Source organism: Glandiceps talaboti, chromosome 19 (assembly GCF_964340395.1).
Source record: "Glandiceps talaboti chromosome 19, keGlaTala1.1, whole genome shotgun sequence".
NCBI lineage: Eukaryota > Metazoa > Hemichordata > Enteropneusta > Spengelidae > Glandiceps > Glandiceps talaboti.
The window spans coordinates 19,284,457-19,356,545 of NC_135567.1; the positions used below are offsets into that span (position 1 = coordinate 19,284,457).

Here is a 72,089-nt window from a genome sequence, read left to right on the forward strand (position 1 = left end):
ATGATCACTGCCTTCCCACGTACATCTCACCTTGTGTAATAGAAACTCTTGTTTGAATCTCATGCTTTTGAGTAGCCAATCACGGTGAGCATTACGTTTGCAGCTGTGAACACTGCAGAAATTGAAACAACAAACAAACACAGAGGATTGTGTTGGTAACAGGACAACTGCCCCCCCCGGACAACTGCCCCCGAAGGACAACTGCCCCCGAAGGACAACTGCCCCCCGGACAATTGCCCCCGAAGGACAACTGCCCCCCGGACAATTGCCCCCCGGACAACTGCCCCCGAAGGACAACTGCCCCCCGGACTACTGCCCCCGAACGAAAAAACTAGTATTACAGATGTACGGGTTTGTCATTCATTAAAAAGTAACCGTCGGCAACTTACCGCCGCAATTTGCGTACATTATACTCACCTAACACAAACACGAAGTCATTTTTTTACTGGAAAAGATTTATTTATTATCAGTTCAATACAAAATATACAGGTAACAAGATAAAAAGCGAGTCAAAAGTAGAACAAATATTGAGACTCAGAATGTACATTCTCGTAAGACTTTGGTGACAGTAAATGGTGACTCGGCTCGGTTTATCATGATCAGCCAGTGTTTAAAACTGTAAATTGTGGGCTATTCTGTCTTTACTGGCGGAATACATAAATTGCCCTGAGCCTTCTGTCATGTATTGTATTCATAATTAAACAGCGTGCAATAATCGGTTATAGAGTGTGGTAAATTATTGTGTATTAAGTCGTAAACACAAACACCTACTAAATACTTGTGTAACTTAAACACGTCGAGAATTGTTAACTGGTTGAAAAGAGGAGAAGAATGTTCCAGAACATTATGTGAATTACGGCGGTAAGTTAAATCATCGTGCCGACATTTATGAATGACGTAACAATTATCACAGATAACAATAGAGTAAAACATGTGAATTGTTGTCCTTCGGGGGCAGTTGTCCGGGGGGCAATTGTCCGGGGGGCAGTTGTCCTTCGGGGGCAATTGTCCGGGGGGCAGTTGTCCTAGAATCGATTGTGTTGACGACACGACCCGTTGATGGTGACACCGTCTCGCCAACCAATTTTGAAAGAAGCATGGTGATTGGTGAAGAAACCTTTCAAGATCCTTGAGATTCAAACAAGATTTTCTATTACACGGGGTAAAATGTGGGAAGGCGGCAATCACGCAGAACAAAACAAATGTCACAAAACGATGGAAATAGAGGTAAATAAAGACATCTAGCCACTTTCACCACACCAGATTTTAATCCGATTGGCTCATATGTAACTAACCCATTTCAGCTTACATCTAGTTGGAAAGGTATCTAGCTGAATTAAGGTTTAGTTCAAGATGCTCTCCAATATCATACTATTATTTTTCTTTACAGGCAAAGAGATTTTTATTGAAGATGAAGATTTAAGCCTGTGGTTGATACTCGACATATTTAGTACTATTACTATGATGTTAACTCTTGTCATCACAATAATTATTGTCATCAGGTACCATCGGGTACAAACGTTTGCCAATAAAAAAGGTATTTCTAATTATTTCTTTTGAAAATTGTTGGCTGAAACTTCCACTACACGCTTGGAAAACTGATGTCCTTTAAAATAGTCATGAACATAGAGGGCAAGGACAGATCTTGCATTGGGGTTTGTCTGTCTGGCCATCTGTGTGTCTGTCCTTGCCTTCTATGTTCATTGTCAGATAGGCAAAATTGTTCAAAGTGTCTGTGACACGCATAAGTTGATTTTAACCTAACCCGACAAAGAGCACAAATTAAAGGAGACCAAAAACCAAGGATAACATCTGAAAGTAAGCAATGTTCAGTAAACTGAGTAAAATTGCTAGTTGTAGTTCAAACATATTGTTGGCTGAATCTTTCATCACTTACATGTGTCAAAGATGAAGTGAAATCTGGAATGCCATTTGCTTTGATAGGTGGATTATGCATTGACCTGTGTTATAAATGTGGAAGGAATTGACTGACTCAGTTTTCTTTTTTTCTAGGAATGCTGTATGTTGAGGTCGATACCAAACCAGACATGGGGAAATTTGCTGAGAAATACCTATGTAATCTCCTGAATACGAAGAGGTGTAGAAGACTCAAAGGAAGACAGTCTAACGTCTTACAAGTAGTGGTGAATTTGGAACAAAGAATACCAGATATCCTTGGTGCCAGACATAATGTCTTAGCATTTCTTGGGATTCAAAGATACTGGATAACTGACATCGTTCAGAAGGATTTTCAAGGTAAACAAGAAATACAATTAGCCCCAATGAACAAAGTCTGAGGGAGCTACTACATTGAGTCATATGTGTCTATGTGTCCTAGCATGTCCACAAACATTATGAGACCAATTTAAACCATAGACCCTCCACCAACTGCTGACCACTGGGTGGCGGTATAATCAACAGATTGTAGATGTTGGTTGATATGAGGGTGTATGTTTAAACCAGACTTTCAACAAATATAAGGTGCAATATAGTTTGCATTATTATTATTTTTACTTCACATTAGCAATATCACACTTTCTAATGAGACCTTGACCTCTTCTTCAAGGTCAAATCTACACTGGTACCTCTGTGATGCATGGGCCATTTTCAACCAAACCTGGCACAAATATTATATCAGAAACAGATGTCCACATATGCACATACTATTTCATGACATTGGCAATTATGCAAAACGGTGGCCATATTTATCGTGAAAATTCACATTTTGCTCACTAGCTTCACTGAGAGTTTAAAAGATACTGACTTGATGTAAGTCTCTATACCGTATGTTTTTGTCATGCGACCTTGACCTTTTGACCTCTACCTGCATGGTCAAATATCCCAAAATGATCATGCTACTGATAACTGTACACAGCTGGTTCACTTTTTTAACATTTGTTTGATCCGAGGGTGGCGCGCGCACATTCTGTCGCGGAAACTGAATTGTTCAACCGATTTGGTTGGATATAGACAGTCAAGCGAGCATTACCTTAATTACTTTTGATCTAGTGTGTCTTGGTGACGGTCAACCTGCAACCATCATCATCTGCAGTCAGAATCACAAATTCCATAGTTACAGCTCACCACTAGGTGGCAGTATAATCAGCCGACTGTACAGATGTTAGATGCCCCCATATCTATTGTCTTGGGATTACAGCCTGCCTGATCTTTCTTAGGAAATCTTATGGGGATGAATATCAATAATGGAAACAGAGTCCCAGTCAATAGTATGTAGCTATGGGAAGGTTCAGGTAAACCAGATGTTACAGTTTTGTCCCTCACAAATTTGTAAATAAGTAGATGGGAGATCTTGAGGTATGCATGAATGAGATATTTAATGTTTTCACCCTAATCGTCTGTATTTCAGCCTCAGTTACGTGTATTTTATCTTGTGGAAAAATAACTAATGAAGGACTAATAGTTGCTAGGGCACCCTTCCTGGTCACGGATGCATGCTTAGTTTTGATACATTACTTATAATTGGCAGTTAGCTTGCTGAATTAGGTTCTTTAACTGACATATTAACCTAACTTTCACCCAAAACGTTTGTGCTGCAGTCTGTTTTATTAGTATTAATTGTGTGTATATTTATCAATGTTTTTTGTTCTCTTTTTATTTTTCAGAAATAACAAGGAAACTTTATTACAAGGGTACATTAGTTAAGCCAATTACACCACAATCCAAACAACCCAGTCATCTTGTGAGAAGTTTGTCTCCAGTAACAGACATAAAACATACATCTGATGACTATCTATTATATCTTACCAGAAAAACCTCCATAATGTATTCAGAAAGTATCTCAAACTGTAGATATATGAAATTGTGCAATGATTTATTAAAAAATGAACTAGTTGAGGTGAAACAAGAAAATGTTCAATTAAAAGATAGATTTAAACAATGCAATGAGAGGGCTGAAAAGATTGAAAAGTATGTGTTTAGTAAATATGTGGGCAATACCGTATCTTACTGTGGTAAAGAAGATATGCTTGGAGGTCAAAGATTAGCTGAGGATAGTGGTGAATTCAAAAAAATAACTGAAGCTTCTAGAAGTCAACATCATGAAACAGGTGAGAATTACGGCTGTATAGATGTTTCTGGAGATGTTATTCTGCAGAATGATAATTTTTTAAACATTTTGACACAACCGGACCAAGCAACCATGACCACGCCCTTAGCAACAGTCAAATTATGAGAAGACAACAATGGAGAATCATTTTGGCAAGTGAATAAACATTCAAAAAATTTATGCAAGTATGCCTAACAACAAGATCACACCTTAGCAACAGCCAAATGGTGGTGTATATTGCAAAGATAATAACATGGATTAATAAGCGTGAATAAAACATTCAAAAAATGTATGCAAATATGGTTGGCCACAAGATCACGTCCATAGGAACAGCCAAATGATGGTGTATATTGCAGATAAATATAAGGTTTTATGGGCAAGTGAATAAACTCCAAAAGTGAATGTACAAATGCCTAGCAACAAGACAACATGCATAGCAAAAGTGAACTGGTGATTTATATGGCAAAGAACCCAACATAGATAGTTTGAATTAGCAATATTTGTAGTTGAAACTTAACATTTGCTGCATAACTCAGAAACTGTAATACACAGACACTCCATTCAAGTGTCTACCCCATATTATCAGAGATCTTGACCTTGGCCTTCATGGTCAAATATCAAGATCAAGCCAATTCCTGCCTATCACAGAAACATTGTAGAATGTAAATATTGCTAATTTCTTTTTAATCATGTTTACAAGTAATATTGAAGAAAAGAATTATACACAAGCATAATGTGCTCATATCATTTTTACTGAATGAGCCATATATTTGTAGTTAAAAATCATTATTTACTGCACAATTCAAAACTGTAACACCATTCAAGTGTCTACCCCCATATTATCAGAGACCTTGACCTTTGACCTTCAGGGGTAAGTATCAAAATCAAGCCAATTCCTGCCTATCACGGACACATTGTAGTGTTTGCATATTGCTAATGTCTTTCAAATCATGTTTACAAGTAAAATTGAAGAAAAGAAGTATACACAAGCATTATTTCTCGTGCTCACATCACTTTTACTGAATAGCAGCCATATTTGTAGTAAAAAATCACTACATTACTGCATAACTAAAAAGCTTTAATACATAGACTCTATTCAAGTGTCTAACCTCACATAATCACATGCAAGCTTTCTTGCATGAGTGACCCTTGACCTTGACCTACAGAGTAGACCATCAAAAATAGGCCATTACTTACATATTGCAGACACTTTGTAGCAATTATGTATGGCTAATGTGTTTTAGATCGTGTCTATAGATAATGTAGAACCACATAAACATACACATGTTTGAAAATTTGCATTATAACAACATACATTAAGCATAATATGTATATCGTACATTAACATTCTAATTAGCATACATTACCATACATTAACATTATAATTAGCATATATTACCAAATCTTCAATAATGTAACTCTACTTTGATATAAACCCATACTGTAAAAATGTACAGTATTCAAGTTTGGAATGCCAATAATCTCTTGCCATTATATGAATAAGTGGAGACTATATCAGAGCTCCAACCATGACTGTATGGTCTAGTACGTATGCTTCAGAATCTATGTTTTCACATCTTTTCAGGGCATGTCCACAGTGAATCAAGATCTACCCCAGGTCCCAAAGTGTCTCAAGTTTCTCAGGGAACACAAACACAGAGTACTGAATCATCATCCAGCCAAATAAAGGACATCCAAAACTTTATACAGGTAATGTACTATTGTGGTATCATATTGATTTATTTACATTGTTACAGTGGCTGTGGATGAAACATCGACATTCACTTCGCATTTTTAAACAATAGTAAACTTTATTATTGTTTTCTTACTTTAAAGAACAATAATAAATAACAAATACCAGTTCTGTATTTGTTAATCCAATATGAATTTGCTGAAAAAAATGTGCATTGAATATCAATTTAGATAGAAAACTATACCTGATAAGTATTCTGGTTGTTTTTTTCATTTCTAGGAACTGGAATGCATGTTTTGGGAAAAAAAAAGACATCATTGGAAATGTAAGGAATGTCTTATAAGCTTTCCTTGTAAATTTACAGAGTGTGCAGTATGTGGTGAAGCCAAGTCGATCGGTACTCGTACTAGATAATTATGTACGTGATAACAAATTGATAATTTATTCAACTCACTCACATGAAATGAAATGGGTACCAGCGAATTTATCCCAAGGACTTCAGAAGAATTGCGTGGTGTTGCTGGCTTTAGCATTCCAAACAAGAAGTAACAGTGAGTGAAGCTTATTCGAAAAACAGCAAATAAAATTGGAAATTAGGCAATTTACACGGAGCTACGTAGCTCTACTGATCTTAAAAGTTTAGCAGTCATTTCTGGATACAAATGTCAGGAAGACAATGGCCATGTTGTGATTACTATGTAAACAATTTCTTACCCATCCGAATTGCTGATGACAACATTGACTTTTACTTAATTTGCAATTGTGACAGAATTCACTTGGGGAAAGAGCTTTGTAAAATCGTGTAAATTTCTACTTAGAGAGAGTGCTTTTTATTTCTTGTTGTGTAAAAAACCTTACAGGAAATGACATCACACTTACCATAATCTGTGGTAAATGTGATGTCATCATCGGGGGTTTCCCATAAACCTTTGCATGAAATCCCAAAAACGACCAAACACGTCAAGTGCAGTAGGGGTTAATTCTCAGTTTATAATATTTCAAAGTTGAATAAGTTACAAATAAGTGTGTTATTTTATTGTGCAAAATAACTGTCAAGTTGATAGCAGTAAATACAGGTGCACTTAAAAGGCAGAAATAAGGGATGATCGCATAATGTCAACCCAAGCTCAATAAGTGCCCTTTTTTTGTATAGGGGGAGGGGCTCGTGTCAATGTGATTGCTGAACTTCATTTTTGTACTATCGCTGAAGTATGACTCCTGTATAGTGGTCTCAGTCACTCAGACCCCCCTCCCCCCTCATCTGGCTGTCCTAGTCGTCCTAGTTTCACTCTTAAAGAGATTTGTTGCCCCTTCTAATTGAAACTCTGAAGTCTCGGACCTAGTTGGTAGCACCTGGTACACTAGAAAATTATACCAAAGGTCAAATTATTGTAAACCTATGGGCATCTGATTATTTTTTTCTCTTGTAATAAAATATGAAATAATACAATAAACAAATGTGAGTATGAAATATTGCTTTCTTTATTTCAAAATGGAAACAAAAATAAGTTTTCAATAACTTTAAAAGTTTCCAAGTTTATGTTAGACATGTACACAGATTTTAACGACAATCTAATCATTTCAGTACACATGATAAGATAAATATTGCTTTAAATTCTACTATAAAATGTTTTTAAAATTACATTCACTACAACCAGTTTTACTAAGTAGATAGTCTAGTTACTATACTATACATGCTACGATCATCGCCATGCATAACTGTCATCTCCACCTTCTAGTCAAATGGACTTCTCTAGCACAGCATTCCGGATATTACCACAGCGAGCAGAAGTGTAACGCTATTGGAGCGTTGATATAAATGTAATGCTGTCAGTCTGTGATAGATTACTACTGACATGCACCGTTCAACCTTTCCCCAGCAGTTCTACTGCCTGTCAGTGTGTGATGGATTACTACTGACATGCACTGTTCAACATTTCCCCAGCAGTTCTACTGCCTGTCAGTGTGTGATGGATTACTACTGACATGCGCTGTTCAGCCTTTCCCCAACAGTTCTACTGCCTGTCAGTGTGTAATGGATTACTACTGACATGTGCTGTTCAGCCTTTCACCAGCAGTTCTACTGCCTGTCAGTGTGTGATGGATTACTACTGACAAGCACTGTTCAGCCTTTCCCCAGTAGTTCTACTGCCTGTCAGTGTGTGATGGATTACTACTGACATGCACTGTTCAGCCTTTCCCCAGTAGTTCTACTGCCTGTCAGTGTGTGATGGATTACTACTGACATGCACTGTTCAACCTTTCCCCAGTAGTTCTACTGCCTGTCAGTGTGTGATGGATTACTACTGACAAGCACTGTTCAGCCTTTCCCCAGTAGTTCTACTGCCTGTCAGTGTGTGATGGATTACTACTGACATGCACTGTTCAGCCTTTCCCCAGCAGTTCTACTGCCTGTCAGTGTGTGATGGATTACTACTGACATGCACTGTACAACATTTCCTCAGCAGTTCTACTGCCTGTCAGTGTGTGATGGATTACTACTGACATGCACTGTTCAACCTTTCCCCAGCAGTTCTACTGCCTGTCAGTGTGTGATGGATTACTACTGACATGCACTGTTCAACCTTTCCCCAGCAGTTCTACTGCCTGTCAGTGTGTGATGGATTACTACTGACATGCACTGTACAACATTTCCCCAGCAGTTCTACTGCCTGTCAGTGTGTAATGGATTACTACTGACATGCACTGTTCAACATTTCCTCAGCAGTTCTACTGCCTGTCAGTGTGTGATGGATTACTACTGACATGCACTGTACAACATTTCCCCAGCAGTTCTACTGCCTGTCAGTGTGTAATGGATTACTACTGACATGCACTGTTCAACATTTCCTCAGCAGTTCTACTGCCTGTCAGTGTGTGATGGATTACTACTGACATGCACTGTTCAACCTTTCCCCAGCAGGAGGTTCATTTTCAGTAGAATTTCCTCTTTAAAGTTATATTCCCTACAACAGTTTTACTAAGTAGACTATTTAGTAATGACACCAAATGGTTGCACTTTATTAGATGTATTAATTAATACACATTTTGGGACATAATATTGAATTTGGTCGGACTGTACATAATGGGACAATTGTGTTGTAGTACATCTAAGACATAATACGGTATTTAGTTGTATTTACATGTAATATACATTCTGGGACACAATATATCTGACTGTACTGCACATTCTGGGACACAATATATCTGGCTGTACTGCATATTCCAGGACACAATATATCTGACTGTACTGTACTGCACATTCTGAGACACAATATACCTGACTTTACTGCACATTTTGGGACACAATATATCTGGTTGTACTGCATATTCCAGGACACAATACAATATTTAGTTGTAGTACACTTTTGGGACAAATGTAGTATTATACAATGCACAAGCCAAGTTAGAGCAAACAATATGGAATGTACAATTTGGTCGTTCTACGTCACAACAATATGCGTCGATGTCAAGACAACGCATGTCTCAAAATTGCCATTACTTTCCCTAATATTTTTTACATCATAAGTTATGGTATAATTATATTATTCACCAATATTTTTCTTCATTCGCCCAGAAAATACTCGTGACCTAAGGGTTGTCACTACTCATCTAGTGACTCATAGTGACAAGGTCCCTTAGGTCACTCGTATTTTCCTACTCATCTAGTGACTCGGTGACAAGGACCCCTTAGGTCACTTGTATTTTCCTACTCATCTAGTGACTCGGTGACAAGGACCCCTTAGGTCACTCGTATTTTCCTACTCATCTAGTGACTCATAGTGACAAGGCCCCTTAGGTCACTGGTATTTTCCTTGGCTGAACGAAGAAAAATATTGGGAATAACATCTAATTGTCACATAAACTCTAGGACGTACTATGGTTTATGTTTGAAGTGCGACAGAGTCTGAGACACATTACACGACAATTATTTTAATTCTTGGGTATACTTGCACTTGGCTTGCTATTATTACACATTTTGGGCTACGATGTTGTTTCTGGTTGTTTTGCACATTCTAGGACACAATATGGTTATACCTTGTCCAATAAACTAGTTAAAATAACAATACATTTCCCCTGAAACATTAGGTCACATTTCATTGGTCAACTTCTTTACAAATGTGACCTTTTATCTAATCAACAAATGCCTTTCAAAACTGGTTAAAAGCTGATTTTCCCTGAAAATGTATGTCATGTTTGATTTGATTGGTCAATTTCTTTACAAATGTGACTTCTTATCCAATCAACAAATGCCAAAAACTGGTTAAAATTATGTTGTAGAACAAGAACTGATTGGTGTAAAAGTCATTATAGTACAAAGTCACTAAGAGGCACAAAAATCATGATTCAATTATTTTTATTAAATATTGCTATAAAGGGAACGTAACAATGACAGAAATATACTTGGTGGTGCTTGCAAACACTGATAGAATGGCTGAGTACTATTACTACCAGCTTAAGGAGTCCAATGTGTTGAAGGAGGCCCCCTATCACTCATTAGTTGTTACTCAGCTTGCAAATACTGATAGAATGGACAAGAGTACTATTACTACCAGCTTAAGGGGTCCAATGTGTTGAAGGAGGCCCCCTATCACTCATTAGTTGTTACTCAGCTTGCAAACACTGATAGAATGGACAAGAGTACCATTACTACCAGCTTAAGGGGTCCAATGTGTTGAAGAAGGCCCCTATCACTCATTAGTTGTTACTCAGCTTGCAAACACTGATAGAATGGTTGAGTACTATTACTACCAGCTTAAGGGGTCCAATGTGATGAAGGATGCCCCCGATCACTCATTAGTTGTTGCTCAGACCACTCTGAGTGACTTCTTTTAGTGGTCTGGGGTTGTTAGCATTACTAAACCGTGGCCCATAATCTTGGTTCTCACTGTCATCATCACAAAGTACTCTTTCAAACAGAGATGATAGAAAAAGCTCTCAATATGCATAGTCCCAAAGGTGTGTAAAGTGCCAAATGCTGTGAAGGAACGTATTAATCTGACTGGAATGTATGTTGCTGTGCCTGCAAATACTGATATCATGGTCAAGAGTACTATTACTACCAGCTTAAGGGGTCCAATATGTTGAGAGATGGGCCCCATCACTCATTCGTTGTTACTCAGCCTGCAAATAGTGATATCAGGGTCAAGAGAGTACTATTACTACCAGCTTAAGGGGTCCAATATGTTGAGAGATGGGCCCCATCACTCATTCGTTGTTACTCAGCCTGCAAATACTGATATCAGGGTCAAGAGAGTACTATTACTACCAGTCTGATGTAAGGAGCACTCACAAAAGAAGAAACGACCATAAACGTAACAGCCAAAAATAAATTGCAACATGTACACTACATCGGATTTTAATCAGAGATTGTATTACTACCAGCTTAAGGAGTCCAATCAGAGCAGGATATAACATAATCTGGATGCTATCAGCTGTTATTGAGTATACCATCCACATGTAATATAATATTTATTCCCCTTGTCTCTGTAGGTCCTAAAAGGTAACCATATGTTTATTCCCCTTGTCTCTCTAGGTCTCAAAATGTAACCATATATTTATTCTCCTGGTCCTGAATATACAGGTGGTTTTAGTACATTTTGTATAATTTATGGGCAGTTGATAACTTAAACTGTTATTAGTTCATGGGCAATATGTATGTTTATTCCCTTGTCTTTGAGTCTACAGGTAATAATGCATTTATTCCATTCCCTATCTTTCCATATACAGGTAATATTACATTTATTGCCTTGTCTCGAGTCTACAGGTAATATTACATTTATTGCCTTGTCTTAAGTCTACAGGTAATATTACATTTATTGCCTTGTATTTAGTCTACGTGTAATATTACATTTATTACCTTGTCTTGAGTCTACAGGTAATATTACAATTATTGCCTTGTCTTGAGCCTACAGGTAATATTACATTTATTCCCTTGTCTTAAGTGTACAGGCAATATTACATTTATGACCTCTTCTTGAGTCCACAGGTAATATTACATTCCCTTGTCTTTAGTGTACAGGTAATATTACATTTATTGCCTTGTCTTGAGTCTACAGGTAATACTACATTTATTTCCTTATTTTTGAATACAGGATGTTTTAGTACATTTTTTATAATTTATGGGCAGTAAATAATTTAAACTTATAAATTTACAATCCTTATAAGAAATATATATGTTTATTTCCTTTGTCTTTGGGTGTTGATGATGATTTTGCAGAATTTGTAGATTTTTTGCTAGTATTTTTGGGTCGAGGTACTGGTTCCATGTTATCTTCCTCATCAGAACTTTCATACCTGAAAGAATAAAAATAAAATAATTATATGTAGCAAGACTAATAAATAATTTATATTGGTAAATAGTCTGTCAGGTACGCCATGATGGGCGCCCTCACACATCAGTGATCCCGTAGGCAGAACATGCCAGTGAGGGCAGGGTGACATGATGCATCTTACAGTCGTAATGGTGAGTAGTCTGTCAGGTACACCATGACAGGCGCCTTCATACATCAGTCATGACAACCCCTTTCATAGGTAGAACAGGGCGGAGTGACATGATGCATCTTATGGTCATAATGGTTAGTAGTCTGTAAGGTATGCCATGATGGGCGCCCTCATAAATCAGTCATGACAACCCCTTTCATAGGTAGAACAGGGCGGCACGACATGATGCATCTTATGGTCATAATGGTTAGTAGTCTGTAAGGTATGCCATGATGGGCGCCCTCATAAATCAGTCAACACCTTTCATTGGTAGAAAAGTCTGACTAGCAAACACCACATTTGACAGCTCTGTATATTTTGTACAATTGTCATTCATTTGAAAATTTACACTTCTTTCCCACAAAGAAACTCAAAACATTTTTGCTTTGAAGGTTTTGGAGGAATGTGTTTTGTATAATAGAGATCAACTATGAGGGCACTATATACTTTAACATGTGCGACTAATTCATGTTAAAGTTAGCTGCAAATGTAAATATTTCAACAAAATTGAAGAATTTTTGCCCTACATGTTTTGGAGGGAAAATGTGTCGTACGATACACTAGATGAACAATGAGGGCGCTATACAATTACCATGCTTTGCCGGAATCCTCTTCATTATTTGACATCTGTGAGAATGAGAAGTCATCAAATTCATTGGATGGCAGATCGGTCTGTCAATAAAAATGATTAAAATTATAAAATCATATTGCAGATGATGGATTCCTATTTTGAAATTCAAGATAATGAAATGAAAATACGAAATATTCCAGTTGTTACTTGGAAAAGGGTTACAAAAGTCATGTTAACGTGGACATGTGGCTGACAACTTGGTATCCATTTTGAATATTTCCTTCATAAAAACAACTTTACAATGTTTTGATATTTGAAAAAATCAATGTGAAACAACATATACCAAGTCCTAGTTTGTTCCTCAATAAATTGAAAAAATGCTTTAAAATTTGTTGTTTCTTGTAAAGTTTTTCTTATTTTACATGTTTTAATTTATTGAGTAACAAGGATTTTTTTTCTCGAACCAAAACTTTGTAAAGTTGTTTTATGAAGAAAATATTCAAAATGAAAGTTTTGGTTCTAGAAAAAAAATCCTTGTTACTCAATAAATTAAAACATGTAAAATAAGAAAAACTTTACAACAAACAACAAATTTTAAAGCATTTTTTCAATTTATTTGTTTCTCATCCACAAGGCCACTTTAGTGTTAAGACTTCATAACTTCAAATTTCTCTCCTACATAATGTGCAAAAATTTGTCTTTGATGAAAACATTTAACCCTTTCATGACTATAGACAAGTTTTAAATAAGATGGGGACCCAATTTATATGAATATTTTCATAATTACAATAATATTACTTTATTAGGAAGTAACATTTCTTTAATTCCAGTCTAAAATGAAGTTGATATATACCAAAAACAAGAATTTTGTCCAAACAATTTTGGCGGGAATGTTTTCAGTGAAGGGGTTAAGTTAGAAATTTTGTAGTACTTACCAGACTCATAGGAATTCTATGTCCTCCATTAGGTATTGTTGATACACTACCAATACTCAGTCTACTGTCATCTAGTGTCGTTTCATTTCCACGCAAAATCGATTCATTTCCACGTAACGTTCCATTTCCACGCAACATTGTTTCATTTCCATGTAAGGTTGTTTCATTTCCACGCAACGTCGTTTCATTTCCACGTAACGTTCCATTTCCACGCATCGTTGTTTCATTTCCACGCAACGTTGTTTCATTTTCACGTAACGGTGCATTTCCACGCAATGACGTTTCATTTCCACGATGTCTTTCCTCATTTCTAGCTTTCGCAGAATTTCCATCACTAACAAAATTATCCTGTCTCGTGTTAACGTGTTTGTCATTCTCTCGTTTATGAGGCGTTTCCTTCAAACCGTTTGCATTTCTAGCAACATTTCCATGTTTCTGTACTTCCTGTGATGCGGCGATACTACTCGCATCTTTGTTTCTTGGACTGTGGTCAGTTTTCACAGCACCACTTAAATCACTTTTCTTTTCTTTCGGTTTGGTCTCGTTTGCATTTTTCGGCGATGTTTTTAATTGATGTGAAACGTCCCCGTCAGTTCTAGCTAAACGCTGCGATTCGACGCTATGATTTTGACTATGTTCATAAATCGGAGCGAGCATTTCCTTTATCGCGTCCTCATCACTTCCGTTCCGCGCACCGCCTTTAAATCCCGAGTACTTAATTCTTCGGTCTTTATTATTCCGTCGTTTTAACTTCACTTTACCGCTTTTATCCTTATCGTCCTCCATTGCCGCGAATCTGGCGTTCATTTCAGCAGCTAAGTTTTGCGGTAATTCCACCATACTTTTTCCCATACGAACAGTAACGTTATCCGTACTTTCCTTAGATTTTGTTGGTTGCACTTTTCGCATACATTCGTCCATTCTTCGTATTACATCCAACTGATGTGCAGGAATGTGTTTCGCAAATATCCTTTTCAAATTTTCCGTACTGCTTCCGATTTTCTCAATAATGGGTTCCGGTCGTCTTGGTTTATTACTTGTTAATATCCATTGAGGAATACTTTCTGGAATTGGTTTTCCATCACTTCCAACACTATCATATAATCCCTCGGAATGAGCACTTCCAGTGGATCCACGATATCCTGGTTTTTTACTTTCAGATTCAAATGATTCTGTGGAACTTGTACTTGAGCAAGATCTGGGATTAGGTGATGAACTTTTCCGGGAATTTCCAGCTTGTGATTGGTTCCCTGCTGTCACCTGTTCAAATAGAGCATTTTGATTGGCTGATACTCCATTCACCTGGGAATTAAACCATTGTTCTGGCATCTCCTGATTGGTTGTCGAATTGTTGTATTTTTCCTCTGGACTTCCTGAAAACATTCCTTCAATACTATATTCCTCAAAAACAGAATCGTTGTCTATTGAACTGGTGCTAGGGAAATGTGACTGGTGTTCAAGATTAGATTCCTTTGGCAAGTTTGAATTTTCCATGGAATATTCCTGATTTCTAGTCCTTTCCTGAGAAGATGCCTGAACTTCAATGCATGGAATATCAATATCCAGATCTCTCTGAGTATTGGCAGTGGATTGGGAATCCATGGAAATATTTGGTTTCCCGGAATCAAAATCTGTCCTATTCCCAAACGGAGAATGTATTCCAGTATTATTCCGACTGTAATCTTGCTTCCGGTCATTTTGTGCAGTTGTCAATGTAACAGGTTCTGTAAAGTAAGTTTCAGCTTTGTGTCCATCAGAGTGTCTACGATGATCAGGTAGTGAACTCTGGGGCTTTAAAAGCGAGTTGTAACTTGCGTATCTTGGGAGATATCCAGGTGGGCTATTGGCACTACTCACTGATGTACGAGGTGACGGACCCGGTGACAATGACATAGGAGAGCTCAATGACGATCGGCTACTTAGAGAATCACGTGACGCCGCTAAAACTTCCCTGTCGTGGACGGTCTTGGCGTTATGGTAAACCATCAAACGATGACTGACTTCCCTCAGACGTGATCTGCATTAAAAATAATTTTTTGTTTTATTTCTTTTTTGCATTTTTATGGTGACGCAGGACAGCTAGGGTATTTATCCTTTATTTTTTGTTCAAACTATTCAACCTGGCTTTCATGTGGTTTAATTAGATATTATTCTCCAAAATGTTCTGCATTCAGCCAAAAAAACATGATTGACCTAAGGGGCCTTGTCATTATGAATATCTAGACAAGTAGTGGCACCCTTAGTTTATGAGAAATCAGGAAAAATAATGGCCGATTTTGGATGTTTTGAAATATATTTCGGACACCGTAAAACCAGTGACGTAGACACAAGTTGTTGTGATGTAGAACGACCAGGGTAAATAATCCATATTTTCTGTTCAAAGGCAATAACTTGGCTTATAATGTATTTTATTTTTTTGCGTTTCTTTGTAGATACCACTAGCTTTTATATCTAAGTGTCACTCAAAGTGATGATGTGGGTGATTACGTCATCAATTCTCAAAATATTCGGTTTTCAACGACTCATTAAGTTTTTTCCTACTTATTGAAATCAGACAAATCTGGGCGTTGTAGTTAAAAAATTTGGAGTTTGAGGGCGTGTAGGTATTTACAGATTAGTTAAAGAAGAGAAGTAGATAGGTTATGTAGTTATTGGCTGGATGGGGAGGAGTGAAGTATTGGAAGGAAGTGAATAAAGTCAATGGCAGGGGGTGGTATCGTTAGAATAACAAGCAAATGGCTGGAAGGGGAGGAATGGAGTATTGGAAGTAAGCGAATGGAGTCAACGGCAGAGGTGGTATCGGTAGAATAACAAGCAAACAGCTAGAAGGAGAGGAGTGGAGTATTGGAAGTAAGAGAATGGAGTCAATGGCAGGCGGTGGTATCGGTAGAATAACAAGCAAATGGCTGGAAGGAGAGGAATGAAGTATTGGAAGTACGCGAATGGAGTCAATGGCAGGGGGAGTGGTATTGTTAGAATAGCAAGCAAATGGCTGGAAGGAGAGGAATGAAGTATTGGAAGTAAAAGAATGGCGTCAACGGCAGGCGGTGGTATCGTTAGAATAACAAGCAGACAGCTGAAAGGGGAGGAATGAAGTATTGGAAGTAAGCGAATGGAGTCAACGGCAGGCAGTGGTATCGTTAGAATAACAAGCAGACAGCTGAAAGGGGAGGAATGAAGTATTGGAAGTAAGCGAATGGCATCAACGGCAGGCGATGGTATCGGTAGAATAGCAAGCAACCGGCTGGAAGGGAAGGAATGAAGTATTGGAAGTAAGCGAATGGAGTCAACGGCAGGCGGTGGTATCGGTAGAATAGCAAGCAAACAGCTAGGAGGAGAGGAATTAAGTATTGGAAGTAAAAGAATGGAGTCAACGGCAGGTGGTGGTATCGTTAGAATAGCAATCAAAGGGATGTAAGGAAGGAATGAAGTATTGGAAGTAAGAGAATGGAGTCAATGGCAGGGGGGTGGTATTGGCAGAATAACAAGCAAACGGTTGGAAGGAGAGGAATGGAGTATTGGAAGTAAGCAGGTGGAGTCAATAGCAGGGGGGGGGGGTGAGGGGTTGAGGGGGTGAGTGAGAGGCTGAGGCAGAATGAAGGTTTTCAGAAGACGGGAAGTCAATGGTCAGGAGAGCAGAGGTATTTGTCAACTGTAAAGTCAGCAGTTTGAGGGGGTTATTAGTAGAACGGAGATGAGAATGACATCAGTAGAATTGAGGGGGGTGATATTGGTAGAATTGAGGGGGGTGATATTGGTAGAATTAAGGGGGGTGATATTGGTAGAATTGCGGGGGAGTGATATTGGTAGAATTGAGGGGGGTGATATTGGTAGAATTGAGGGGGGGGGGAGTGGTATTGAGGATGGAGAGTAGAATGATCTTGGTAGAATGGGGAGAGATACATACCTCATAACACTAAGTGGTTCCAGAGAAAAATTATCATCCAGTAGAATTTTAGTTTTACTGTTTTCACAGCGACTGAAATCTTGTTTCTGTCTTTGTATCTTCTCTTCTGTTCTCATTTTATCTCTCTCTTCTTTCTCTTTCATCTGTCGTTCATGCTCAGTTAATTCTTCGCATCGTCTTTTCAGTGCTTCAGCTTTTTCTTTAGATGCTGCAATTTCAACTCTGTGGAGGACAGAATGGTGGTATTGATGATTTTAAGAATCAATGATCTTTAGATCTGTAATTTCAACTCTGTGGAGGACAGAATAAATAGACCCCCTAAGTCCATAGACTTGTACTCACCCTAGTTTTTCTGTTGTTCCTAATTTGTCCAAACTACTAGTAGATCTAGTTCTGTGAGTTGTTTTCTTCTGATACAAGTCATCTAGTTGTTTTACTAACTTTCCCGTCAGGTCTACATACTCATCTTGTAACTATGGTAACAAGAATTTGGGAAAAAAAGGAACCATTAAAAAAAAATTAAGAACAAACAATAAATGGAATACAGTGTACTTTGCAGCCAAAATTGGTATTGTATCTGTAAGTGACTTACAAGTAAATGTAACGATTACTGTGATTGGCTAAATTTTATTAATACTTTGAGTCGTAGCCAATCAATGCAGGTTTGGTAATCATGTGATCAAGATGTAACACACATTCTGGTTGGTGAATTAAACAGTAATGCAATAATTTGTACAATCCCTGAGCCAATCAGATAGCATTTTAGAACTGTGATCAACATTTCTCTGACATGCTGTCTGTCACTTGGATGATACACTACCGTTACCATGACAATAACATAAACAAAAGACGACAAGACTATCAAAGTAGCTTATTGTGGTGTCTATTACAATATCTTTACATAAACAAAGAGTGAAGTCTTGTTTTACTCCGTACAGTATGCCATGTCAGGACACCCTCACACATCAACTGATACAGGCTGTTGAAGGCAGTACAAGATGTATCTCACAGCCTTACACTGTAAGATACGCCATGACAGGGCGCCCTCACACATCGGCTCACACCTTTCACAGGCCATTGAGGCCATTAATTATACGCCTTTTGCTTCATGCAAATATTGTTCATTTTAACTTAATATTACATAATAACTATTTTGCTTTATCTTCCAAAAAAAATTTGGTAACAAATGTGGTCCAACAAAAATATTACATCTTACTACACATAAATAAATATTCAGGCATTTGTACACATGGTTTACAAGCATGCTAATACTAAATACATTGTTAGTACAGGAACACTGTGTGATGTGTAGCAGGCATTCATATGTCAAGTGCAACCTTGACTCTAGGTATGGCTGGCCATAGAAGGCGCTATTCACTTATCTGACATTGACAGTGCATTTGGACACACTGTTCTCGACATGAGAGCAAGTTTTGTGAGTTGTGACGTCATTTATTCATGTGGCGACGAGTGTTGCAAAGGGCTTTCATGTATACTCGGAAACTTGCCCTCGGCTTCTGTTCTCGTGTCAAGAACAGTGCACCCAAACGAACCCCAACATACGTCATAATATGGTTTGCCATAGATTTAGGAAGGTATGTATGATATCTATGAACAAAAAGTATTTCCAAGGGGGATTTTATCTAAGTGGAAAACCACACCAGTGTGAAATAAATTCCAAGTAATTTTCTGAAATACTGCTACAGTATCCATTCTCTACATACAAATCTATGTCCATCAAATACTTTTTCAAAACTATAAGTTGAACATATAATGGAACAGAGTACTGCCCTCTACAGGTCGAAGACAGAGATGGTAAATCATTCAACAGTTGGTAACAAAAAAACCATTGTTCTTCTGTTCTATTTGAGTGGGGCACCTTCCTGGCTGTCAGAAGTTATGAACAGCACCCTCTATGGCTATTCCAGAGAAAGTGAAAAGTGATGTCTAGAATTTAGTGGAGATAAGACACCTGTGTGTTTGTCTTTGTTATGTGATTATCTTGTCTTAGTAGTATAGATGTATAGGCTAGGGACTGAAATAGATTGGAGACAAAAATAGGAGAGGAAAGATAGTATATTAGTCATAGTCAGTTCATTGTGGTGTGTTAGAATTAAATGATGATGTACACAGTTCTATAAGACACTTCTAAGATAAAATACCATCTCATGGAACATTAACAAAACCAAAAATATGGTTAACAATTATTACAATATCTGCCCCTCTTCCACTTCCCCCCCCCCTCACCCACCTTTACTTTACTATCATCAAGCACTTCATATTAAGTGAGGTATTGATATTAGTTCAACAGATGTTAAAATATCATTTCATGTGACTCTAACACCCACACAATTCAGTGTCCATTAACAATTATTACAATATCCACCCTTCCCTACTTAACTATCATCACATACTTTACAGGTACGATAGAGGTAATTAGTACAGCAGATGTTCAAATATCATCTCATGTGACTCTAACACCCACACAATCCAGTGTCCATTATTATCATTAACAACTATTATAATATCCACTCTTCCTCGACCACAACCACCCCCACACCTTCTCACTTTACTAACCCCCCCCCCTCACTTTACTATCATCAAGCACTTTACATGTAAGAGAGCTATTAGTGCAATAGATGTTAAAATATTATCTGATATGACCCTAACACCCACGTACCAATCTGACTTGAGACGACAGGCAATACATAATAGAAATATCAGAAGTCAGAACAATTTATCTGATAGTATACACATTAACATCAAAATATCAAATATCAGAACAAATTTTATGAAGTCGTTTAAATGTCATGTGGTTCATAACTTCAGGAAAAAACAGTATTTTTTGTCAAAACACAAACAGAAAATGTTCACTCATTGTACAAACATGATATATAATATCATATATATAGTTTTTATATAAACATGTTTGAAAACACTAAATTTCACCAAAAATATTAGAATTCAATATTTCAACCCTGTAGGAAAATGATAACAAAATTTAAATGTTCCTTCAAACACTATGTATACTATAGAAAAACAGATTTTCTATAGTATACATAGTGTTTGAAGGAAAATTTAAATTTCACCAAAAATACTAAAATTCAAAACAAGTAATATTTCAAGACAACACTAATAATGTACTTTCACCTATTGTTAATTATTTTAAGCGATGACACAACAAAGTTCTCTGTCTTAGGTTAAAAATAAACCACAAGCCTCCACTTTTTAGTACACACATATTAAAACAACGTCAGAATTTCCACATATTAGATTTTGAAATCATGAACACAACAAACACAAACCAAAAAATAAAAGTTTAGTAAATTAATTTTGTTTTGACATATCATACATACTTGGTACTATGATTCATAGTTTGTGAAAAAAAAAACAGAAAAAAGAAAAAGAGAAAAGTAAAATATTTGCATGCACTAAATGAAATGAAATAAAGTAAAATATAGTATAATATATCTGAGATAATTTTTGGCACAAAAATATTTACATCATTACATGAACCTTCACTTGAACTCTGAACTTTCCGACTTTGACATTGATTTTTGTTTTCCAATAGTTTCTGTTACCCAGACTCCCACTGCTGAGGGCTCTACTACAAGACACCTCATATGGGGAAATCCCAATTTGCCACAGGATGTCTCTCCCAGAGCAATGCATGCTGTGGAGTATTTCACATCCAAAATTGCAGGTTGAACGATCCACATACCTTCGCGACAGGTTATCATGTCTCAAGCAACTGATACATCTTAATTACAACAAACAGGCCTCGTAAGCCCATTTTATCATGACTTGAAAGAAATGTACAGTGTGACTTCCAGACTTTGGATTACGTTTCCCCAGACACTCATCTGGGTGGTCTCTCAGTGGAGCCCCTTGTGGTGGGAGTCTGGGTAACAGAGACTACTTTTGACGATGTTTCCCCAGACTCTTGTGTGGGTGGTCTCTTAGTACAGCCCCCAGCGGTGGGAGTCTGGGTAACTGAGACTACTTTTGACTATGTTTCCCAAGACTCTCATCTGGATGGTCTCATAGTACAGCTCTAGTGGTGGGAGTCTGGGTAACAGTGACTACTTTGGATATGTTTCCCAGACTCTCATCTGGGTGGTCTCTTAGTAGAACCCCCAGCAGTGGGACTCTGGGTAACCAAGACTAGTTTTCTAAGCAAATTATCTATGGCTAGAATACTCTCAAAACATCAGTTGCTGCTCTAGTTTTTCCAAATTAAAAATTATAGAAACCTATTTTTGAATTATAAATTTGATACTTACATCATCAAGTCGTGATCTCAAAACTAAGTTTTCTTGCTTCACCCTACAAGAAAAGACAAAGAGAAAAGACATCATTACATATGTACAAGAAATTACTTGCATTGTTTCCTGTGCATGTATGTTAATGGTATTTGCACTGCAGTGCTTACATGCAAATAATATGTAAATGATATGTAAATGATATGCAAATTTGTTGTTTCAGATAAACATATTTAATTACAACAGCACCTGACACCACGTGAGTGCCTTTGTGACCATTTCCAGAAATAAGATTTGTAAATGTTATAAATATGATAAATTCATATTTCATTACGACTGAAAATAACTGGACGTACGCAGACTGCATAAAACATCATAATTTTATGAGAGGTGTCTTTGTTTATGAGTACATATTGCATTTGTGTAACTAAGGATATATGGTTCTACTTACTCTCTGAGGTCCTTTCTGTAATTGGTCACTTGCTCAGCCAATAGGATGCAAGATTCTACAACTATTAGGAACTGAGCACTAGTATCATGGTGGTGATTGGCTGCTACTTTACAAGGGGTGTGGCCTTTCTTGTTGATAGCTGTCACATCAGCATTGAACTCAACCAATGTCTACAGAGATAAAATAACAACATGTAAAACAACTGGAGTTGTGAACACTACACTGCGGTAGCAAATTACATACTTGCAAGACTGATAAGGCCAATGATGTCAACAACTGTAGATTACAACTTACCTGCAAACATGAGAGATGACCATATTTGGCAGCAAGATGAGCAGCAGTGTTGCCATGGCAATCAGTGATGTCAATAGACAGGTCTTGTGTTTGCATGTATCCTAGTAACCATCGTAAACAAGGTTCCTGTCCGTACCTAGCTGCATGATGTACCAATGCTGGTGACTCTCCCATTGTAGTAAGTTGTGTTTTACCTATAGACTCTAGTACTAACCACTGCAGACACTCTAATTGACCATACTGTGAACAGAAAATGAAGTGAGAGAAAAGAGTCTGTAAGCTCTATACCTGAATGTTAAATAGTTTTCTGGTGTTGTCACCATAGGGGTTTCTCCAAATACTATTACTACGACAGACATTTCCTGATACCCCTAACAGATGGTGATGATGATGATGATGATGATGATGATGATGATGATGGTGGTGATGATGATGATGACGATGGTGATGGTGATGGTGATGGTGGTGATGATGATGATGACGATGGTGATGGTGATGGTGGTGGTGGTGATGATGATGGTGGTGGTGGTGGTTTATTTGGCTATTTTCAGTTTTTACTTTGTCACAGTGCAGTATTAACGGTTGAATCTGCCTATACAATTACATTGCAGATACGCCCCTACTGCACTGACATGACGACTTGACCTTGAAAACATAGACTAACCTTAACAGTAACTACAGCTGGTATACAGGATGATGATGGTGGTGGTGGTGGTGGTTTATTTGGCTATTTTCAGTTTTTACTTTGTCACAGTGCAGTATTAACGGTTGAATCTGCCTATACAATTACATTGCAGATACGCCCTTACTGCACTGACATGACGACTTGACCTTGAAAACATAGACTAACCTTAACAGTAACTACAGCTGGTGTCTCTGCGTCATCATTAAGTGATAATACCATATCTTTACATCCATGGTTTACCATCCATTCCAGGCAGTCCATATGATCATACTTACATACAATGTGTAATAATGTATTACCTCTGTCATCACATACTTTACTAAGAGACGATTCTCTTAACAGAGTTGATTTCTGGAAGAGAAAATAATTGGTGACATTTTTCAACACATTAAAAATAACAAGGAACAGTAAAAAAAAAAGTTACTAGAAAGACTCCCTAACTTAACCAGGAATCTACTAAGGGTGTTATTAGAAAGACTCCCTAACTTACCAGGAATCTACTAAGGGTGTTACTAGAAAGACTCCCTAACTTACCAGGAATCTACTGTTACTAGAAAGTTTCCCTACCTTACCAGGAATCTACTAAGGGTGCTAGTAGAAAGTTTCCCTAACTTACCAGGAATCTACAAAGGGTATACTAGAAAGGTTCCCTAACTTACTAGAAATTTACTAGGGGTGCTACTAGAAAGTTTCCCTAACTTACTAGGAATCTACTAAGGTGCTAGTAGAAAGTTTCCCTAACTTACCAGGAATCTACTGGGGCTTTCATAGATAGTATCCTTAACTTACCAGTGATTCTAAATCTCCCTTAACAGCTGATTCCAGTACTTTCTGTTCTAACATCTCTCTACTGTCTTCATCACCTGGCAGTGATTTACTTCTTTCACCAGGAATTTTACCCTTCCTTGTCAAACTTCCACTGGATTTAGAACTTTCAACTATATGCCATAGATTTTCATCACTTCCATGTTTACTGCTATTTCCATGATTGCCATCTTTTTCCGGATCTTTTCCGGGATTTCCATCATTTCCAAGTTTTCTGTCATTTCCGGGATTTTCTTTCCCTGTTCTATTTCCACCAAAATTTTGATCCATGGAAATAGGATTGGTTCTCAAAACATCCTGTTTTGTAACCATGGCAACACGGAGTCCATCACGTTTTCCGATAGTGTTCACTGGTTTTACATTTTCAGTCACCACAATCTCATTGCTATCCATGTTTCTCTTTCTGGAATTTTCCATAGGTTCTATATCCCGATGTACAGTATTTCCATCACTGAGTATTTCATTTTCCAGGACTGTCATTGTTTCTGGTCTACCATCCGGCACTGATCGTTCCTGACTTTCTTCATTTTCATCCTCACTGTCATTATCAGTAGGAAAACTATCCTCAATTTCAAAACATTCAATCATTCCGTCTTCCATCTCTCCGTCTTCTTCCGCATCGCTTATCCCGACTTGTTGCTCAAATCGGACTCTTTTGACAGTAGTTTTCTCACTGCCTTTTTTATCATTAGGGAAAACTGATCTCTTTTCCCTATTTTCATCTGACGTCCTTTCCAGATTATTCATGGAAATTACCGATTTCCTGGGAATATTTTGGGCAGTTTGTTTTGGCTCTGAATTCTGGATCTTATTTTGTTCAGCTATCCCACTAGTTTCCGGCAATAAAAGTTTTTGCAAACTTTGTTTAGCTTCAAGAAATTGACTTTTTGCAACCGACATCTGTTCTACAATTCCACTATTGTTTTCTTTACTCAGATTTTCATTAACAGCTGCCATGTTGACCTTTCCACTTTGACCTTGACCTTCACTTTGCTCTGTAGAAGTTTCCTCTTTATTTGTAACATCTGCAGTGTTGACCTTTCCAGTTTGACCTCCACTTTGCACCCTGGGAGTTACATCTGACCTTGACTTCTTTTCAAGGTCGCTATTGCTTTTGAAATCATCTAAGTCCTGGAAAAACTGTCCAACATCAAAATTATGCGTGTTTGGTATTCCGTAGGCACCGGAAATATCATCCAAATAAGTACTGTTTATAAGTGAATCCGTATTTTCCCGTTCCGTTTTACTTCCATGAGAATTTCCAGATTCATTGGAGGGTTTTGTGAACTTGTTTTCCTGGCTGGAAAAGTTGTCAGTTGGCAGTGCGTTGACGTGATTATCAGAAAACAAAGAATCTGTAATGATAACAATAAAAGTGTTTTGAATGGCCATGATAGGAGAATTCACAAGAAATGATAAGAATCTGTAGGGTAACAATAAAATTGTTTTGAATGGCCAACATAATGTGGGCTCCACTGTTGTTAAATTCTCTCATTTTAAAAGACTCAAATATGAAAATTGCTAGTTACTATAAAGGTTTGTGATAGAGAGAAGGGACATTCATACTTGTTTGAAAATTATAAAGTTATTCTGGTATATAATAATTCTGTCAACTTGTTTTAAATTATCAAGGTTAAATTTCAACTTGTCAATTCATTTATCAAGGAATGATTTTGATTTCCAAGACCTTTTAGCCATCTCATGTAAACCAGCAAATTTCCGTGACAGATTGTGTATCATATCATTTGCATGCAGGTTTGCTATAATGTTTTCAGTGTTTCACTACATTGCAAATACCACTAGTATACATGCACACCGGTGCAAGTAATCTCTGGTACATATTTAATAAAGTTTTCGGTGTTTCACTGCAGTGAAAATACCACTAGTATACATGCACACCGGTGCAAGTAATCTCTGGTACATATTTAATAAAGTTTTCGGTGTTTCACTGCAGTGAAAATACCACTAGTACACATGCACACCAGTGCAACTAATCTCTGGTACATATTTAATAATGTTTTTGGTGTTTTACTGCAGTGAAAATACCACTAGTATGTCCATGCAACAGTGCACGTAATCTGTGGTAAATATGTACTGCAGTGAATTGAAAATACCACTTAATGTCCATGCCACAGTGTAAGTAATCTCTGCTACTTGTGTACTACAGTGCAAATACCACTTAAAATGTCCATGCAACAGTGCAAGTAATCTGTGGTAAATATGTACTACAGTGAAAATACCACTTTGTATGTCCAGACAACAGTGTAAGTAATCTCTGGTACATACGTAATAATGTTTTGGGTGTTTCACTGCAGTGAAAATACCACTAGTATGTATATGTGCATGGAACCTTGCAAGTAATCTCTGGTACATGTGTACTACAGTGAAAATACCACTAGTAAGTCCATGGAACAGTGCAAGTAATCTGTGGTAAATATGTACTACAGTGCAAATACCACTAGTATGCATGCATGCGCCACAGTGTAAGTAATCTCTGCTACTTTTGTACTACAGTGAAAATACCACTTAATATATCGATCATACACTGGTGCAAGTAATCTCTGATACATACGTACTACAGTGAAAATACCACTTTGTATGTCCAACCAACAGTGCAAGTAATCTCTGGTACTTGTGTGAAAGAATATACTCACCTATAACACTCTGTGATGGGTCATTCAAAATCTTCCTAGAAACTTGTGTGAAATGATTTTCGTAGAAATCATTGTGATCATCTTGATTAAAATCATCTAAATCATACTCTTCTGCTGCAGTGTCCACTTCCTATAATATAAACAAATAATAAATAATAATTTGATGACTCATGTAGGACTCAAAATTAACTTTTTTCTTTGGTAGTCCTAGTGGGCTACCAATTTCTAGAAGTGGTAGCCCAAGGATTGTGACCAATAGTCCCATATTCCTGAACTGAAAATCAATTTCCTCTATTGGAAATAGTTGTATTATTAATACTTTCATGTCCATAAATCTTCCATCCTCATCACATAATCAGTGATAGCCGAAGTGGGCTACCAGCTGCAGACTAGCTCAGTGCTAACACTAGGCTGGTACTAACACCTCACCAGTATGTGTTAGCAACTGGAAGGGTTAATGTCTGCACCAGTCCTATGTTAACACCAGACTAGCTCAGTGCTAACACTAGGCTGACACTAATACCTAGGTACCTCACCAGTATGTGTTAGCAACTGGAAGGGTTAATACCTGCAACACTGTGTCCTATGTTAACACCAGACTAGCTCAGTGCTAACTCTTGGCCTCCACTAACATCTCACCAGTATGTGTTAGCAACTGGAAGGGTTAATACCGGCACCAGCCCTGTGTTAACACCACTCTAGCTCAGTGCTGACACTAACACCTGGGCTAACACCTCACCAGTATGTATTTGTAACTGGAAGGGTTAATGCCTGTACCAGCCCTGTGTGTTACCAATAACACCAAGCTGACACTGGCCTAGCAAATCAGTATTAGGACCTGTACACTGTAGGTAGTGTGTCTGGCATCTACATATTTTTTATCAAATTTTGGATAAATTTGACAGCTTTCAAACCAAAATTTTGATGACAAATCATTGGAAAGGATTAAATCATTGCTTCTAGTCTAAAAGAAAGTTGAAATCTTTCAAAAAGTTGGAAAAGTAAAAAAAATTGTTAAATGTGTCCTTGTAGAACAGTGAACTGTGAACTACATAAAGTTCTACAGTGAAAAAAATCACTTACATATTATATACTTCAGCGCGGTTGACTCGTACAAACGTTACCTGTATGAGACGACACTGCAGTTACCAGATTCAAAGTGTGATAGCGCCTAAAGTTGCGACGAGACTGTGATAAGTACGACAACAACACCGTCTAGAATTAAGTTTAATTCTGAACTCTTTTACGTGCATACCTTGCACAAAACCGGAGTGATGGAATTTCATGGTTGGATTGACCAGGTCAAAGCAATGGTTAAGTTAATCCTTACTAGTAAAACCAATTGACATACACCATGAATACATTTTATGTGTCCACTACAAGACTGATTTACATCAGTTTCATGACACCCCAGCACCATCATGAATCGAATACACTATATATCCAACTACAGAACCAACTTGGATCAGTTTCAAGGTACTCTGGCACACTGCCAATAATCTCTATTGTATTGGCCAAACTACAGATCATTGTACTCTACGTTCTGATTTTTATCTCTACGTCTTCATGCATTAGCAGACGTCAAATGTGATTCAATTTTGACATTTTTTGTACAAATAACCACTTTTTACAGCAAATTTTGACATGAATATCATGAAAACCTGTATTTCTATTCTTCTGATCTAAAATAAAGTTTAGATTCAACAAAAAATTCAGAATCTAAAAAAAAAAATAAATATTGTACAAATAACCACTTTTTACAGCAAATTTTGACATGAATATCATGAAAACCTTTATTTCTATTCTTTTGATCTGAAATGAAGTTTAAATTCAATAAAAAAAAATTCAGAAACAACATTTAAAATTTTTTTTTTATACAAATGATCACTTTAACACCTAAATCTGATATGACTATGTTGTACAAAAGAATTTGTGAGTCAAGAAATATGTAGATGCTAGACACACTACCTACAGTAACATACTTTGCCATATTTGGGTAATGTGTCCCAGGGCAGTCATTACAATTCTCTCCGATGCTAAAGTATGACCAATTGAGAACTTCCCAACCTCGAAAATCCGAGGTTAGTTAATATGCTAAGCTGGTAGAAATGTGTTAATTGGCCTCATCATCTATATCAACAGAAATAAAGAAGTGTCGGGTATTTGCATAATCTTCTTTTCCATCTTTTCATTGTATGCATTGTGCACTCAGACCACTATAGAAAGTTGTCTTGCTGCTAGACGTTCGGGCTTTCTCCCGACGAAGTTCGCTGTGATGGCAAACGCCCATCCTTGTCGTATTGTAAATTCGGAATAACACCTGAGGTCTAGCAGCTAGACTAGGACATGAGTAGCTGTGGCCAGATTCATAGGAAGTATTTATAGTAGGAGCACAGAAACTTCAAAGGCTTATTTATTCTTTATTGTTTAGTATAATGTCGTAGCGTTATTTTACAAATTGTGACGCGAACTTGGCTGCTTTATAATGAACACGCAGGACAATAGCTACCTTAGCTCTGAAATATGATTTGAGAACTCTGTCAGCAGTTGTGTCGCAGTTCTCTGAGTGCACATTTCCAAACTTTGACCCGTCTTTTTTACACCTGACCCCATGAAGACGCGACATTACACAACTATCCATTATCGGATAAAATCTAATTTTAGACTCTAGGTTAGATGCTTGCTCTGATTCACTTTTTATGATATTATCCTATAAAAAGTACTCTGTACGTGCGAAGAGTAATATTAGAGTCTAAAATTCGATTTTGTTGGCGTCTGTGAAATCGCTACCTAGTCTTGCTGCTAGATGTTCGTGCTTCCTTTCGATACTATAAGCGAACGAAGTTCGCAGTGAGGGCTTGCCTTGGATGTTCCATCCTCGATAGCGATGTTCGGTCGTGTGTCGTATTGTATCGGAAGAACATCCGAGGTCTAGCAGATAGACTAATCGCTACCATGAAAAGAGGCCAATGGTTTGCGTGATGTTGAAAATAAAACGTCCATATGATTATTATATTGAAACGGCTTAGTGAATACACACAACTAGACTATAAACGGAGATGTGTTCCAACTCAGACTCAGACCACTAATGAATATTTTCAGTGGTCTGAGGTTACACAGACAAAGAACACAAAATTGCAGTCCCGTGCTTTTATAATGTTTTGCACTCGCAAATCCGTGATCAAAGAATGTACACTTGCTATTGAATCCAGGATGAATAAAGTATAAACGTTGTAAACCTTTCTCGAATATATTCTGACAGTGATGTTGAATTTGAGGGAAAATTCTGTTTGACAATAGAATAGACTAGCCAAGATTACTGACTACATAGCTCTTCAATGTAAGTGTGAGCAGTGAAGTGAAAACAGCTAGTGTACTTCCCGTTTCTCGGACAAGGCAACATTATATCGCCCTTCACATGCTATTGTTTGTAATTGATAAAACAAAAGGCGTTCTATAGAATATCATATCCCTTCGTCGCTAAAATTAACAGAGACGAGAAAATGACGGAAATGCAAGTTATCGAACATTCAGGACAAACACCTTTTTCAGTTAGAAAAACTTCCCTTTTTGAAATGGAGATTAGTCCCCAGCATCATTTTCACAAACCTGCGAAGAGGCCTTGATTGACACAACATTGTTGTCATGGACACAGTCTATCTGAGAGACATTCCTTACTGTTCACAAATACAGACATTTCTACTAGGCTACATCCATTTCGTAGGGTCTATGATCCATCTCAGACCGGTTGACCACTAGTGGTCTGAGGGTCCATGTCGCCCTGCTTGCATACGGAGTAAGTCGCCTACAAAGAGACAGTTGTGAAACCTGGGCTTACCTGAAACGCTAGTAACTAAAGATTTAACGCATCTGTGTTCAAATATCAGCAATAAATCGACTATTTAGTAATTTTACCTCGCCTTGGCTACAAAAGTACTAGTCCCAGTCCGGAGGACCAGAAATCCCGAAATCACAAGTTCAATCGTAATTTATGCCCAAGTGGACGCCCGATCAAAGGCGGGACTTTGAAATCAGTCGGAACTGGAAAAGTTCCGATTTCGACACTTTTTGTGATCGTACCAGCGACTACTATCGTCAAAAAGATGTAAAATGAGTACATATTCGACCGATTGCTAATATTGATAGTAATATATATTATAAATTTATATGTAATTATTTTGTTATTGGTGCGAAAGTATTTTGTTTTCGCACTCGTTATAGGACGGTTACTTTTCGTAGGACGGTGTTGAGCGAAACGCGTGCACCGTCTGCAAGCAGGACTGTCAGCCATGGTACAACATCTGAGCACAGACAAGGAACACAGTTTCTTGTCTGTGATCTGAGGTACAACTACTGACAATTATCGGATTGAGAGGTGTCAACGAGTTCCAGCAAGATGCTTAGTTTAGACAAACAAGTTTTATTTACACATAGCCCCAAAGCGTAGGCTGGTGGCGTTATTCACCATATGGGTACAGGTGTAAGAAGGTGCTAAAAGGTGTTACTTTTAGCATCAGCAGAATTGTAATGGTGTGCCCTCTAATGATAGCCAAATTTTGTTGTTGTGAGTCAAAATGAGAAAAACTGACATTTCTTTTGAGTCACCACATAGTAAGAGATAGGGGAACATCAATTTTTGCTGTGTCGCTAGACATTGTGTGCGTCACTGGCAAGTCAATTTGGCTTAGAGGGCACACTGTCCCAGGGCGTGATATGGAAAATTATTGCCTGGATTTGATGCGTGTGCTCTCCATTGAATTGCGTGGGAAGCAATACTGGGTATATGATAAATTTTGTTCTTACCTCCTTTTGTACATGTTTAGGAGAGGTGGACACATCATCTAAATCTAAGAACTCGGAGTCAGCCATCTTGGATACCAAGTCTTCAACATATGTCAATCAAACTGTGCATCACTATCACCATGGTGATGATGGCTGTCAGTCAAAACTGACAAATCTGCTAAAATAAAATAATCCAAACATATTTTCAATTGTCTGGTTGCAAATTATAGTTTTCTTTTTGATGACAAAGAAGGCTTATCTGGTGAAATCTACTCAATTCCTTCAGATATTCACATTCAGTATTTTAACTAAAATAATCAAGAACCATGGAAACACGAACAAGCAGTTCAAAAATTAATAGTACTGATGAGGATCATCTTACAAGACAGATCGACAGTGCATTGCTTAAAAACTTTGAACTGCTTGTGTGTTATAACCTTTGTCAATCATGTTATACATTGGTAAGGTCTAACAAAAAAAATTGCATGGTTCCAATTACGCTCAATTTTAAAATAGGTGGGGTAGGTAGATTTTTTTCTTTTATTTTCTTTTACATATTTTTGTCTAGTGTCTAATTCAGGTAGTTATGTTTTCCGTTGTTTTCCATATGGTCTGTGTTATTGGTTTCTTCTCATCAGATATACAGCCATTACAGATTGGAAGAACAGTTTTATATTGTCTTTTTTTAAGTTGATGTCAGTTTTCGCATCCACTATTTCTTGTGAGACTTTTTGCGATTTTGTTACTTTTGTTCTCAAATATGTAAACAAATGTTTAGGCCTAGGTCGACAGTGAAAAATTAGATGGGGTCAGGTAACCAGAACCAAACAATTTGGTTTATTTTAAGCTAAATAGTTACTAATTCAAGCATATCAGATACCAATTTACTTCTTAGTTTTGAAGTCAGTGTATCCCTGGATTTCTGACCTACTTCGTCCAACTAACAGAAACCATTAATCATGTACAACAGAATGAACATACAGTGTGTGTTACCTATTGAATGACATACCATAAGATAACCCTTGGTATTATGACATTCAAACAAAGACACACAACCTCTACTGCCATCTACTCATCTCAAGTCACGTAATCTCTGCAGTTAAGCCAAAAAAAGAAGAATTATTTCTGGTGATAACAGTTTGTCGAAACTGGTGCGACGACGCAATTTTTTTTTCTCAACAGACCTGTCACTCAGTCTACTATTTATAGCAGTTACTATTCTTTTTATTTAGCACTTTACAGTAAGTGTGTATGTGGGGGGCAGATGTCATTTACTTGTTCATGATTCACCTGATTGGTTCTATAGTTGTCTTCATTGAAGTACGGAGGGTTATTTTTAGTGTTTCCCCCCGATCTGCAGAGTGCATGGGCTGGACAAACACGAAAAAAAAAGACTAATGCAAGGGTATTTAAGTGATGCTCACGCTGACCAGAAACAATTCCTTTTGGGGGGAGGGGGGGGGGGGGGGCCTTAAAGAGATTGACTCAGCCCTCTGGCAATTCAAAATAAAGTTTATGTTTGTCATTGCACTTCACTAGATTTTCTGAATTGGTAATCCTGTGGCGATACATAAACAATTTCTGTTTACTCACAAAATATTTACATTTAGCGAAAATTAGGAGTGTCACTATTGTAATTGGTTCAAGTAAAAAATCACTATTCAAATAGAATATACATGTATGTAGTATGAGAACTTATCTATTTAAAAAAATAAGATCATCGTAGTAGTCCATGTAATATGTTGAGTGTGTGCTGTGTACTCATGTGAACTAACTTTAATACACAGGACTTGAAATTGACTTTTTTTTCCTTGGTAGTTCCAGTGTGCTACCAATTTCAGAAAGTGGTAGCCCAAGGATGGTGACTAATAGTCCTATATTCCTGAACTGAAAACAGAGTTACTCTATTGGGAATACGTGTGTGTGTGTGTGTGTGTGTGTGTGTGTGTGTGTGTGTGTGTGTGTGTGTGTGTGTGTGTGTGTGTGTGTGTGTGTGTGCGTGCGTGCGTGCATGCGAGCGTGCGTGCGTGTGTGTGTGTGTGTTATTAAAATAATGTTTGTAAATCTGCCATCCTTGAAACCATACATAATCAGTGTTAGCCTTAGTGGGCTACTGTCTTTTGACATGTGACTACTGTTGATTCCGAGCCCTGTACACTCTCAGAATATACATAAATTAATGAATTTTTAAATGTTCTTGTTGTCACCTGTGGATTTATGTCAGTATTAGTGGTAGGAATACCATGGAAAACACAGGAAAGGGGCAAAGTTTTTCAAGTGTATTTTGATCGAAACTTTCACTTTTTATATTTACGTATGGAATTTGTAACTGTTTCCATTGTCAATTGTGGTATTGTGCCAGGATCAGTGCAGGAATACTATGGAAAAGTAAACAAAAGGAAAGAGAATAAACTGTCTAAAGAACTTTTACCGATCACAGGCTGTTGTTCATGAATTTTAAACCCTTTCCGGTACAAATTGTGCAATTTTTTAAAACTAATGTCTAAGATAGACTAGAAGTTCTTCCTCATGCACTTTTTTTTTTAACCTTCTTATTGTTTTTTTCACTGGATGACATCCTTGCCACAAATCTTGGCACAATTCCATGGAAAATAAATAGTCTTAAATCCATTCACAACAATGTATACAACTTAGTAGAACATGTGAGAATGAATGTTCATGGTCTCTGGGTTCATAGTTAGTAATGAAATACTCACAGAGTCAAAATATTTCGATGCTCACAAGACATTGGTGAAAATGTGGGATTCACTTCTGAGAAATATTTTGACTCTGTGAGTAGAAATTTCACTACTAAGTAAAACTTGTTTGAGACTGAAAACGACATGTGTAACAATAAAACGGTTAGAGTGTTTACCAGATTACATTCCCACTGACTAAGGGACAGTCACACAATGTCACACAAGCTCAGTAAACGAACTTTTTTTATTTAATAGGAGAAAGGGGTCTGAAATCAACAGTTTTTTAGCACCATAAACCAATTTTCACCATGGTTTACATAATCATACAAATGTGTTGATGTCTAACTTGTGAATGTTCATTTAGGAGGAAGGGGGTTGGTGAGGGTCTGTAAAACTTGTTTGAGACTGAAAACGACATGTGTAACAATAAAACGGTTAGAGTGTTTACCAGATTACATTCCCACTGACTAAGGGACAGTCACACAATGTCACACAAGCTCAGTAAACGAACTTTTTTTATTTAATAGGAGAAAGGGGTCTGAAATCAACAGTTTTTTAGCACCATAAACCAATTTTCACCATGGTTTACATAATCATACAAATGTGTTGATGTCTAACTTGTGAATGTTCATTTAGGAGGAAGGGGGTTGGTGAGGGTCTGTCTCTCTCTTTCCCTCCCTCCCTCCCTCCTTCTTTCCTCTCTCTCTCTCTCTCTCTCTCTCTCTCTCTCTCTCTCTCTCTCTTCTCTCTCTCTTTCCCTCCCTCTCTCTCTCCCTCTCTTTCTCCCCCCTCTCTCTCTACCTCTCTCCCCCTCCCTCCTGTCTCTCTCTCTCTCTCTCCCTCACTCCCTCCCTCCCCCTCCCTCCCTCCTCTTTCTTTGAACATAAAAACCTTAGAAGCAGTTATTTACCTTCACCTTTCCAAAAGTCTTCACTTCATTTACCTTGAGCTTGTGCAACATTGTAGGACGGTCCCTAAGCAGCTTACATTTCCCACTCACTCATTACATGTAACTTTTACAATGAGGTACAGTTTCTTTTACAAGTTTGCAATTAGTCTAGTGTCCTTGTAAATCACAACTCGTTTCTTGTCACAAACACTAATTGTGAAACTTTGTTAAACATTTCTTTTAACAATAGCAAGAATGTAAATCTTCCACCCTAACCACCCCTACATTCCTTATAATGGACTAATCCATCATATACATTTATAATCCCATGTTCCAAAAGTAAAAGGGTTGGTATTGGTTAGTAAATTGACTCAAACACTGTAAAACTTTCCTGTATCACATTTAGCATTGCAGATCTTACACCCTTATGCACCCCTACATTCCTTATAATGGACTAATCCATCACATACATTTATATACAAGACTAATCCACTTTTCAAAAGTAAAAGGGTAGTATGATTGACTCAGACACTGATTATACAACTTCTTGAAAATTACTTTTTACGTTTCAACATTAACTTCTACAATGGGGTACAATTTCTTTTACAAGTTTGTAATTTAGTCTAGCCTCCTTGTAAACTACTATTGTTACCAACAATAATTGTGAAACTTTGTTGGACATTACTAGAATGGAAATCTAGTAAAACTAGTGTAAAACTCTCATCACATAATCAGTGGTACACTGGTAGCCTGAGGGGGCTACCAGCTGTAAATTATGGTAGCCCCCATGACAAGAATTGGTAGTCTGTGGACATGGGACTATGGTAGCCCCATAACAAGAATTGGTAGTCTGTGGGCATGGGACTATGGTAGTCTTATGACAAGAATTGGTAGTCTGTGGACACAGGACTACCAGCTGCAAACTATGGTAGTCTTATGACAAGAATTGGTAGTCTGTGGACATGGGACTACCAGCTACAAATCATGGTAGCCCCATGACAAGAATTGGTAGTCTGTGGACATGGACTACTGTTAATTTCGATTCCTGATTAGCTGACTATAGAAACTAAATAATGTATTTTCACTCTCATTGTAAATCAGTCTCAATGTTTTGCACAACAGGAAAGGCTTTCATTAAGAGTACATCCTGTGTAACTAAACAGTAATTGAAAAACAAACGAAAGATAACAATATAATGGTTTAATTAAAGTTGGTGTGAAGTCAACTTATTCACTAACATATGAAGACACAGTTATAAATATGTAGTAGTCATTACACTACATGTCTATTACATGTACATTAGTCTGGTTCCTGAACACTGTATTCCGATTTTACACTACGTTATCTTCACACATAACTTTTATCTTCACACATAACTTTCAAAGAAACATATGATACAAATATACAAAATGAATACAAAAGAAATACATAATTGTTATCTGATGTTGACCATGGAAATAGTTCAGTGGAACTAGTCTTGTCCATGGCTTGTACATGTTTCTAGATTTCAAATCGATAATGGGATACAATGAACTTTCAGAAGAAAAGAAAAATACACACACAGTTTGATTTCATTTGGTGTGAAGTAAACATGTTCACTTTAACAAATGAAGACACAGTTATAAATATGCAGTGATCATTAACTACATTTCAATTGAATGTAAGTGTGTTGTAAATTCAATTATTGTGAACCACTACAATAACAGATGGTATTATGTGGTAAAAATCTTTGTTCAATATACATCAATTCTAATTTTTTCACAATGGGGCTTAGAGATTTGTAACACCTCCGGTAGTATATAATATTCACTAACAAATAGAGACACAGTTATAAATATTCACTGATCATTAACTACATGTCAATGAAATGTAAGTGTATTGTTTAAATTTAATTATTGTGAACCACAATAGTGAATAGCTAATGTAATGTAATAAAAATCTTTGTTCAATTTTAATGAATTCTAATTTTTTCACAATAGGGATACAAACTGATAACACCTCCTGTAGTATATAATCTTCACTACAAATGAAGACACAGTTATAAATATTCACTGATCATTAACTACATCATATACATGTGAATGACATGCATGTCTACTGTTTAACTTCAATTATTGTGAACCACAATTGTTTTTGTTTTATTTTAATGAATTCTTTTTTGTCACAATGTGGCTCAGAGATTGGTAACACCTCCTGTAGTATATTATCTTCACTAACAAATAGAGACACAGTTATAAATATTCCCTGATCATTAACTACATATCAATGGAATGTAAGTGTATTGTTTAAATTTAATTATTAGGAACTATTGCAATAATCTGACACGTAAGTGAGAAAACATCTTCCCCATAACTCTTAATTCAACATGAATTCCAACAGGAAGTTCTCCTTATTAACAATTAAATGTTATTCCCCAATATTTTTCTTTGTTTAGTCAAGGAAAATATGAGTGACCTAAGGGGTCTTTCTCACTATGAGTCGCTACAAGTAGACGAGTAATGACATCCCTTAGGTCACGAGTATATTCCAGCTGAATGAAGAAAAATATTGGAGAATAACATAATTATACCAGTGCCAGTAATATCAAAGAAAAATGAGGGAAAGTAATAGCAATTTTGAATGTTTTGACTCATATTTCAACACAGCAGAACAGTGACGTAAACATATTTATTATCTTGACTCAGAACGACCAGATTATAGATAAATAGACATGTACTTCAAAGTTAGTTGTACTGTATTGTACCCATTCATTCATGAGCCAACATGCATTCTTGTTGACATTTTTAAATAGCGCCCTCTATCAGCTATAGTGGCCATACCACCATAGTAGAAATCCTGTATCATAGTGTCTGTAGTGTCAGTTTCATCTTCTCCACTGTCTATGGTTTTATAGTGCTTTACCATTCTGCATTGTTTTTCTTTCTTTCTTTTTTTCTGTCTTGCGAAACAATTTTCCCGCTGGTCATGCTAAATAAAACGAGCTCCCTGATTAGCTCTTACTGTTAGTTTAAGAAATTAATTACCTAATCAGCTGTACGGTAACCATATACCTGTGCAGGGACATCCGTTAAGCACAGTCGTGAAGAAGCTAGTGGTTAAGGATGATACACTTTTGCTGTTTTTACATCCAAACTGATGGTGACTCTCTAGTACAATACAGTATACTATTAATTATCTAGCGTGGTTATCTAACATACAGGTCTCTCTACAGTCTCAAGGACAATTCTATTGATGGCCTAAAAAATCAATATTTCTTGTGGTAGCTTTCAATAACAACAAGACAATCCACAGCTTATGATTAGTAGTTTATACAATAGGTGTACAGTTGGATTAGAACAACTATTATAATACACACTTCACAATGATAGCAAAACAACACAGCTGACTCTGACTACAGAGCTGATGTAAACAACTATGGCAAAACACCACAACTGACAGTCACAAAACACAACATACACAATGTAGTCCATATTGCATGACCACATCACAACTATGGTAAATCAACACAGCTGACTGAAGTCACAGAACACAAGATAGTCCATTGCTGATAGAATGACCACATCACAGCTATGGCAAAACACCACAACTGACTGAAGTCACAGAACACAAGATAGTCCATTGCTGATAGAATGACCACATCACAGCTATGGCAAAACACCACAACTGACTGAAGTCACAGAACACAAGATAGTCCATTGCTGATAGAATGACCACATCACAGCTATGGCAAAACACCACAACTGACTGAAGTCACAGAACACAATATAGTCCATTGCTGATAGCATGACCACATCACAGCTATGCCAAAACACCACAACTGACTTGAGTCACAGAACACAACATAGTCGTCCATTGCTGATAGCATGACCACAACACAGCTATGGTAAATCAACACAGGTGACTTCAGTCACAGAACACAACATAGTCATCCATTGCTAATAGCATGACCACATCACAGCTATGCCAAAACACCACAACTGACTTGAGTCACAGAACACAACATAGTCATCCATTGCTAATAGCATGACCATATCACAGCTATGGCAAAACACCACAACTGACTTGAGTCACAGAAAACACAACATAGTCCATTGCTGATAGCAAGACCACATCACAACTATGGTAAATTGACACAGCTGAGAGTTTGTAGTCACAGAAGTGATGTAAACAATATAGTCCATTGCTGATAGCATGACCAAAGTTACATCACCTACCAGTAACTTTTCAACAACTGTTATTTCTACATCATGGTGTCAAACAACACGGCTGACATGAATCACAGAACTGAAGCAAACAATATACCACATCACAACTACAGCAAAACATCGCAGTTGACTTTACTGACAGAACACAATACAGTCCTATCCTGATAGCATAAAGAAATGCATATGGAACTTGTAAGTCAATCCGAAGTAAAAAAATAGATGTAAAATCCGATGTTTCGAATAAAAATTCTTTATCAAGGTATTTATCGGCAAGCTTCAGACATTATTAGGTAAACACCTGAATATATCTGAATGTAATGGAACAGAACGACAACCGCGCGTGATTAACGGTTATACATGTGAAAAGTTCTAATATTCGCACGCACAAATAGAACCAAATAGAATACGCTGATAGCATGACAAATGTTACAAATTATCTATGACTCATGTTATAACAAAAATTTTAAAAAGATACACAACCTGTGACAATACAACTATGGCAAAACAAGACAGCTGACACAAGTCACAAAACAAAACAAACGTAAAATACTGTAAAACAGTACATAATAGTACTGTTGATAGCTGGATCAAAAGTTGTCATTATGGGAGTAAAGAAGTAACAACAAGTAATGTTTTACCAAATTGTTACTTCTACATCACAACCAGTGTGCCCTCTAAGCCAATTTGACGTGCCACTGATACTCACAATTTCTAGTGACGCACCAAAATTTGGTGTTCTCCTATCTTTTACTATGTGGTGAGTGTGCCCTCTAAGCCAATTTGACGTGCCACTGATACAATTTCTAGTGACGCACCAAAATTTGGTGTTCTCCTATCTTTTACTATGTGGTGAGTGTGCCCTCTAAGCCAATTTGACGTGCCACTGACGCACACAATTTCTAGTGACACACCAAAATGTGGTGTCCCATATCTCTTACTATGTGGTGAGTGTGCCCTCTAAGCCAATTTGACGCACACAATTTCTAGTGATGCACCAAAATTTGATGTTCCCCTATCTCTTACTATGGGGTGACTCACAAGAAATGCCAGTTTTTCTCATTTTGACTCTCAACAACAAAAAATCGGCTTTCATGAGAAGGGCACACTGATCACAACGAAGGCAAAACAACAGTTTTGACCTAAACGAACGATGTCCATTTGTTGAGCTCTGCGACATAGTGCAATGGTGCATTACGCTCATCTGATGTTAGCCCACGGCTAGCCTGATCATACTGATGTTAGTTTGGCTAGAAAATGATTTTTTGAGCTGTATTACAGATAAATATTAATGGATGCTTTAAATTGATATCCACTCTTACCAGCTGTTCAGTAGTAGAAACCATTCATTCATGTACCTCCAGGCTACACAGGATGTAAATCGATATTCATCATTTCAAAATTACTTTTATGACTGTGAAAATCACGAAGGCTGTACTGTTAATTGATTCTTAGTTTGATTCATAAGTCAACGGAAACATTTAATAATAATCTTACCCATCAATTTTATTTTATAATTAAAATGTAATGGTAATTCAAGTAATTAAACTCATTAGCATATATATTACAGACCTTCAAGGCACCTTAACAAATTATTCATTTTTTACTTCCCTGTCTTTTTTTCTGAATCAATGTAGGCCACAAAAAAGAGAATTTTTCTAGTCAGGATAGTTTGTCTACAATGGTACAAAGATGCAATTTCCTTTTTCTTTTCTTTTTTATTCTCAACAAACCTGTCACTCAATCTACTAATTATGACAGTTACACAGTTCTTTTTATTTAGTACTTTACAGCAAGTGTGTGTGTGTGGAGCAGATGTCATTTGCTTGTTCATGATTGGCTCTGCAGTTGTCTTCACCAAAGTAGGGAGGGTTATTTAATTAAAACTAATTATAGTTATTTGCATATATATTACAAGCCTTCCAGGTACCTCAACAAATTATTCATTTTTCACTTCCATCTGACCTCTTCACTCAAGGTACCACTTTCAGATGGTACTATATTTACTTCAAATTTAAACTTGAGATCTCACTGAAGGTCTAGTCAATGGTTACCGTTTTAAACTTGGAATTTTACACTGACTTGACTGAGTTTGTTAGCTACCACCAGACACGGAGTGTATTATCAGAGACAAGAGTTTGTTAGCTAACATGTACCACCAGACACGGAGTCTATTATCAGAGACTAGAGTTTGTTAGCTACCATGTACCACCAGACAGAGAGTTTGTTAGCTAACATGTACCAACTGACAGAGTTTGTTAGCTACCATGTACCACCAGACAGAGTTTGTTAGCTAACATGTACCACCAGACAGTTTGTTAGCTACCATGTACCACCAGACAGAGTTTGTTAGCTACCATGTACCACCAGACAGAGAGTTTGTTAGCTAACATGTACCACCAGACAGGGTTTGTTAGCTACCATGTACCACCAGACAGAGTTTGTTAGCTACCATGTACCACCAGACAGAGTTTGTTAGCTACCATGTACCACCAGACACGGAGTCTATCATCAGAGACAAGAGTTTGTTAGCTACCATGTACCACCAGACAGGGAGTCTATTATCAGAGACAATATATTTTATGACTGTTCTTTACTTAGGAAATAACCCCATTAAAACTTGATGTTGTTTTTATAGTGTACTTCCACTTATTAATGGGCTGTGTTTCAATCCCAGGTTCTCACATTAGTGTTATCTTATCAGTTAAAGGGATATGTTTCAATCCCAGGTTCTCACATTAGTGTTATCTTAACTTAAAGGCCAGGGTTTCAATCCCAGGTTCTCACATTAGTATTATCTTATTAGTTAAAGGCCAGGGTTTCAATCCCAGGTTCTCACATTAGTGTTATCTTATCAGTTAAAGGCCAGGGTTTCAATCCCAGGTTCTCACATTAGTGTTATCTTATCAGTTAAAGGCCAGGGTTTCAATCCCAGGTTCTTACGTTAGTATTATCTTATCAGTAAAGTGTAAGAATTACATGTGGATTATTGTTTTGTTTTGGACCAACTTTCTATACCTCTGCCAGACAACTGTTTTCACATCTAAATTTTAATTTCTCTTAATTTTATAAATCCAAAACTTCTAATCCATGGTTGACCTGTAAATGAATCCAGACAGACTCGGGTCAAAATGTCCATAAATTTTTATTTTCTTTATGGCTATTGTTAGGGTACTAGTATATTTAAGGACTTGTCTCACCACTTTATGACGTGTCCTTGTAAGTAACAATAGTATTTGAAATAATGTCTGAAAATCCCACTATAAATAAAATGATTGTGATATTCACAGCCGTGATATTTAAGTACCATTTAAGAATGATGTTGGTGGCTGAATGGTTAAACCACTTGCCTTTTACCATGCTGTAATTAAGAAGGGTGTCCTTCAGTTTGACTCTACTGAATAATGCAGGTTTTTCCCTGGTACTCCAGTTTCCCCTTGCATTAACACCGAACCCATGACAGATTTGAACAATTCTGAAAACAGCTGATAACTTCATTATTGACAAATCTCTGTTTGCATTATCATTTTAAAAAAGTTATCTAAATTTGTTTTTAAACTTAAACTGTAGATACATGATATCAGCTAATATTGACAATGGAAGACATATTTGTCTATTGTCAACATAACTGTAAGTATTGTCAATAAACCATCTTCATTGCTAGTACAGCTGTAAATCTGGTTTTACCACTCTGTATTTTTTATTTTCATTTTCTTTTTAGTCTGTTTTTTTAACTTTTTTATTTTATATTCTTTTGATTTTTCAAAGGGAGGTATTAAACTGCAGTGAACATTGTGCCCTCTAATGATAGCCAAATTTTGTTGTGAGTCAAATGACTCAAAATGAGGAAAACTGGCATTTCTTGTGAGTCACCACATAGTAAGAGATATGGGAACACCAAATTTTGGTGTGTCACTAGAAATCGTGTTCATCAGTGGCATATCAAATTGGTGTTAGACGGTACACTGGCAGTGTGTCTTTTAATCCAATTTGACTTACCACTCCTCACATATGCACACAACTGTGGTATAATTTAATAATAACAGTCTAATTACTATATCAGTATATGCATAGGTGTACCCAACCAATGTTAACACCAGACTAGCTTAGTGATAACACTAGGCTGGCACGAACACCTCACTACCTCAAGATAGGTTACCAGTCAACACAGAAGATCTCATATTTACTGTAAACACCAACACAACAAGTTACCCTTCAACAAAGTAGTTATTAACAAGTATGCTATTTGTATCTCCTTGGAATCTACCCTGCACTGTATACATGTAGTCATTCATACACACACACACACACACACACACACACAGGGACGCACGCACGCACGCGCACACACACACACACACACACACACACACACACACACACACACACACACACACACACACAGTCTCCCCTTTTCCTCTTCCTCCACTCTCCCCTTTCTCCCCCTCCCTCTCCATTTGTCTGTCTGTCTGTCTGTCTGTCTGTCTGTCTCTGTCTGTCTGTCTGTCTGTCTGTCTGTCTGTCTGTCTGTCTGTCTGTCTGTCTGTCTGTCTGTCTGTCTGTCTGTCTGTCTGTCTGTCTGTCTGTCTGTCTGTCTGTCTGTCTGTCTGTCTCTCTCTCTCTCTCTCTCTCTCTCTCTCTCTCTCTCTCTCTCTCTCTCTCTCTCTCTCTCTCTCTCTCTCTCTCTCTCTCTCTCTCCCTCTCTCTCAGCATAGTTCCTTCAATTTTTAACACTATTTTGTCAGAGATCTAAAGTAGTTGAGTCAGAATATTCACTGGCATGAATGGAAAGGAAGTTCATGTTTACTCAATACTTTTTACTGTCAAACCTTTGATGTTACCAAACACCAATAATTAGCTATTAATACTATCAACATATTTGTACTATAATCTGTGGTCATTGAACAAGTCCATGACCATGTAAACAGATCCTGGAATACCAACAGCTGATCATGGTGGACAGGTTTGGTCAAAATACACAAAGAAAAGAATCAATTGCTGTCATTGAACAAACCAAACTGTGTATAGTATTAACTGTGAGCTCATAAAAGCTGAGAGGTTTGGTTGTAATATACAAAGTGAAGAATCCACTGCAGTCATTAGACAAGTCTGTGTCATTCCACCGTGACAGTGTATAGTAACACTAACAGCTGATACAAGCTGAGAGGTTTGGTTGCAATATACAAAGTGAAGAATCCACTGCAGTCATTGTAACACTACCAGCTGATAACAGCTGAGAGGTTTGGTTGCAATATACAAAGTGAAGAATCCACTGCAGTCATTAGACAAGTCTACGCCACCATGAGAGTGTACAGTAACAACTGATAAAAGCCGAGAGATTTGGTTTTATATACAAAGAAAAGGATCAACTGTGGTCATTGAACAAGTCTGTCTACATCATTGAAAAAACCCATAAATATTTATACATACTTACAATATGTTACAATGTCAACTCAATCATATGACTTTCAACTACTAGTTGTTACGATGGGACATAACTCAACAAACTAAGGTACCAGAGATAAACCGAGCACATACTTATGTATTACAACGTCAATGAATTGTGTGACTCACCTAAGTTGTTATGGTGGGACCTAACTCAACAAACTAACATACCAGATATAATAACATACATACTGTACTTACAGTGTGTTACAACGCCGTCTTATAGTATAACTTTCACAATGCGACAACGTTCTTTCATCCGTTAATTGGATCACTCTCGGAGTATGTTATTTAGTGAACTATACATTGGACATCAGCGTACAACACTGTCACTGGAGTGTATCAACAAACGTTGTACAACTCACTCTACTATACAGACTACATACACAATGACGTATTATATACATTGTCACTGACATGAAAAATCAATTTTTACTCTCATGGCGGCCCCGTTTTTTTTGTATGCACGCCTTTACATACAAGAGTACCTGTATTGATTTGTATGGCTACACAAAACAACCCACCCAAATACAACTTTATACTAGTATACTAGTAACAATACACACTACACTACTATAACAATGTCCCCATTGGGAACTTGTTACATATAGTATATGTATACTGAGAAGACACCAAGATGCATGCTACTCACCCCTCTGTTTTCACTTCTTGGTATAGCCTAATTGTTCTCTGAATGGGCCAATCTATGCTGAGTTATAGAGAGGGGTATTTGTTATGTACAACTAGATTGCATATTAGTACCCCTAGATTGACAGCTACCTACAACTTAGTACAAGACACCTCAGTATGTTACTCACCCCTCTTTACTTCTTGGTATAGCCCAATTGTACAGTGAATGGGTCAAACTATGAGTTATATAGGTAAATTTGTTACAACTACATTGCAGAGCCACCTCCAAGACATCTCAATCATCAATGTATGCTAGTAGCATTCACCCTCTGTTTCTCCTACTTGGTATAGCCCAATAGTATTCTGAAAGGGTCAAACTAGGTTGAGTTCCATCAAGGGGACTTTTTAAATATATACAAGCCCTATTACAAAGCAAGGCTTAAGTGCTTACATCAACAGTATTCAAGCCTTGGAGTTGTTTGAAATTCTAGGATTTTCCAGACCTTCAAAGGACTTTTCATGAATGGGTTGAAATTCTTGGTCTTTCAATGAATATATATTTACCTATCCACCTACCATCTTTTAGCACATTCTCTAACATCTAGTTTTATTTGACCAAAAATGTTCATCAGCTTGGTAGATCAAATGATTTACCAAGGTTATAACACACAAGCAGTTCAAAGTTTTAGTATTGAGCTTTTGATCTGTCTTGGTTGACGATCCTCATCTGAATGACAAATTCCATAGTTATAGTGGTAACTATAGTATGTAAGATACGACATTCATGCCATGCTATCAGCCAGCACTCACCATCTGTACTACTAGTCTGTAAGATACAACATTCATGCCACACTATCAGCTACCACTCACATCTGTACTACTAGTCCGTAAGATATGACATTCATGCCATGCTATCAGCCAGGCCTCATTGCCTGACAACACAGTCTACTGTTGTATTAACCCCTTCAATACTGAAAACATTCCCGCCAAAATTGTTTGGACAAAATTCTTGTTTTATGTAAGTTTTTGGCATATATCAACTTCATTTTAGACTGGAATTAAAGAAATGTTACTTCCTAATAAAGTAATATTATTGTAATTATGAAAATATTCATATAAATTGGGTCCCCATATTATTTAAAACTCGTCTCTAGTCATGAAAGGGTTTTAAGCCATGGAATCTGTCATTCTGATGAGAGTCGTCGACTACGAATGAAGTTACTACGACAGATCAAAAGCTCAATGCTAAAAACTTTGAACTGCTTGTGTGTTGTTTATCACCTTTCCATCATCAAGTTGGATTAAAGGAAAAAGTCGGAGATACAGAAAGAGAGAAGAAGACACTGACAAATCAATTGTACAAGTCTACACAGATACCAGTTTAGAATGAATGGAAGTCATGTTGGAAATATTTCAACTATTTTGAGTCTATTTTGAAATGTATGTATAGTAACCACAACTATTCCAACAACTTCACTTTCATTACACCCTGTTTACTATAGGTTTTAGCCTCCCTGTTCTTTCACTTTTCATGAAACCTTGACTACGTAGCATACTTGAAACCTGGAAATTTTTACTAATGACTTATTATCACATATCTCACTGAAAAACAAAAAGCATAAAATAAGTAAAAAGTAAAATGCCTTCTTGTACATGAACGCTATTTTCAAGATTCAGAACATTCCATAACAAAACACATTTTAACTACACTTCAACTTCTTCTAAACAAAACCAGTTTTGTTTGTTATTGTTCTTAGCCTCTTTTCTTTTAAAACTATTAACTATTGTTACTAAACACTGAGCACATTCTGCAAGAACATTTCATCTATGTTTCTGAACCAACCCTACTTTTGTTTATTGTTGTTCTTAGCCTCTGTTCTTCACAACTATTAACTATTTTTACTAAACACTCAGCACATTCTGTAAGAAACATTTCAGATATAATTCTGATTTGTTTGTGACTGACTGTACATCAGTTTTGTAGCTTTCCCTTTCATCTACCTTTTCGCCTAGTGTATTGAGTTTCACTTCACCTATTTTTATCATTTTGTGTGATTATTAATGCAGTGATGCTTACTTTTATCACTGTATGATTGTTAATGTAGTGATGCTTGAGGACCTCAATGGAAAGAAGTGTTTCATTTACTTTAGTGTTGTAACACTTATTTGATCTACCCTGAATAAATATATTTTATAATCATTATTAAACATATGTGTAAGTTGCTTCACTCAATTAGTATGACAGGGTGAGAGTGATTCCTATGTGACCTGAAGTGACCTGGAATGACCTGATATGACATGGAATAACCTGACTTGACCTGAACTATAGATCATTTTGACACCCTAAGTTGTTGTTTGGGTGTGTTATTGGTGTTTTATCAAAGACTCAAGTCATGCTTGAAGGCTGCATGATATCATAGGAATTGAACAGTTCAGAGAGCACTTCTGCTATTGTTATTCAACAATACTATGGCCATACAAAGTTAATAAGTTGTTTACTACAAGCATGATATAGGAATTGAACAGTTCAGGGCACTTCCACTATTGTCATTCAACTATGCTATGGCCATACAAAGTTAATAAGTTGTTTACTATAAGCATGATATAGGAATTGAACAGTTCAAAACACTTCCACTATTGTCATTCAACTATACTATGGCCATACAAAGTTAATAAGTTGTTTACTATAAGCATGATATAGGAATTGAACAGTTCAAAACACTTCCACTATTGTCATTCAACTATACTATGGCCATACAAAGTTAATAAGTTGTTTACTACTAGCGATACTCAGTTTTTAAGGTTTACAGTTTACTTATGGCGATATCATTACACATGGTACAGGAACAGAGAATACCAAAGCACTATATCTGTTGTAATTCAGTGATAATATACTATGGCCATACAAAGTTAATAAGTTGTTTACTACTAGCGATACTTAGTTTTTAAAGTTTACATTTTACTTATGGTGATATGATTACACATGGTACAGGAACAGAGAATACCAAAGCACTATATCTGTTGTAATTCAGTGATACTGTACTATGGCCATACAAAGTTAATAAGTTGTTTACTACTAGCGACACTCAATTTTTAAGGTTTACAGTTTACTTATATGGTGATATGATTACACATGGTAAAGGAACAGAGAATACCAAAGCACTATATCTATTGTAATTCAGTGATACTATACTATGGCCATACAAAGTTAATAAGTTGTTTACTACTAGCGATACTCAGTTTTTAAAGTTTACATTTTACTTATATGGTGATATGATTAGACATGGTAAAGGAACAGAGAATACCAAAGCACTATATCTGTTGTAATTCAGTGATACTGTACTATGGCCATACAAAGTTAATAAGTTGTTTACTACTAGCGATATTCAGTTTTTAAAGTTTACATTTTACTTATGGTGATATCATTACACATGGTACAAAAACAGAGAATACCAATACATTTCCACTATTGTTATTCAGTGATACTGTTCTGTAGCCAGTCACCTGATCTTTTTTTTCATTGTAATATTTATACTAGTGTATGAGTTTTGAGTGGCTAGACTAGATTAGTTATAGAAACTATTTTCTAGCCTCTCGCCCGCTCTGATACAATTATGCACACATTGTGTATTATATGCTTTCAATTGTTATGTATTATTTTTTTGTGATGGGTAAATAAAATTACAATTACAATTACAATTACAATTACAATTACAATTACAAAGTTAATAAGTTGTTTAATATAAACGATACTCAGATTTTACGGCTTAGATTTCATTTAACCCCCCACAGTTTTAGTACGCCGTGTTTACTTAGTCCATTCAGGCAGTATCAATCTCAACAAAATAAGCAGACTAGACAAGACATTTCTCCCTCAAGAAAACTATTAATGCTGACTCAAAAGAATCTAACTCCTTGGAGGCAGTCATAAACTACTGATGACGACAGAGAATCGACCAAACCCTTGAGCGCTGTTCAGCTGTCGCTTACAGCAGAGCTAAATAAGTAGTACAAATGTTTACTTACCTTGGGCTATCTCAGGTCTTCCTATAAATCAACACAGCAAACTAATCCTTAAATTTTTGTTTTGTTGTTGTAAATCTGTTGTTTTAGATTAACTGTACCTGCAATATATAAAATGTATATTCATTATAATATCATGCAATAGACCTTGTAGCCAAATAGTGCCCTCTGTGTTCTGTATGCTTTTCCTGACTACACTCTTTTTTTTTTTCCTTTTTTTTAATATAAATTTTTGTGCTGGGAATTCCTCCCAGCGATTTTCTGTTATGCAGACAAATACAAACAAACAAACAAACAAACAAACAAACAAACAAACAAACAAACAAACAAACAAACAAACACAAATGCTACAGAGATCCACTACACTCTAGCACTAAGTGAAAATAGAAATATATGGACCAGATGTGTTCTTCTCTATTACCAGGTATAAAAACTTAGCAAAAACATGATATTGGCCCACGCCTTTGGAATGCCCTGCCATCATGTCTTCGTTCTTCACACACTTTGAACAGTTTTAAATCTGCCTTAAAATATCATCTTTTTAGATCTCATTATTATTAATTTTTAACTTTTTTACATTTCAGTTTTTAAATGTCATTCTGTGTCTTTGTATTTTTATCTTGTTTCATATCATGTTTATACTTGTGTATCTGTACATTTTAGAATAATTTTATACTTTTGTTCAGCGCATTGAGATTGTTTTAATGTAATGCGCTCTATAAGAAATAAATATTATTATTATTATTATTATTATTGATATGGCAATACATTCTACATTTCCTATACATACACACATACAGGAAGTCGAGTGTAGCACAATTTTATTAAAAATGTAATAATAATATTCCATGGACTATAAATTATTGTAATCTTTTCCTGACTACCGAGTACACTCTATTACTAAATGAAAATGGAAATACATCGGATATGGTTGTCTCTGTTTTAAAATCTTAGCAAAAACACGATATTGATATGACAATATATTCATATTTCCTATATGCACAGACATACAGGAAGTTTAGTATCAACACACTCTGTATAAATACAACGGTATTTCTTGGGCTATGAGTTATTGTACAATGTTCCTGCCTACACGCTGTCACTAAGTGAAAATGGAAAAAATACCAGATGTGTTCGTCTGCAATTACCAGATTTTGAAAACTTAGCAAAACAGGACATTGATATGGCAATATATTCTACATTTCCTATACATACATATACAGGAAATTTAGTATCAACACACACTCTATATATATACTTAGTACATATAATTAAAACTTTGCAAAAACACGACACTGACATGTAATGCATTCTACATTTCCTATAAACATACACATACAGGAAGTCGAGTGTACGACAATTTTATTTAAATGTAATTATAGTATTTATTGTCAACTATAAGTTATTGTAATGTTTCCTCACTACCGGCTCCCTGTAGCATAGTGGTTAGTGCACAGGATTAGCAGTCAGGAGGTCACAGGTTCATTCCCACTGGAAACAGGGGATTTTTCTGTGACCAACCCGAACCCAGGGTGAGTGTTCTACAGACTTGATGGGTACGTGTATCACTCAGCCGTGTCTCACTCACACAATGAATGCGAATTTGTGGGGACTCCAGGAGTAATGACTCAAAAAGTCGGAGACGATACCTCACACTGAGCCTGCAGGTGCTATATGTTTGCCAGGCCTGGGTGACTCCAGGATAGCCTGTGGACTGACATTGATATAGCAATACTGGTAGGAGTACATTTTACAATGAATTTCCTATATGTATATGTACACACATGAAGTTGAGTATACAATACATTCTGCAAATCCAGTATTCCTTGGGCTAGCGTACTAGTGATTGTAATGTTTTCCTGACTTTGTTGTTATTTAGTCTAACTATACATTGTAGTGGAAACTGGCACTTTCTAAATTCACTGATTGGTTGATTGATTGATTGATTGACTGATTGTGAGTTTTTGTACTGTGTTCCTGACAACACTCTGTTATAGTGTTACTAAGTAAATCATCATACTTGGATTCAAAGTTATTTCGATTCACTTACACAATGATTTACACATAGACACGCGCACACTGACAGCATATACACAATGATTTATACACACACAGACACAGACAAGACAGACACACACACGGATAGACACACACACACACACACACACACACACACACACACACACACACACACACACACACACACACACACACACACACACACACACACACACACACACACACACACACACACACACACACACACAGTACATACAATGTACATATACAAAGTTCAATCAGCATAGCATAAATTCTACAATAGCATTCCTGGGACCATGAGTTTTTGTACCGTGTTCCTGACTACACTCTGTTACTAAGTAAATCATCGTACTTCAAGTTATCATTTCAATTCAAGTCATTTCTTACATGATTATTTACACATAGACGCAGACACCGGGTGACACACGACATGCATACACTGATATCCGAAGTTCAGCATAGCATACATTCTTGACTAACATTCCTGGGACCATGAGTTTTTGTACCGTGTTCCTGACTACACTCTGTTATTAAGTAAATCATCGTACTTCAAGTTATCATTTCAATACAAGTCACCAAGCACTTACAATACACAATGATTTACACACACACCCACACACAGACACAGACACAGACACAGACACAGACACACACACAGACACACAGACACACACACACACAGACACACACACACACACACCCACACACAGACACACACACACAGACACACACACACACACACCCACACACAGACACAGACACACACACACACACACACACACACACAGAGACACAGACACACACACACACAGACAGACACACACTGCACACACACACACACACACACACACACACACACACACAATGTATATGAAGTTCAGCATGTATTGGCAGGGTTGGATTAGATTAGTTGACAGACAACTATTGGCGGGGTTGGACTATAGATTAGTTGACAGGTAACTATTGGCGGGGTTGGACTAGATTAGTTGACAGGCAACTGTTTTTCGATCCCTTTCCCATTTATTTATGTAATCATGCTTTCTTTACTGACTTGTATTATTTTGTATCTGGGAATAAAGTCATATATATATTTATATATGATAAAGCAGTACACCTTAATTAAAAGTCAGCTATAGTATAAACACCATTTGATTTCAACTCAGCTGACAAACCTCTGGTGACACTAACTCTTCATACACTGCCACCCACCTTAAAAAATGGACTATTCATCATCCATACAACACACTGTATTAGAACCAATCACCGTAATGCCTGCTTACACCTTTCACAAAACTCTGGTGACTTCAGGGACAGCCAGTCTATTCTCCAATCAATATAATACAAACTTAAACTATACGATAAGGACATCCACCTTAAGCCAGATAACACCTCAACTAACACCTTTTTAACTCAATAACAAAACGCTGGTGATAACTTTTCATCAGTGACTCACCTTAACAGCCAGTCTATTCTCCAATCCATATAATACAAACTTTTACTATATAGGATAAGGGCATCCACCTTTAAAAGCCAGCTAACACCCTGACTAACACCCTTTAACTTACTAACAAATCTTAGACAAACAATGGCATTCTTGACAAGGGAACCATGCCATGTGTAACCAAGCATAGGATAAGAATATAGCAACGTTGTATACGGTATGGTGGTTATATCTAAGAGTCTACTCTCCTATGTATAAGATGTGTGTGTGTGTGTGTGTGTGTGTGTGTGTGTATGTGTGTGTGTGTATGTATATATGTGTGTGTGTGTGTCTGTCTGTCTGTCTGTCTGTCTGTCTGTCTGTCTGTCTGTCTGTCTGTCTGTCTGTATGTATGTATGTATGTATGGTAGGCAGGCAGGCAGGCAGGCAGGCAGGCATGCATGCATGCATGCATGTATGTATTTGTCTGCTTGCCTGTCTGCCTGTATACATATACATATATGTGCATACCCAACCCTACCTAGAAACCTACATATCAACACCTAAACATAATCTATCAAGCAAGTAATCTATGACAAACTAATCAATACACCAATCGATAAATCAAAGCTATTTACAAATTTATCCAATAAATTTACGAACCACATTAAATACTATAAATTATTGACAAAACACACCCACCAATAAACCATGTCTAGAAAACTACACACAGGAATCAAAATTAACAGTAGTCCTGTGTCTACAGACTACCAATTCTTGTCATGGGGCAAGGCTCGAAATTGGTAATAGTCAAGGGCATATAGACTACCAAACATTGTATCTAGACTACCAAATTGGTAATAGTCAAGGGCATATAGACTACTAAACATTGTATCTTGACTAACAACTTGGCAGTAGCCAAGGGCATATAGACTACCAAACATTGTATCTAGACTACCAAATTGGTAATAGTCAAGGGCATATAGACTACTAAACATTGTATCTAGACTACCAAATTGGCAGTAGTCAAGGGCATATAGACTACCAAACATTGTATCTAGACTACCAAATTGGTAATAGTCAAGGGCATATAGACTACTGAACATTGTATCTTGACTACCAAATTAGCAGTAGTCCAGGACACAGACTACTAAACATTGTATCTTGACTACCAAATTAACAGTAGTCCAGGACACAGACTACTAAACATTGTATCTAGACTACCAAATTAGCAGTAGTCCACGACACAGACTACTAAACATTGTATCTAGACTACCAAATTAGCAGTAGTCCAGGACACAGACTACTAAACATTGTATCTTGACTACCAAATTAGCAGTAGTCCAGGACACATAGACTACTAAACATTGTATCTAGACTACCAAATTAGCAGTAGTCCAGGACACAGACTATTAAACATTGTATCTAGACTACCAAATTAGCAGTAGTCCAAGACACATAGACTACTAAACATTGTATCAAGACTACCAACTTAGCAGTAGTCCAGGACACATAGACTACTAAACATTGTATCAAGACTACCAAATTAGTAGTAGTCCAGGACACATAGACTACTAAACATTGTATCAAGACTACCAAATTAGCAGTAGTCCAGGACACATAGACTACTAAACATTGTATCAAGACTACCAAATTAGTAGTAGTCCAGGACACATAGACTACTAAACATTGTATCAAGACTACCAAATTAGCAGTAGTCCAGGACACATAGACTACTAAACATTGTATCAAGACTACCAACTTGGTAGTCCGTTAGACCAATGGAAATCAATGGAAAAGTGTTGCTGAAACAGTTCACTTGGATCAATTTGACTATCAAGCCCAAAAGTTAAATTCAAGCCCTGTGGGGCTACCATAATTTACAGCTGGTAGCCCACTCAGGTTAACACTGATTATGCATGGTTTCAAGGATGGAAGATTTACAGACATTATTTTAATAACACACATACAGATCTGCAGATGTACATTATTTCCAATAGAGGAAATCTGTTTTCAGTTCAGGAATATCGGACTATAGGTCACAATCCTTGGGCTACCAATTTCTGAAATTGGTAGCCCAGTAGGACTACTAAGGAAAAAAGTTAATTTCAAGCCCTGACATACCAACACATAAATATATTTTATCCAGCAATTAATGAATAATTAAACAACTACTAATTTACCCAATCAATTAACAAACTCGTTAATCAACCAAATGATTATTTAAATCAATTAACAAACTAATCAGTTTTAATTGAACTATTAACATACTCGTCAACTAGCCATGCCTAGCAACCTCAATATAATAAATAAATAACGTAATCTATAGTTAACCAAGTAATCAATTCCTAATCAATTAACAAGCTAATTAATTAATCGACCAACGATTACTTAAATCAATTAACAAACTAATCACTTTTAATTGAACAACTCACTTATGTACCATGCCTACATGGCTCAAAACTAACTTGTTGTTGCTATGGCAGGCCCAGTGGGATACCAATTTCAGAAAGTGATAACCCAAAGATGGTGACAAAGAGTGGCCTATAGTTCTGAACTGAAAACATAGTTACTCTATTGGAAATATACATGTTATTAAAAATTTATTTATGTTCGTAAATCTTCCATCATTTAAATCATCACAAATCAGTGTTAGCCTGCATGGACTACCAGCTGTAAATTATGGTAGTACCACGACAAGAATTGGTAGTCTGTAGACACGGGACTACCAGCTGTGAATTATGGTAGCCCATGACAAGAATTGGTAGTCTCTGGGCATGGGACTATGGTAGCCCCATGACAAGAATTGGTAGTCTGTGGGCATGGGACTATGGTAGCCCCATGACAAGAATTGGTAGTCTGTGGGCATGGGACTATGGTAGCCCCATGACAAGAATTGGTAGTCTGTGGGCATGGGACTATGGTAGCCCCATGACAAGAATTGGTAGTCTGTGGACATGGGACTATGTTAGCCCCATGACAAGAATTGGTAGTCTGTGGGTATGGGACTATGGTAGCCCCATGACAAGAATTGGTAGTCTGTGGGCATGGGACTATGGTAGCCCCATGACAAGAATTGGTAGTCTGTGGGCATGGGACTATGGTAGCACCATGACAAGAATTGGTAGTCTGTGGGCATGGGACTATGGTAGCCCATGACAAGAATTGGTAGTCTGTGGGCATGGGACTATGGTAGCACCATGACAAGAATTGATAGTCTGTGGGCACGGGACTATGGTAGCACCATGACAAGAATTGGTAGTCTGTGGGCATGGGACTATGGTAGCCCCATGACAAGAATTGGTAGTCTGTGGACATGGGACTATGGTAGCCCCATGACAAGAATTGGTAGTCTGTGGGCACGGGACTATGGTAGCACCATGACAAGAATTGGTAGTCTGTGGACATGGGACTATGGTAGCCCCATGACAAGAATTGGTAGTCTGTGGGCATGGGACTATGGTAGCCCCATGACAAGAATTGGTAGTCTTAGGACACGGAACTACTGTTAATTTCGAGTCCTGGCCTAGAAACCTACGTACCAAAACTAAAACCCAAACAATTTATCAAGCAATCATTCAATAGTTAACACACAACTCGTATTGAAATAAATTAACAAACTAATCACTTTTAATTGAACAATTAATAAACTTAAATCACTGACAGAACAGACAGAACAGACTCATGAACGAACTCTACCTAGAAACCTATATACCTACATACCAATGTTACATGTACCAACACACATAATAAATATAAAAGCAAGTAATGAATTGTTAACAAACAAACAAACATTGTGCAATCACCCATTCTAGTCTAGTGTCAATGCAATTGCTGAACTCAATTTTCACACTTCTAACCAAATTTTAACGGAAAACTTTCACTCCTTCAATGATAACAGTTTTTGTATTTACTACTGAGATGTTGATAAGTTCATAAAAATTTACTTCTAATGTGAGATATGGTGATGGATTTTTGGTAGAATTTTAATATGTTTACAATCATGTTTTTACATTACATCAATCATAGTGTTGTGACTGCTATAGTTTTCATCATGGTTTACATAAACATTTGATGTCGTACTTGTGAATGTTCGCTTAGGGGGAAAGGGGAGGGAGTTTTGTTTCAAGCATTTGTTGATATTGTGCAATCGTCCCTAAACAAATACATTAACTAGGCCATCCCACCATAACTCAGTATGTCTTGACAATTATCAATCATTTAATTCATTTACAAAATTTCACTGTACAGATAGCTTTGAGGTTTAAGTACTTGATTTTTATACTACAGGCAGTGTGATATGTCACAGACTGTTACAATAGACTGTACATATATGGATGTTTGATGTCACACTTGTGAACGGTCGCTTAGGGGGAAAGGGGAGGGTGTTTTGACCTAAACGAATGATGTTCATTTGTTTCAAGCTTGTGTTGACATTGTGCCATCGTGAAAGGGGAGGGGAGGGTGTTTTGATCTAAACGAATGATGTTCATTTGTTTCAAGCTTGTGTTGACATTGTGCCATCGTCCCTAAACAAATATATTAACTGGTCCATCCCACCGTAAATCAGTATATGTTTGTTTTCACAATTATCAATCACTTGATTCATTTATACAATTTCATTGTACAGATAGCTTTGAGGTGTAAGTACTTGATTTTTATACTACAGGCAGTGTGAAATGTCACAGACTGTTACAATAGACTGTACATATATGAATGTTTGATGTCACACTTGTGAACGGTCGCTTAGGGGAAAGGGGAGGGGGTTTTGATCTAAATGAATGATGTTCATTTGTTTCAAGCTTGTGTTGACATTGTGCCATCGTGAAAGGGGAGGGGAGGGTGTTTTGATCTAAACAAATGATGTTCATTTGTTTCAAGCTTGTGTTGACATTGTGCCATGGTGAAAGGGGAGGGGAGGGTGTTTTGACCTAAACGAATGATGTTCATTTGTTTCAAGCCTGTGTTGACATTGCGCCATCGTTCCTAAACAAATATATATATTAACTGGGCCATCCCACCGTAAATCAGTATATGTTTGTTTTGACAATTATCAATCACTTAATTCATTTATACAATTTCATTGTACAGATAGCTGTGAGGTGTAAGTACTTGATTTTTATACTACAGGCAGTGTGAAATGTCACAGACTGTTACAATAGACTGTACATATATGAACGTTTGATGTCACACTTGTGAACGGTCGCTTAGGGGGAAAGGGGAGGAGGTTTTGATCTAAATGAATGATGTTCGTTTGTTTCAAGCTTGTGTTGACATTGTGCCATGGTGAAAGGGGAGGGGAGGGTGTTTTGACCTAAACAAATGATGTTCATTTGTTTCAAGCTTGTGTTGACATTGTGCCATCGTTCCTAAACAAATATATATATTAACTGGGCCATCCCACCATAACTCAGTATATGTTTGTTTTCACAATTATCAATCACTCAATTCATTTATACAATTTCATTGTATAAATAGCTGTGAGGTGTAAGTACTTGATTTTTATACTACAGGCAATGTGAAATGTCATAGTACAGTTACAATAGATAGTCTACATTTCTATGACCCTTCCTGTGATGTCTGTCATTTCTACATGTGTACATTCTTTTTATCACGTAGTGAAATTTCATGCCGGAACAAATTATTGAAATTTATGCGTATGACACATTCTTATCATTTTTAAGTAAAATTAGAAATGTTGTTTGTTAAAACGATCTATTTCAACAATTGAAATATAAAATTTAGTTGAGATAAGATGAAATGTTTCAGAAAATTATGACTTGAAAACATGGTGTTGGTGAAGACTAGGATAACATGGTGATAGTGAGAGGGACTGGTTGGTATTTACAGACTTGTCTTGGTGTTACTACAGTGCCCTACACAGTGCCCGTTGTCATGGTAACATCGAGACAAGTCTAAGGGATAGAGTGGTTGGCGCCACAGTAAACTGACCTAAGGCATAAAAAAATTGTGTGGTTCCGATTACATTCAATTTTAAAATAGGTGGGGTAGGTAGATTTTTATTTTATTTTTTTTAATTTATTTTTTTTAATATGTGTGTCTAGTTCAGGTAGTTATGTTTTCTGTTGTTTTCATATGGTCTCTGTGTTATTGGCTTCTTTTCATCAGATGTACAGCCATTACAGATTGGAAGAATAGTTTTATATTGTCTTTTTAAGTTAATATCAGTTTCCGCATCCACTATTTCTTGTGAGACTTCATGATTTTTGCGATTTTATTATCATTTTTCTTGAATACGTAAAAAAAGGTTTACGGTTGCCGTGAAAAACTAGGAGGGGTCGGGTAACCGAAACCAAACAATTTTTTTTATTTGGCCTAATCTGAGAAAAAAAGTCAAGATTACAATTTCATGAAAAAGTCTAGAAAAAGTTATAACTTTTTTACAAAAAACTTTGGAAGGAAGTTTTCATGTAACTGATCATGACACTGATAGTGACAAAGTGTACATATGATGAAATTTTCAACAAATTTTGATATCTACAAGTTCATTTCAAAATAAATTTGAAATATCACAAAAAGTTACGGAAAAACTGAAAATTTTTGATACAGTTTACTCGACAGAATTATATCGACAATTTCATTCCAAAATAAATTTGAAATATGACAAAAAGTTACAGAAAACTAAAAAATGTTGATGAAAACTTAAAGGTTTGAAATGTCAGGCAACGATGATGACATGTACACACACATACATGCCTTGCAGCAGTAACATGACATCTCAGTTGCATTTTATCCTTGGCATTCCAGAGATGGTGTTTGACACAATGGACAGTTGACAACTTGATCATTTGGGTTATTTATTATACTATTAACGCCAACACTTGATGCAAACAACAACTATTATCTCTCTGTCTGAAAACTCAAACACTATAAACACCCCACTTCAAAACTGTCCCTGACTCGACAAAGGAGGGTGAATACATCCTGTGACCTTTGACCTACCACAGACACTACACAGGAAAACACAACACTAGAATGAAATCAATGCCTCCCTTTTACTCCGAACACATGAAGCATGTCTTTTACAATTATCACTTGGAATCTCTGCTGTCCTGTTCTATTTACAGTATAAACGTCATGACAACCATATTTACTGTAGCCTAGAATCTCTGCTGTTTTTATCTCAGAGACTTCACTCTCTGGCTTCACTTGAATATTTGGGTAAACATCATTGCCATGCCTTGTCTCTAGACTGTACATTTTGTTCTACAGTACAACATGGCTATTTCATCCTGGAATCTATGCTATCCTGTTTTAAGTACAGCATGGCAATTTCGACTATAGCCTTGAGTGTCCTGTTTTATAATATAGTATATCATGGCTATTTGTAGCCTGGAATCCATACTGTCATCCTACATTCAAGATAGGGGTAGACCCCCTGGCATTGTTTAAATCAGTTGCCATGTGCATGTACTTGCCCTAGAGAGTATATACAGTTAAACTCACAGACTTTCTTATATAGGTAAGGTTTACAATAGGGTTACACCCCCCTGACATAACGCCTACATGTCCCCCTAACCCCATATCTCCAATTAATTGCAAATATTCATGTGCATCAATTTTCATTTTTTGTTAAATGAGATTTGTCTCTGACTCAAACACACACACACACAGATACAAACACACACATACACACACACTGATACAAACACACACACAGATACACACACAGACATGTATTCACGCAAACAAACACACTCGCACAAAACACATGCACACAAAGGCATGCACACACACACACGCACGCACACACACATACATACACACACGCGCGCGCACGCACACACACATACACACACACACACACACACACACACACACACACACACACACACACACACACACACACACACACACACAACAACTTAAACACAGTACAGTGTTCACTTCCAGTCATAGTGAAAACCTGTTTCTACATGCAGTCGTTGACTGTCAAACAATTTTAAACTGTAATACATCATGTCTACACTCCGCCTCAGGCATATACATTTACTTGAGTACACACTGTTGTTGTATATTCATGAATTAAACCCTTGATCAAAGAAAGGTCCATGCATCTAGATTTGTTAGTATTTCCTCTTCAATATATAAAACAAATTATATCCAATGTGTTTGTTTAAATTGGTACAAATTTAAGTTGGTAAAATCTACCCACAGGACCCAGTTATTTTCACCAGGTTTTCCAACCAGTGTTTTTGTCACAAGTTTGGTAAGTAGGTAAAATCTATCTGACTTTCCCAGTCATTTTACCAGGGTTCCCTACCAGTGTTTTTGTTAAGGGTGGTAAGTAGGTAAAATCTACCTGAGTTTCCCAGTCATTTTACCAGGGTTCCTTACCAGTGTTTTTGTTAAGGTGGTCAGTAAACTCTACCTGAGTTCCCTACTAATTTTACTAGGGTTCTCTACCAGTGTTTTTGTTAAGGGTGGTAAGTAGGTAAAATCTACCTGAGTTCCCTACTAATTTTACCAGGGTTCTCTGCCAATGTTTTTAGGGTGGTAAGTAGGTAAAATCTACCGGAGTTTTCAACGTATTTGCATGGCCTCTACATCAAAATTACGGTATGGAAATATACTTAGTTTACTACAATTACCTTATTCTGTAACCATGGTTACTCAACCTTATCAACAACACGACTATCTATTTATAGTTTCCAAGATCATTTATAATGCATACAATTCCCCTGAAGCACATACAATCTCATTCAATTTGAAATGAAACCTTCTTTCTAAAACTTAACAATATGGCAATACAGTGTACCATGTAGAGAATATTCTAAATGTTCATATTTTACAGTTTTGTAATTTTAATAAAATTATTTCTGACAAAAAACAGATGTAATCTTACTCGTACATAGATGTGAAACTGAAATTTGCACAAATTTGTAAAAAAATTTCTGACAAAAAACAGATACAATCTTACTTAGTACATAGATGTGAAACAGAAATTTGCTGAAATGTGTTATTTTTCGATAAAACATATGTAATAATAACACAACCTCGTCATTATCATGTCACTTTAGTTCTAGTATGGTTATACTCAGGGGTATTTGCACCCATGCTTGCAGTGTTTTCTACTGCTATTTTGTTTGTTACGCTTGTGAAAGTACTACCTACAACACTGCAAGCACTTGTGCAAATACCCCAAGTACATGTACACCAGATTTATACTTCAGTGTTACATTTTAGTGCTTTTTCTTTTCTTTTTATTTGTATGGGCCGCTGGCCTGAAATAAAGAATAATAATAATAATAATAATAATATACTCAAATGTCATGGCATTCTGTTGTTATACTTTCACTAGTAAATTCTAAGAACCACAAATAATAAAATATATTTACAAATTTAAAAAGGTACACTGTGGTCAAAGCATTTTATCACCAAAATAAAATCGGGGGGAAATAGAATTTCTTTCACTGGTAAATTCTAAGTAACCACATTTACTAAAGGTAGATTTTTTCAACTGGGTATGAATTAATACATAAACTTACAAATTTGAAATGGTACACTGCAGTCAAAGCACTTTATTTGCCAAAATAAAATCTTGGGAAAATTGAATTAATTTCACTTGCAAATATGTTTTCCATACGGTCTCTGTGTTTTTGGTTTCTTCCTATCATATGTACAGCCATTACAGTTTTATATTGTCTTTTTAAGTTGATGTCAGTTTCCACACCCACTATTTCTCGTGAGATTTCACAATTTCAAAAAAATGCAAAAATAAGTAGTGACTATATAAAAATAAACACAATGTACCAGTCTGGTAATTAGTAAAAATTAGTCTTTGAGAACTAGCTGAAGACTAAAATCGCAAAATTTTCTAGTGGTGAAAATATGTAGGTTTACAGTATTACTTCACATTGTATTATTCATTTATTACAGCGTCGGACATCGCACGCTTTCACAGGTATAATCTGCAGTGATTAATCTTTAATGTCAACGGCATCTGTTAACTAAATAATTTGTATCATGACTTACACTTACTCTGATAGTAATAATAAATTTTATATTAAAATATTATTTTTTTATAAATTTCTATACCATATTTTTGTACAACTCTTTTAGTTATTGAATAAAATATTTTATAAATAAATTCTTTAATTATACTGAACTGTTTTAATACAATGTTTTATTTTAAAATTGGTCAGTACAGCTAAAATATTCTTTTATAAAATGTTCATACATGACACACATCAATGCTTTGATATTACCAATAAATTTTATATGAACATATTCAATTTTTTATGAATTCTTATCACATTTTTTATAAAACTCTTTTAGTAAGTAATTAAATAAAACATTATATTAAAATAGGTTAGTATAATTAAATAATTTATTTTTAAAATGTTCATGCATGACACTTAACTATAATTAACTTAGTTGTTATCACAGTATAGTAAACACTAGTGTAGCACTGAGCTAGCTACCCTGTTAAACTCTAGTCCAGGCGGAAAATGATTCTGGGGCTATGCTGTAAATTGGTAAACTGAAACAGGTGGATACCAGCTCTGGGTTGTATCTTCTTCTTCTTACATAACTGGCCACCTTCAACATGTTGAAGATTTTGCCAGTGAGTGCGCAACAAAAAATGAGGATGGTGAATTCAAGCAGTACTGATTCAAAGTAAATAAATAAAAGAAAAATAAATAGTAAATAAATATTACAGTTTTTGTATTTAGTTGTCCAAGTGTGATGCCACTTGAGATTTGAAAGTATCAAGTGATTCTACAATTACAATCTCTGGTGGCAGATTGTTCCATTCTGTGATGTATGTTCTATACCTCTCTGTCTTATCTCTGTCACATCTCTGTAGTGTTAGTTGTTATCACAGCATAGTAAACACTAGTGTAGCACTGAGCTAGCTGCCCTGTTAAACACTAGTCCAGGCAGAAAATGATTCTGGGGCTATACTATAAATTGGTACACTGCAGGATAGGATACCAGCTCTGGGTTGTGTGTTCTATACCTCTCTGTCACATGTCTGTGGTGTTAGTTGTTATTACAGCATAGTAAAAACTAGTGTAGCACTGAGCTAGCTGCACTGTTAAACACTAGTCCAGGCGGAAAATGATTTTGGGGCTATACTACAAATTGGTACACTGCAACAGGTGGATACCAGCTTTGGGTTGTATGTTCTATACCTCTCTGTCACATCTCTGTCACATCTCCGTGGTGTCTATTAACTTCAAATTGTTATCACAACACAGCAAACACTGTTATCAGTTAGATGTGTGTCTTTAATCTCAAATCAACAAAGTTTACACCTGTGTAGTCCAAACAGTCCCGCCTCCACTATCAGGGGGGATGAAAGGTCAACTAAGGTCAACTAAGGTCAACCTTACCTCCTGATGTCAAAACATCCACAACAGCTGTTTTTATCTGTTTATTTATATACTGACAGTAAATAATTTTTAGAGAATAAGAAAGATAAATAAACTCTACCCAAGTTCCCCATTCATTGTTAAACCTGCCCTTGCTGTAAATGGGTATTATTCTTTTCGATCAAACAACCAACAATAAGTTTACTGAAAATTGTTAAAATATCAACAATTAGAAAGGTACATTGTACCTAGAAGTACAATAGTATAGTAATATTAAAGTTGAAATTATGATTCATCCATGGTTTCAAAAAACAACAAAAAGTATGTGCTACCTGAGGTATTTAAAATTCCTACACTTAGATTATTAGTATGCATGACAAAACCAAACTGTTAAAATACCAATAATTAGATATTGTACATGTCAATTAGAGATCTATTTTATCTTAAAAAGTATATAGTATAAGTTAAAATAATGATTTATTCATGGTTTCAAAACTGAACGAAAGCTATGCTACCTAGATATTTAAAATTCCTACACTTAGATTACTAGTATTCTTGAGAAAAACAAAATTGTTAAAATACCAACAATTAGATATTGTACATGTCAATTAGAGATCTATTTCATCTTAAAAAGTATATAGTATAAGTTGAAATAGTGATTCACCCATGGTTTCAAAACCGAACGAAAGCTATGCTACCTGGATATTTGACATTCCTACACTTAGATTACTAGTATTCTTGAGAAAATAAAATTGTTAAAATACCAATAATTAGATATTGTACACATGTCAATTAGAGGTCAATTTTATCTGAAAAAGTATATAGTATAAGTTGAAATAATGATTTATTCATGGTTTCAAAACCGAACGAACACTGTGCTACCTGGATATTTGAAATTCCTCCACTAAATACTGTCCACAGATTATATTATAAATATTGCTATTACGATTTAAATCAGTTTATCTCAATAATTCTAGTAGACAATTTTACGGACAATACAGACAAGTAACAGCTGTTGTCTAACAATAGAAGACACAAATGATAATACATGTGACCTTTGACACAGATATGACCTTTGACTCGGTACCACAGCTCTAACCAAACAATAGATATTTGTATTGCGTACTTTTGACACAGTTTTAGTACAAAGGTAATACCTTAAATTAGACGCAAGATCAATAGTTCCATTTAGGATAACAAAATTAATTCTTTTACTCTGGGGGTGGAAGGGTTTCAGCCATTTCAGTTCTCATCCTACAAAATCAATTTCACTTTTAATGGATGTTTTGTACCCCTAAATACAACCATTTTTTAATTATGTCAAATTGAGAAATGGAAGAATTTTCGCTATAGTAAATACATGGCACTAAACCATTTTTTATTCACTACATACTGGCTTTATATGCATGGCACTACATACTACTACATACCGATCAGAAAGTGATTGTACAGTTCGAAACAATTTTCAATTTTGGAAAATATAGTTGGGGGGGGGGGGGGGGGGGGCACTACTTACGAGCTTACAAGCCCAGTCAAATTAGCACTACATGTATGAGGTAGTGTTAAGGATAGTTCAGATATTAACCCTTAGTTGCTAATACATGATACTAGGATACATGTATTAATATTAAAGATCATCCTTCTCCCCATCTTTCCCTACCAGTAGCAGGCCTCTCCCTCTCTTGTTCCCTCATCTCCCCCTCTGGTCCCCCTCCCCCCTCATCTACTCTTATTAGGCCCTCTCCTTAAAGACCTCTCTGCCTTCACACTAGCAAACATATCTCTCTCTCTCTCTCTCTCTCTCTCTCTCTCTCTCTCTCTCTCTCTCTCTCTCTCTCTCTCTCTCTCAATCTCTCTCTCTCTCTCTCTCTCTCTCTCTCTCTCTCTCTCTCTATGTCTGTCTGTCTCTCTGTCTCTCTGTCTGTCTCTGTCTGTCTATGTTCCCCTTTCGCTTCTCTTCCCTCCCCAATCCTAGATGTAAGTATCACACTCATTCAGCAGCCACTAGGCACTGTTTCTTAACAACTTGACATCCACACTACTAGGCACTGACTCTGTAACTTGACAACATAGTTATGGCATGTATGTACAGGTAGGTATATAGCTAATCAACTCTACACTCAAGGTGAGAACATACTGTGATAATGAACAACACAGCCATAAATACCACACTTACATGTCACTCAACCAAGTAGTTCCTATACAGTATTGTTATGATTTACACCTCCACTCTTTAGTGAGAAACCATGTTGACATCCAGACTACTAGAACTAGACACTGACTCAGTAACTTGACAACATAGTTATGGTTAATACATACAGGTAGGTATCTGATCAACTCTACTCTCAAGGTGAGACCATACTCTGATAATGAACTATACAGTCATAAATACCACACTTACATGTCACTCTACCGAGTAGTTCCTATACAGTATCGTTATAATTTACACCTCCACTCTTTAGCGAGAGCATGTTGACATCCACACTACTAGACACTGACTCTGTAACTTGACAACGTAGTTATGGTTAATACATACAGGTAGGTATCTGATCAACTCTCCTCTCAAGGTGAGAACACCCTCTGTGATAATGAACTATACAGTCATAAATACCACACTTACATGTCACTCTACCGAGTAGTTCCTATACAGTTACTGAGTATTGTTATGATTTACACCTCCACCCTTTAGTGAGAAACCATGTTGACATCCAGACTACTAGACACTGACTCTGTTACTTGACAACGTAGTTATGGCATGTATGTACAGGTAGGTATATAGCTAATCAACTCTACTCTCAAGGTGGGAACATACTGTGATAATGAACAACACAGCCATAAATACCACACTTAGATGTCACTTTACCCGAGTGACACACGTATGTAAAGTGTACCTCAAATAGTTGATTGACTACTTAGAAATCAATGATTGTCAAGGTGAGAAATGTTTCCGATAATGAACAACAACGCAATAATGTATACTATTATTAAATGTCAGATTTGGATAGTTAGTATTACTGTACAACAATCTGTATATATTTATATTACCAGTGTTAGCTTAGTGTTTACATTGAGATGGTGCAGTTACGAACACATACTGGTGGGGTGTTGGTACCAGCATAGTGTTAGCACTGAGCTAGTCTGGTGTTAACATAGGACTGGTGTAGATATTAACTTCCAGTTGCTAACACATACAGGTGAGGTGTTAGTGCCAGCCTAGTGTTAGCACTGAGCTAGTCTGATGTTAACAAAGGGCAGGTGTAGGCATTAACCTTTTGCTAACATGTTGGTGAGATATTAGTGCCAGCCTAGTGTTAGCAGTGGTAGCACTAGCCCAAAACATGAGCTTGACAAGTACTATACCAATATATTCAGTAGTTAGAGTTTTTGAAACCTTTGATGTTGCATTTTCCTGTGATCATCTAGTTTTTATTTTTGTGAAATTTGAAATATTTTTTCCTCTAAATTTCCTACCTGATACTTGTGTAGAAATGACTGTCATAGGTGTGAAAATGAACCGATACTAACAAAGCTATAAATACCAGAATGAAGTACCACAACTACTTAGTCACCAATATATTCTGTAATCGGAAGTTATTTCAAATATTTTGTAAACTGCTGATCACCTATTAATACATCAATCACCACTACGGTTAGACATATTTAATTATAGTAACCTTGACTTTTATTATAAAAAATTTATTGACCACTGGTCAAAATTTAAAATTTTACTTCTTATCAGAAGTATATAGGAGTACAAAAATAGAATGACTCTTACAACTGCTGACATCAAACTGTGGATGACAACAGGGAAAGTAAACAACTGATTTGGATTAATAACACTTTCACAACATGTTGGATGTATAGAGACTTGGCTTAGAGGGCATACTGGACATACATGCATTGAAGAATTCCTTAACTTTTTGTTTTACATTTAGGGTCGGAGACTTAAATTACAATTATTTATTAACATTAAACTAGGGTCATTCAGGTTATCGGAAACAGACAATTTTTTTGTTCTTTAGTCTAAGTAAAATATGAAACGCCCGTAGAGTCAACCACTTTACCGCTATTATTAGTTGTAACAGCTGTCTCTTAGTAGTGTGGCTTCACAGAAGGTCATATAGGCAGCTGAGTAATAAAATAAAGTACAGACCCCACCCCATTAAAAGGGCAATAAACTTTTATTTGTTTAGCCTCATAATTAGACTTGGAGGTTTGAATAAACATATACTCTTGGCTTGTCTGACTGAGTGGTCAAGTCATGATGACACTAGAACGATGGGAAATGTAAATAATCAGATATTATTCCAAATATTTTCTTTCATTCAGCCAAAGAAAATAAGATAGTGATCTATGGGGCCTTTGTCACTATGAGTCACTAGAATCGTAGTGACAACCCTTAGTTCATGAGTATTTTCCGGCTGAATGAAGAAAAATATTGGAGAATAACACAATTATACCAGCGCCAGTAACATTAAAGAAAAATTAGGGAAAGTAATGTCAATTTTGAATGTTTTCATTCATATTTTGAACACAGCAGAACCAGTGACATACAAATGTTACATCATTGTTGTCATGACATACACACACATTGTTGTGATGTAGAACGACCAGACCAGAGAATATATTCCATATTTTTTGTTCAACTTGGTCATGCATGGTATAATATACAGTTGTAGTCTTATTAATAACACCTTGATTGCCTTGTTGAAAGTTTTCTTTTATGTATTCATAAAACGGGAAACATAAGAATAAATATGAGTGGCCTAATAAAATATAATTTGATTCAATGATATAATGGTTTACATACAGATTACATACAATGTTACATAATGTAATTGAATTGTTCAATTTGTTGCCACTTTATACTATAGAAATCAATACAGTACTCAAACTAGTTACATTTTATATTAGCTACAAATTGATACAATGTCTTATTAATAGATCAATCTGTAACAACATAATCTTGCTAATCCATAGCATCTAATCTAGCAATATTGGTACAACACTTTTGTATTAGCTACAAACGGATACACTGTATTACAAATTGATACACTGTGTTACAAATAGCTCAGTCTGTAACAACATAATCTTGCTAATCTCATAGCATCTAATATAGCAATATTGGTACAACACTTTGATACTAGCTACAAACTGATACACTATTACAAATAGCTCAGTCTGTAACAAGATAAGTATGCTAATCTGATAGATACTATCTAATCTAGCAATATTGGTACAACACTTATATTAGCTACAAACGGATACAGTGTATTAGAAATTGATACACTGTGTTACAAATAGCTCAACCTGTAACAAATAATCTTGCTAATCATGGTATCTAATCTAGCAATATATTGGTACAACTTTTACATTAGCTACAAACTGACACACTGTATTACAAATTGATACACTGTTTCAAATAGCTCAATCTGTAACAAGATAATCTTGCTAATCTCGCATATCTAATCTAGAAATATTTGTGGTATTTGTAAAACACACCTTAACAATCGGTGTGGGTTTTTTTTGATTGAGTTATGATATCAATGGGCTATCATCACCCTCTAGCTCATATTTGGCCACCCTACCGGCATCATGTGTTAGTTACAGAAGGTTCAACTATTGTATTAGCCCTATGCAGCCAAAACAATGTCCTATATGTCCCCACAAGCAAATTAATGTCAACGTCCAGAACATGCAGGTGCAATCACTTTTAATAAGCTTACCCAAAAAGTTCGTAGTTCACCGTCTTTTAGCGTTTTTAAGACAAATTTTATAGAAGCATATTTTAAATGAGTTTTATTGTTTCCTGCATATTGTATTTAATTTGTTTATGATTCCTGCATATTGTATATTGTATTTGTCTTCTTTGTATTTCTGTGTGTGTTTTACTTATCCTGTTTTTGTTGTCTTTTAGAGGGTCCTGGGGAAGACTAGCTTTTAGCTAACCAGGTTATCTGTATGATATTTAACCCTCTTTAAATAAAGTTTAAATAAAATAAATAAAATATGTGTATACCCCAGAGACACAGTGACTAGCTGACTTGACAATGCTACTCATCAGAACATAACCTAGTATGTCATGTCAAACCAGATAGCCAAGTCTCTGTGCAACTATATGAATGCTAGACTTGCTCAGTGTTAACATCAGACCATCAAGTAATCTTGTAATTTTCTGTGTATGTGTAAAAAACGTGTCTCATAAGTGAAACACATTTCTCCTGTAGAATTTAGTATTTATGGTATTTTTCATTGGTTGGAGCAGATCGCAACTAACACCTCAAACAAGAATTCTGTGGTTCTGATTATGCTCAATTTTAGAATAGGTGGGGTAGGTAGATTTTTTATACATTTAAAAAAATTTTTTTTTGTGTGTGTGAGTGTCTAGTTCAGGTAGTTATGTTTTTCATTGTTTTACATATGGTCTCTGTGTTATTGGTTTTTTCCCATCATATGTACAGCCATCACAGATTGGAAGAACAGTTTTATATTGTCTTTTTAAGTTGATGTCAGTTTCCGAATCCACTATTTGTTGAATACATAAAAAAGGTTAGGGTCGGCAGCAAAAAAAAAGGAGTCAGGTAACTGGAACCAAATAATTTTTTTTAGGCATAAGCTATCATATCTTATGAGAGTTTGGTACACACTTTAATATGTAGTAATGTTCTGAAAATAAAACATATTGCCACTCTGATATTTAAAATTATAAAAGTAACTCCTCAAGGAACACTTCTGACTCCCTGCAGTCACAGTGTATCTGTGAATACATTGTAAGTAGGCAGTTGTCTCTAGCTCTTTACAATACCGCTTGGCACTGTAGTGAGGTTTATTTCTCTTTGTAGTCTAGTTCCTACAGTATCTCTGACTACATGTACATAGGCAGTTGTCTCTAGTCCTTTACAATACCGCTTGGCACTGTAGTGAGGTTTATCTCTCTTTGCTTTAAACCGCTTTCACTATGTGATGGGATATATCTCTCTTTTAAAGTCCCGGCATTTAAGAAAAATATTTGTCACATAATAAAAGAATCCATATACAACCACAAAATAAACACAGGATCACAAGTAAAATATAAAGATGCAACTGAATTATCTTGTGAATCTTTGTGACTAGGGTCTGACAAATTGCAAATACGGAGCTAACCAGTGGTCAGTCCTTTCAGTGAGGTTATACAGGCTAAAAACTCACAAAGGTGTGACGCTTAGAGGCTTGGCTCATTTTTAGTTTCACAATGCTGTGAACAGTCAAGCCAAACAGTCAAGTCAAACAGGTCTTTGAGTTTGTTCATAAAAGACTCCACACCATCTCTAGCTCTTTGCAATGCCGCACTGACTCTAGTAGCAGTACATGTATTTATCTGTACAATTCTGCACTAACTGTTCCGCTGGAAGTCACTTGTCCCTGCAAGAGTCCAACTTCAAAGAGCTTTGGGCTAAACAGTCAAGTCAAACAGGTCTTTGAGTTTGTTCATAAAAGACTCCACACCGTCTCTAGCTCTTTGCAATGCCGCACTGACTCTATAATACTAGTAGCGGTATATGTATTTCTCTGTACAATTCCGCACTAACTGTTTGGCTGGGAGTCATTTGTCCCTGCAATACCGCGTTCACTATGTGGGTTATTAATTTATAGCATGGACATATGGCTGCAAAGGTTAAACTTTCAGATTTAATAGACTACATACAATTGTTGTCACAGAAACATACGTACATCGATATATTTTTGGCCATATGAATGAGGATTGGGGTATTTATTTTGGATTTTTAATTTATAAAAATTTTATCATGGCTTTCT

At 36.5% G+C, this 72,089-nt stretch overlaps 1 protein-coding gene across 1 annotated transcript; it reads right to left on the minus strand.

Annotated features, from left to right (window-relative positions):
- Positions 1–11,765: 11,765 nt before the first annotated feature.
- On the minus strand, positions 11,766–31,695 carry LOC144450110 (uncharacterized). Its single transcript, XM_078140678.1, has 12 exons — positions 31,630–31,695; positions 26,827–26,956; positions 24,137–25,527; positions 23,513–23,698; positions 22,663–22,902; positions 22,369–22,538; positions 21,939–21,981; positions 17,998–18,128; positions 17,656–17,877; positions 13,749–15,765; positions 12,835–12,914; positions 11,766–12,056 (listed from the first exon to the last, which is right to left on the minus strand). The coding sequence occupies exons 1-12, from the start codon at positions 31,693–31,695 to the stop codon at positions 11,921–11,923; spliced, it is 4,812 nt and encodes a 1,603-aa protein (XP_077996804.1). The 3' UTR covers positions 11,766–11,920.
- Positions 31,696–72,089: the final 40,394 nt, after the last annotated feature.

What these genes read in the sequence shown, in the direction of transcription:
- LOC144450110 (XM_078140678.1), bottom strand. Translation starts at nt 31,695, where the DNA reads ATGGCTGACTCCGAGTTCTTAGATTTAGATGATGTGTCCACCTCTCCT. An exon ending in CCCATCACAGAGTGTTATAG is followed by an intron (nt 25,528 to 26,826) that starts GTGAGTATATTC and finishes TTATCATTACAG; the next exon opens with ATTCTTTGTTTTCTGATAAT. An exon ending in ATAGAATTCCTATGAGTCTG is followed by an intron (nt 12,915 to 13,748) that starts GTAAGTACTACA and finishes TTTTATTGACAG; the next exon opens with ACCGATCTGCCATCCAATGA.